General features: G+C 36.7%; 4 protein-coding genes and 1 long non-coding RNA gene across 6 annotated transcripts; 1 reads left to right on the top strand and 4 right to left on the bottom strand.

The window, feature by feature from the left end:
• Positions 1-14312: 14312 nt before the first annotated feature.
• LOC142628926 (uncharacterized) lies at positions 14313-14919 on the bottom strand. Its single transcript, XM_075802952.1, has 2 exons — positions 14593-14919; positions 14313-14495 (listed from the first exon to the last, which is right to left on the bottom strand). The coding sequence occupies exons 1-2, from the start codon at positions 14917-14919 to the stop codon at positions 14313-14315; spliced, it is 510 nt and encodes a 169-aa protein (XP_075659067.1).
• A 348-nt stretch (positions 14920-15267) lies between these two features.
• On the bottom strand, positions 15268-16206 carry LOC142628925 (uncharacterized). The gene has a single exon (XM_075802951.1). The coding sequence runs from the start codon at positions 16204-16206 to the stop codon at positions 15268-15270; it is 939 nt and encodes a 312-aa protein (XP_075659066.1).
• A 1614-nt stretch (positions 16207-17820) lies between these two features.
• Positions 17821-18937, bottom strand: LOC142628924 (uncharacterized). The gene is made up of 2 exons (XM_075802950.1): positions 18619-18937; positions 17821-18572 (listed from the first exon to the last, which is right to left on the bottom strand). Exons 1-2 carry the CDS (start codon positions 18935-18937, stop codon positions 17821-17823), a joined length of 1071 nt encoding a protein of 356 aa, XP_075659065.1.
• Positions 18938-26902: 7965 nt separating this feature from the next.
• On the bottom strand, positions 26903-30043 carry LOC142627317 (uncharacterized). Its single transcript, XR_012842801.1, has 2 exons — positions 28756-30043; positions 26903-27322 (listed from the first exon to the last, which is right to left on the bottom strand). It is a non-coding gene; the product is annotated as an uncharacterized LOC142627317 (long non-coding RNA).
• A 19717-nt stretch (positions 30044-49760) lies between these two features.
• LOC142629360 (sphingosine-1-phosphate lyase) lies at positions 49761-56155 on the top strand. 2 transcript variants are annotated; one of them, XM_075803332.1, is made up of 15 exons: positions 49761-50074; positions 50155-50200; positions 51001-51152; positions 51265-51324; positions 52479-52703; positions 52796-52937; positions 53177-53227; positions 53458-53549; positions 53685-53811; positions 54117-54132; positions 54666-54773; positions 54884-54938; positions 55152-55298; positions 55676-55754; positions 55878-56155. In XM_075803332.1, exons 1-15 carry the CDS (start codon positions 49872-49874, stop codon positions 55998-56000), a joined length of 1626 nt encoding a protein of 541 aa, XP_075659447.1. In that variant the 5' UTR covers positions 49761-49871; the 3' UTR covers positions 56001-56155. The 2 variants fall into 2 exon arrangements, with proteins under 2 accessions (XP_075659447.1, XP_075659448.1); XM_075803333.1 differs by having other exon boundaries at positions 49769-50074; positions 51001-51145.
• Positions 56156-72089: the final 15934 nt, after the last annotated feature.

Below are 72089 nucleotides of genomic sequence, written 5' to 3'. Positions count from 1 at the left end.
TCTATTGCCTATAGCGCCATTCATCCGGCAGCTTCGAGATTACTCATTGCTCACCTTAGAGGCTTGTCAGTCCAGATGATCACCGTGTGGCTCTGGAAGTACGGTTTGAGTTTGCAGGCCACTGTAACCAAAGCGAAGGCAAGCTTCTCCTTTGGTGGATACCTCTCCTCCACACCGTGGAGCACCCGGCTAGTATCATACATGGGCTTCTGCACCTTGTCTTTTTCTCTGACCAAGGCCACACTAACAGCAACTAAAGATACTGCCAAGTAAAGGAATAGTGGTTCCCCTGGTTCGGAGGGACTTAGCAATGGTGGGGAAGAAAAGTAGGCCTTTAGATCCTCGAACGCTTGTTGACACTTGGCCGTCCATTCAAATGACTTTTTCAACATGCGGAAGAAAGGTAGGCACTTATCCATCGCCCTTGACACCAATCTATTCAGCGTAGCTAGCATACCATTGAGGCTTTGTACTTCTTTCACACTCCTTGGTGGTGCCATCTCTATTATAGCCCGGATCTTGTCAGGGTTAACTTCGATACCTCTCTAAGATGCCATGAATCCCAGGAACTTTCCAGCCGTCACCCAGAACGCACACTTGCTCAGATTGGGTTTCATGTTGTACGAGCGTAGAGTGTCGAATGTTTCCCTGAGGTCATCCAAATAGTCATCCTCCCTTTGACTTTTTACAAGCATGTCGTTAACGTAGACTTGGACGTTTCTTCCAATCTGATGGGCAAACATCTTATTCATTAGCCTTTGATACGTTGCACCTGCGTTCTTGAGGCCGAACAACATTACTTTGTAGCAAAAAAGACCTTGGCTGGTGATGAATGAGGTCTTCTCCTGATCAGCTTCGTCCAATTTTATCTAGTTGTAGCTTAAAAAAGCATCCATGAAACTTAGCAACTAGTGTTGGGCTGTAGAGTCTACTAAGACGTCAACTCGTGGGAGATGGTAGCTATCTTTGGGCACACTTTGTTCAAGTTCGTAAAATCTACACACATCCTCCACTTGCCGTTGGCATTCTTAATCATCACCACGTTAGCCAACCAGTCAGAATAGTAAACTTCTCTAATGAAGTCAACATCTTGCGGACTTCCTCCGCTATGGCTCGGTCTTGTTCTTGGGTGAATACTCACTTTTTTTGACGGACAGGGGGAAAAGAGGGCGATACATTCAACCTGTGCACCAAGACCGAAGGGTTGATTCCGGGCATGTCCTCATGACTCCAGGCAAAGACGTCCTGGTTCTCTCTTAGGAAGGACGTGAGTGCTTGACGGGCTAATGGACTAGCAAGAGTGCCGATCTTAGTCATCCACTCGGGCCTGGAGTTATCAAAGGGTATCTCCTCCAATCCTTTAACGGGCTTTGCCATCGCCTGTTGCTCTTTTATGTTCATTGTCTATAGATGATCGTCCATTTCCAACATTGCCGTGTAGCACTCGCACACAGTTATTTGGTCTCCACGCAGCTCTCCCACTCCGTATTCGGTGGGAAATTTGATCATCAGGTGGTAGGTCGAAGTTACGGCCTTCCATGAGTTAAAGGTAGGTCGCCCTAAGATGGCGTTGTAGGCGGACGAGTAGTCGACAACGAGGAATGTGACATCCTTAGTAATTTGCTGGGGGTAATCACCAATCGTTACAGGTAATGTAACTGCATTGAGAGGGTATACTTTAGTCCCTCCGAACCCAACAAGTAGGGTGTTGGTTGGAACCAAACGCTTTCTATCAATCCTCCTTTGTTGGAACGCCGGGTAGTAGCAGATGTTGGTGGAGCTTTCATTGTCAACTAGGACCCGATGTTTATTGAAGTCTCCTACCCGTATGCTAACAATGAGGGCATCGTCATGCGGGTGGTGAAGATGTCAAGCATCTTCTTCTGAGAATTCAATGATGGGATTGTCGATCCGCGCCATCTTTGTTATGAAACCCGTCAGTTGAACGTTCTGAACCATCCTGAGGTAAGTTTTACGTGACTTTTTGGACGAGCCGGAAGCAGCGGTACCTCCCACAATCATCCTTATTTCTCCTATTGGTGTCCTAGTGCACTAGTTCTCCCGTTGGGGGGGTTGCTCTTGTGGTGGGTCCCTTCTTTCTTTGCTGACGAATATCTGCAGCTTTCCTTGTCTAATAAGAGTTTCTATTTGTTGCTTCAAGTCATAGCAATCAGATGTGTCATGACCATGGTCACGGTGGAAGCGGCAGTACTTGTCTATGGACCTCTTGTTAGGATCTCCTTTCAGTTTTCCAGGAAATGTCAGGGCTTCTTTATCTTTGATTTGCATTAGGACTTTGTTATCAGGGAAGTCAGCGGGGTGAAGCTTGTGAACCTTCCAGTGGGGGGCTTGGAGTGTCTGTCCTCCAGTCGTTCTCCAGTCCTAACCATCTTCCTCCCCTTATCCTGCCGCAAGTCCTCTTGTCTTTCCCTCTTCCTAGGCTTCTCCTCTCGAGCCAGCAATGCGTCTTCAACGTTCATGTACTTAGTTGCCCTGTAAAGTACATCCGACTTAGTCTTTGGGTCATTTTTGTATAGGGAAAATAAAAACTTACCCTTTCGTAACCCGTTTATGAATGCGGCCACGAGTTCTTGTCGCCAGCCTCGTCAATTGAGAGGGCCTCTTTGTTGAAGCAGGTAATGTAAGACCTCAGCGTTTCGTCCTCTTGTTGCTTGATGTTCATTAGGCAAGCAGTTGACTTTTTGTACCTGTGTCCCTGATGAAGTGCGAGACAAACTGGGCGCTCAACTCTTTGAAGGTGTTAATAAATTTGGGCATCAACCTGCTGAACCAAACCCTTACGGGTCCCTTCAGTGTAGTGGGGAAGGCCTTGCACATGATCTCATCTGCCACTCCTTGCAAGTGCATAAAGGTCTTGAAAGTCTCCAGGTGATCTAAGGGATCCTTAGATCCATCGTAAGCCTCCACTTGTGGCATGCAAAATTTTGGCGAAAGGGGGAATGAGATAACGGATGCAGTGAATGGTGAATCCGTCCGATGGACCAACTAGTCAAGGTTGCTTGAAACTCGTCCTCTGAGGGCGTTCATCATGAAGTCCATTCGTTCCTTCATCATCTGCATCTCTTCTACCAAGTGTGGTGGTAGAGCCGTATGTGTGGCGGATGGTCGACTTGTATCTATCGTTCTTGCCTGGTTGGGGCGTTGCTGCCTTTTGGCCCCTCTTGGTTCCTCCTTTTAGCGCTGGTTCCTTCTTGGTCCTCCTCCTAAGTGTTAAGTGTTGCGTTCTTTTGGCGCAGTTGCTCCTCTAGGTCATGATTCTGCTTGATGAGGCGTTCCACGGTGGCTACGAGAGTCTGAACCTGTCTTTCGAGGGCGGTGGTACGTGGTTCCTCACCTTGATTGTTGGTGGTGGTTGCCATTAAGCGAGTAAGTACCATGCAACTTTTTGTCCAAGAAGCGGTAGTATGTCTTACTTCCTAACTTTCCCACAGACAGCGCCAACTAATGATGCCGAAAATCGTCAGTAAGCTACACGGTCCTCATGTGCTCCAAGCAAGACCTGTGCAACACAAAGAGAAAAAGAAGACCCTACGAAGAGTACCAGTGTGGTATCGGACAAATACCCTTTGATGGTCAAGTTAGAGAATTTCTTACAACTCTAGAGTGCTAGAGCTAGGGTGAATTATGCGTGCCTTGGTTTGTGAGGGTTTTGGGGCTTTTATAGTAGTGTAGAGTTGACATTCATTCCTTGGCAGAGAGGGTCTTTCCTTGTGGAGAAGATCCTTATTAATGTGCGTATCTTAAGAGATTCTTTCCTTGTGGAGATCCTCTTGATTAGGGTTACCTGTGGAGCGCAAGATTTTTCCATATATACTTATTCGTGGAGTCCAAGCAAAGCCATACTAGGCCAATCAAGGGCTTCTTTATCCTCGTCAGCTTCCCATCTTGTTCAAGTTTGTCAGGTGAAAAACGTCGTCTTGTTTGGAAGCGGACTCATCAGGCTGAAATTGAAGTTGTTGACTTCGAGGACGTTTTTTGTCCATGCCCTCGAGTGCACGAGTAAGGCTAACGAGTTTATAGTAGACGAGTTTGTCACCTTTTTTAAATTATCCTCATCAATCAAAATTGAAAACAACTTGACACTTATCCCTTAAGTTCTTTATCCTCGTCATCTCTTCAAAATTTAAAAATTAAAAAAAAAAAATTCCACGCATGCAGGACAAGACGAGATCAGGATTGAAGTTGCCATCCCTATATAGCTACTACCATAAATTAGATATAGCATGCTGTTCAAATTTGATTTCTGTCTAATCATGAATTCAATTCTGCATGTTGTCAAGCCCACCGGCTTCGATTGTCATATATACTTCGGCATGTTTTTGGTACCGAGTCTATTTCTTGAGAAAAACATGCAATTCAATTTACACATGTCACTGTGGGAGATTGTGCGATGTACTATGTAATTGTCATAACCCCACTTAGGAGTTAGGACTAGTAAGATAGGCATATGAGAGGTGCAGGAATCATACTCTCATAGAACTAAGTTATGCCTTCAGAAAGATTATGTCCTCAAAATTTTAATGGTGGCCCCCAAATATTAATGTTATGTTTGGTTGAGACTTGAGAGTATGGTGGATAGAAGGGAAAATATAATAGGAGGAAAGGAAAGTAATTTCTTTGTTTTGGTTGAAGGAAAAGCAAGAAAGGAAAGGAAATCCTAGGAGTTCACATTTCTATGGGACTCTAAGACAACCTACCATTCCAACTCATTTGTACATAAATGAAGAGAAGAGAAACAACTTAGAGTCATCATGCTCAACCAACCAAAATTTAAGCTAAAACATAGCTAAACTTAACTAAAACACTCCAGGCTCAATAAACTGTGGACCAAAATGATTTTTAAACAATACCTTAATACTATTGAAACAGAGTTCAAATCTTCTATCACACTCTTCCTACTCCACTGTATACTCCACAAATAAAAACATGTCACATGTCCATTTAATTTATTAAATGCTAAATTTATTCCTTCTATTATTTCAATTTCCTAAAATAAATAAATAAATAATCCATAATATTTAGGTAATTGACATAATAGAAGGCATCAATTTAGCATTTAATAAATTAGATGGATATGTGACATATTTTTATTTGTGGAGTATATAGTGGAGCAGAGAGAGTGGGACAGAAGATTTGACTCCATTGAAACACGTACAGTTCATCAATAGAATAATAAAAATTATTTCTCTCTCTCTCTCTCTCTCTCGTTCATGCATTGATCTAGACTAAACACATAGGGTAAATTTATGTGGCACATCATTTTCATTATGTCACGTGGCATAATTTTTTGGACGAACTAAACACATAGCTTTATGTAGCACTTAAAGGAAAATATGGACAGAATAACTGCTAATGCAAATGAAATATAACTTTAAGGGTACAAGTTAAATTCTAAAATTTCAGAATGTAAAATTTAAAGTCCTCCATATTTTTTAGGGGTGTGTTTTGCACTTTAACCAACATTTTACAGCAAAACAAGCAGGGCCCAAAACTAAAAAACCACATTAGAGTTTGTTTAGGTAACTTTTTTTTTTTTGGTTTCCCATAGTGTTTTCTCAAAATTTTTAACTAGAGATTAATCACTGTTTGCGCCGGGTGGACCCACAGAGGGGTAAAGCACTGGCCCAGGAAATTCTTTTCAAAGTGCAGGTAGCAGCACTCGAACTAGAGAGCACACCCAGTCGAGTCCAATACAAGCACCTTGAGACTGAGGGCCCAACCAACTCAGCCTACCCCTGGTTTGTTTGTTTAGGTAACTTATTTGCTTAATGCCGAGACCAAAAAATTTATTTTAAGCAAATAAGTTAGTTTTGTTTTTAAAACTAGCCAACTTATTTGTTTAATTACTTTTTGTTTCAAGTTTAACTGTTTAAGCAAATAAACTAACCAAATGCACGTCTATTAATATATGGTATTATTAGGGTTTTTTTCCTGTTGTGTTTCCGTGCATTTTTTTAGCTAACCTTTGGGGCTTTTAATGAGATTCAATGGATGTGGAAATGGTAAAACTAATACTGTTGCTAGTCCATGTTGTTTGACCAAGAGAGAGAGAGAGAGAGAGAGAGAGAGAGTAGATTTAAGAAAACGTGCCACGAACAGGATTTTCATTAGTAGATGAATATAAAATATGAAGGATGAACATACGTTTTGGTTTCTTTCTGATTGAACTTACTTGCTGTAGTCACAATCATTTCACTAGCAAACAAGTTTGTCAACCTATAATTCAACGAAAATGGCTTTAATAATGATGTATCATATTTTGCTTTCCTGTACGTATAAAGTATAATGAACATGTGGGTTTTAATATTCTTCAGCATGGAGTCACATCTCATGATAGCATGAGGTTTGACCCAAAAAAAAAGTTTTTTTAAAAAAGCATGAGATTTTAAACTTTCATTGAAAAGGTTAGCTGATTCACTTTGAACTTTGGTTGGTGAATGAATGAATGGTGACTACCTTGGGCGCAGCCTAAGAAACTTATTAGATGAATAATGTTAGGATTATAATTTTTGCCACAATTTAATCACTAGGTAAGTCATAATTGGTGGAGTTTTGGACCTTATCACTTTTATTTTATTACTCATGGCTTGTTTTGTAAGTGAGTTGCGGTAAAAATTGTGGTCGTAGCATTTTTTTTATTGCTTTTGCAAGTGCAAATTACTGTTTTCTCATTTTTGTTCGTACTGTTCCCAAAAGAAAAATATGAGCATGGGCGTTTTTTCCTCCATGATTGACCATTGCCATTGGACAAGGAAATCTGACTTTTGCGTCCCCCCTCCTTTCTCGCCCGGCGGCCCGGGGATTGTGAATTATGCTATGGATTTTCTAACCAGTTTTTGTTAGACATAATTTTTTTTTTTTAATTACAAATTTTACGTTGTACCTAACCTAAAAATCAATTTAATCTTATAATTTTCTATTTTTTCTTGTAATTTTTTTCTCTCTCAAAATTTCAGCCTTTTAATTTAAATTTTGTTCAAATTAGTTTTATAACTTTTAACTTTATTCAATTTAATCCTTCCATTCACTTTTGTCCCAAAACGTGTTGTTTTGGTATTTTCAAAATTTAAAAATAAAGAAAAAGCTAATAAAAAACTCTTTTTCATATTTTCAAAATTTGAAAGAACGTATAGATTTTTTTTCCAAAAATTTAATACAGATTTCCTAGCAATTTTAATTTCTATTCAATTTTTTTTTAAAGCAACTACATGAATTTAACAAAAAAATTTCTCAATCTTTATGCACATAGATTTAACCAAACATTCGGAGTCAAAAAAATAGCTAGTCAAAAAATCCATTACTTCCTAGCAACAAAACAACTTCTTTTCATCACTTCGCACCAAACAAACAAAGCCACAACATTTGATACACAAAAATCTTGAGAAAAAACTTCGTAAATTGGATTAAATTTTAAAAAAAAAATTTTAGAAAAATGAATTTTATTAGTTTTTGAAATTTTTATATATAAGAAACTAATAAAAACTCAAAATTGTGTCAGTTTTTAGCGTCTAACGAAAGTTTTTTAATGGGTCTAGTTATGGAAGGAATATATTAAATAACAGTTAAAGCTTGGAGGGACTGAATTGAACAAAATTAAAGTTGGGCTCGAGAAAACGAAAATATGGGTATATTATGGAAGAAAAAAAGAAGAAGACATTGAAGTTATCAAAATGGTGTTACTGGCGACTAGTAGGTCCAAGACCAAGAACGGCTCATGGTTACTTTAAAAAAGAAAAAAAAATTTAATTAGCAATTTATAGCATTGATTGGAGGAAGATCCTAGTAGGATGCCTAATTACCAACCTCATTCATTCCTTGAATAAAAAAAAAAAGAGTTCTACATCAATCAAGGGGTTTGCTAATTTTCCCTAAGAGCTCTTTAATTTTAGAAACAACATTGAGACACCCTTAGCCTCGACAGATTTTCCAATGTCCTCATTCCTTTTGCAAGTATTCATGATGCAAAGCAGTAATGTTGTTATTATGCATCATCAAAAGAAACATAATTAAAAAATAAAGGAACTAAATAACAAAAATTAAAGGAGAAAAAAATATGACCGATCACCTTAGGATTTGGGTAAAACCTTGACCAACTAAAGTAACTCAAAAGAAAATTTTAACTACAAACACTTAGAGAGCCTCCTTTTTAAAGTACTCTATATAGGGGAAATTTGGGTTGAGGAATCACATCATTTTTAAAGTTCTTTTCATCACTTCTCACCAAACAAACAAAGCCACAACCTTTGATACACAAAAATCATAAGAAAAAACTTCGTTTATTGGATTAAAAAAAATTAATTTTTTTTTAGAAAAATGAATTTTTATTAGTTTTTGAAATTTTTATATATAAGAAACTAATAAAAACTCAAAATTGTGACAGTTTTTAGCGTCTAATGAAAGTTTTTAAATGGGTAGTTATGGAAGGAATATATTAAATAATAGTTAAAGCTTGGAGGGACTGAATTGAACAAAACTAAAGTTGGACTCGGGAAAAGGAAAATATGGGTATATTATGGAAGATAAAAAGAAGAAAACATTGAAGTTATCAAAATGATGTTATTGACGACTGGTAGGTCCAAGACCAAGAACAACTCATGGTTACTTTAAAAAAGAAAAAAAGAAGAAAAGAAAACAATTTAATTAGCAATTTATAGCATTAATTATTGGAGGAAGATCCTAGTAGGATGCCTAATTACCAACCTCATTCATTCCTTTAAAAAAAAAAGAGTTCTACATCAATCAAGGGGTGTGCTAATTTTCCTAAGAGCTCTTTAGTTTTAGAAACAACATTTGAGACACCCTTAGCCTCGACAGATTTTCCAATGTCCTGATTCCTTTTGCAAGTATTCATGATGCAAAGCAATAATGTTGTTATTATGCATCATCAAAAGAAACATAATTAAAAAAAAAAATAACTAAATAACAAAAATTAAAGGAGAAAAAAAATGACCGATCACCTTAGGATTTGGGTAAAACCTTGACCAACTAAAGTAACTCAAAAGAAAATTTAAACTACAAACGCTTAGAGAGCCTCCTTTTGAAAGTTCTTCTTATAGGGAAAATTTAAATTGAGGAATCACATCGTAAAAATGTGGGATATGTGCTTTAGTTCCCCCCCCCCCCCCCACACAAATAAACCCCGTAATTTCGAGAGCTACCAATAGAACCAATTATGCAGTTATTGTTGCATAATGAGTTATGTGATAGCATACTTTTTTTTATTGCCGCATAACCCATTATGCAGAAAAACCTTTCCTTATGTAGCATACTTTAGTTCAAATATGTGTTCATTTTGAAGCCCTAAATATCTACATTGTGATGGAATAAATTCCACTGAAAAAAATTCCTTATGGTTGAAGAGATACGGGCAAAAAAAGTTATTTTCAGGACTGAGTTTAGCATTGATGATGCCGAAAATCGTTAGTGAACCACACGGTCTTCACAGGCTCCAAGCAAGACCTGCACAACACAAAGGGAATAAGAAGAACCTACGAAGAGTTTTGGTGTGGTACCCGCCAAAGACCCTCCGACGGTCAAATTAGAAAAATCTCTTCTTCACAACTCTAGAGTGCTAAAGTTAGGGTGAATTAAGCGTACTTTGGTTTGTGAGGGTTTTAGGGTTTTTATAGCAGTGTAGGGCTAACATCTGTACCTTAGTTCAGAAGTTCATTCCTTGTAGGAAAGAACCTTTTTAATCCGTGTATCTTCCGAAATTATTTCCTTGTAGGAGTCTTATTGATTAGGGTTAAGCGTGGGGCATAAGATGTTTCCTTATACACGCATGCGTGGAGACCAAGTAAGGCCACGTCAAACCTGTTAAAGGTTTACGTATCCCCTTCAGCTTATCCCCGTCAGCTTCCTGTGCCCAAGATGCCGTCGTCAGCTTCGAGGTGGAGTCATAGACTTTACACTGTTGTCATCTCTCATGAGCAATGCTAGCAACCTTATTATGATCGTCGTCTTTCGCCTTGTCATGAGTGAGTACCAATATTACAAAATTACCCTTGTCAGCTGCTCCCTACTCCATACCCTCGTCGGCTTTAGTTGACGGGGTTATGGAGTTAGCCTTGTAGTTTTTATTATTAATTATTATTTGTTCAAAGAAAATAAAGGTCATTCATGGGTGATTCCTTGAGCAGCCTTTATTAAATGCTTAAGCATGTGGCGCGAGCTAACTGGCCCGCTTCTAGACGAAGGTGTCGCTTCGTCTTCCGTGCATTTTCTATTCATATATATGTCTCAACTCTTCCCCTCATTTCCTACATTTCAACCTTTGCTGATCTTGAGAGAGAGCTCGTTGCCTTCTGAACACCTTGCTTCCATCAGCCTGCTAGTCCCGTCACCTTCGCTGCCATCATTTCATCCTTTTTCAAGGAATCGTTTACTTGTAAGTTCTCTTTTCTTTTATTCTATCCCTTATTTTCATTTTTCTAGTTTAATTAATTCCATAGTGAGGTTGTCAACTTAGGTTCTTAGAATGAATCTGTCGCTTGTAAGTTGTCAGATGTCTAGAGAGGCGACGAGTGAACAGTTGTCGGTCCGCAAGAGAGCAGGCAACGACGAGGTCTTCCGGTTAGGTCATGAGCTCGAGAAGGGCTTCTCTTGGTCGTCAGAGAGGGAAACGTTAGTCCAATCTCCTGACGAGAAAGTGGAAAGTTGTAAAGGAGAAGATGAGGAAGGAGTAGTGAGTGAGGGTGAAGACGAGGGTGATGAGGGGGAAGAGGAGAGGGAGAGTGATGGGGATGAAAATGATGATGATAAGGAGGCCTTAGAAAGTACTTCGGGAGGCCCCGGAGATGACCGTCCTTTCATCTTCCCTAAGATATGGACTGTCAATGACTTTCTACCGACGATGTCGGACAAGGTTTTCAACACTTTAAGTAACTGTTACCGAATTCAAAACGACATCCCAATCTGTCTCCCTGGGAAGTTTGAGAAGTTCTATTCAGGGAAGACCACAGACGTCGGCATGTACGATGCCATGTTCGTGACAGGAGTAAGGCTGCCACTGACGGCATTTCACCGCCAGTTGGCTAATTTTTTGGGTTTTTCCATCAGCCAAATTGCCCCCAATGCTTAGAGGATATTCATTGGGGCTGAGATTTTGTGGGGTCGTCTAAGTGGTGGTAACCATCAGCTAACTCTTGACGAGTTCTTTTGGTGCTATCGACCTCATCATATCGCCTCATTCTAGGGGATATACCACTTTGCAGCAAGGAAGAAGGGGCTGAAGCTGGTATCTGATATGCTTGATTCTAATAGAAATTGGAAGGGTAGGTATTTTTTTGTTAAAGGGACGAATTGGGTATGCTGTCAGGAAGAGTGGGAGACGATGCCTTATGGTTTTGACAACACTTAGGCTTTTGTCAAGAATTCAGGTTAATCTCTTCTGTTTCTTCCCTTAGTTTATTTGTTTCAAATTTATAACACCGTCTACTTTTCTTGTTTTCAGCTAGTGTTCATCCTCATATCACAAACGAGCAAGAAGACTTTATCCGTCGGGTAACAGAGATCCCGATGGTCGAGCGGAAGTGTTAGGACCTCATTACACTCGACACTTTACACCTTTACTGCGGAGGTTCGGAGCCGACACCGATAGCTCGTATGTTAAATGCTTATTCTCGTCGTAAGTGTCCCTTAATTTCTCTCGTCACTTTCTTTTTGTTGTTTCTTGTTCTAACTCTCATCACTCAAATTTTGCAGAAATGGAGGGAGCTAGGCAGAGGGCGCTGGTGCGGGCAGCTGCTGCTCGAAGAAAAGAAGAAGAAAAGAAAACAAAGGAGGAAGGGACATCCTTGTCAGCCCCTAAGGCCGTCGAAAATGTGGCTCCTAAAAGGAAGGCTGACGGGAAGGACTATCGTCCTCCCAAGAAAGCTGCCGTCACTCCTGGGGATAAGCACCCCAAGAAACCGTCGCCCATTAAGCCGAACCATGGGGCAAGCAAAGGGTTAATGACGGCATCAAGCCCCGTCATTCAGGGACTTGATCGCCACCTTCTTACCCATAAGGACTACGTCGTTGAGGTGATAGAGTCCATCATCAAGGATAAGGAAGCAGACCCTTGTGCTGAGCAAGCGACGGAAGAGCTAGGGGCGTCAGGCCTTTTTGACCTTGCCTAGGTATGTTTCTTCCTTTCTTTCTTTACTGACTTTTGTGTTCAATAAGCTGACGGCTTTTCTATCATGTGGGCACTAGTTTGTATGAAGGTATTGCAGGACAGAAGTGTTACTAAAGAGGGGTGATTACTCGTCTATACAAGCGCATCAAGAACCTGACTGACAGGCAAAAGCAGTACTAGGAAGCTCTTCGTACTCTCAATGAGAAGGTGAAGGAGCTAAATGAAAAGCTGGAGGAGGAGGGTCGTTAGAAGAAAAAAGAACAAGAGGCTAAGGCGATGGTGGAAAAGGAGCTGACGACTCTTCTAGGCCAGGTGGAGATGGCCAAGAATGACGCTGTGGCAGAGTTTAAGGCTTTGCAGCCTTTTATAGATGCTTGCGCTATCTATTATGGTGACGGGTTAAGGACTACCTAAAGTAGGTCAAGCCAGTCTACCCTAATTTGGATTTATCCAAGGTTACTATGGATGATCCTCTGCTATCGACACCTGTAGGCGATACTGTTTTTGAAAGAAAGTGATGACTCCACCAAGTTTGAGGCGGATCCAAAAGACAATAATGTCCTCCTCGCCCAACTTGCCGTGGACCAGCCCGTCATCCCTTTAACCTCGTCGGCCAGTCCTCCTAATGCTGAAGACCCTTCTAATGTTGAAGATCCTTCTTCTCGAGGCGTCCAGGCTTTTCCTCCTAAGGGTGACGAGAACCCACAAGACCCCCTGGCCTCCTGAACTTAGCCTTTTCTTTTTATTGTAAATTGGATCTAATTTCCATATAATTTTTTAGTGCCCTTTTGTTTTTTTGGGCTTCGCTTGTAGAAACTTCACTTTATTTATGGTATTTTATACTCATCGCTTTTAGCATATATGTGTTTTTATTTGTATGTTTACTCCTTATGCTTGTATGTATGCTAGGATATGTTTGTACTTCGTAAACTAGGATGAGCCCGTCCACTTGAGGTGTCCTCATGGCCTAGACTCGTCTACTTTAACGATTTCAACTCGTCTTTTTGAACCCATCCTTTTTGTGAACTAGTAAATTCGTCCGTCTTTGGACTTTTTACTGAACTTGTTCACTAGTGGATATCCTCACAAGATGAACTTGTCCACTTGTGAATTCGTCCATTTGTGGCCTAATCATGGATCCGTCTACTTGTGGATTTAATTAGTTCGTTTATTCGTGGATTTTTTTTTTATCCTCATGGGATAAATTCGTCCATTTGTGGACTTAACTATAGATCCGTCCACTTATGAACAATAGTATTAAATTACCCTTGTGGGATGAACTTGTCCACTTATGGACTAAGTCATGAACCCGTCCACTTAATTATGGATCCGTCCACTTTAGTTATAGGTTCGTCCCCTTGTGGACTTGATAATATTGGGTCATCCTTGTGGGATGAACTCGTCCACTTATGGACTAAGTCATGAACCTGTCCACTTAATTATGGATCCGTCCACTTTAGTTATAGGTTCGTCCCCTTGTGGACTTGATAATATTGGGCCATCCTTGTGGGATGAGCTTGTTCACTTAATGGACGTAATCATGGACCCGTCCCTTTAATTATGGATCCGTCCACTTTAGTTATAGGTCCGTCCCCTTGTGGACTTGATAATGAATTCGTCCACTTGTGGACTTTATGTTGACTCATCCTTACATGATAAGGTTGTCCACTTCTGGACTTAATTATGAATCCATCCACTTATGGACTTGATAGTCACGTAGAATAAACATGTAGAAACAAGATAAATATGCCAGTTATTTCTGAATAAACTCCTCTTATTATGATAAATGCATATAGAAAATTTTTTCTTTAAAGAGAAAGACCAGCCCTATGGGCTTAAAAAGTACTGTAGCAAAAACTAACTAAAATAAATTGGAGAATGAGGAGTGTCGGTTTTCATGTTATTATGTATACTGGTAGTATTTTCGGAGATGCTCGGTATTCCACGGGTAGTGCAACTTCTGTATGTCAAGTGTTTCTAGGTGATAGGTGCCTTTCTTCAGCCATGACGTGATTTTGTAGGGTCCTTCCCAGTTTGGGCCTAGCTTTCCTTGTGCGGGGTCTCTGGCGGCGCCTATTACCTTTCTCAAGATGAGGTCTCCAACCTTGAAGTCTCGGTGTTTGACTTGGGAGTTATAGTGCTTGGCCATGAGGTCCTGGTATTGTGCGAGTCTCTATTCAGCTGTCGCCCTGACTTCGTCAACTAGGTCAAGCTGTAGACGTATGGCCTTATCGTTCCTCCTCTCATCATGATTGTCCACCTTGTAGCTCGTAAGCCCGACCTCAGCTGGGATGGCTGCCTCACTTCCGTACGCCAGTCGAAACGGCGTTTCTCTTGTGGGGTTCTGGCTATCGTCCTATACGCCCATAGTACACTGGACAACTCTTCTGGCTTACACCCTTTGCCCCCTCGAGCCGAGTCTTGATGATTTGAAGCAAGGATTGGTTCGTGACCTCGACTTGTCCATTAGCTTGAGGGTAGGTAGGGGAGGAGTAGTGGTTCTTGATCCCCAGCTGTGAGCAAAAGTCCCTGAAGGAGTCGTTATCGAACTGCTTCCCGTTGTCTGAGACCAAGACCCTAGGGATCTCGTACTTGCAGATGATGTTCTTCCAAACGAAGCTTCGTACGTTCTTCTCTGTGATGGTGGCTAGGGCTTCAGCTTCTACCCATTTGGTGAAGTAGTCTATGCCGACTATTAGGAACTTCAACTGTCTCACTACTATCGAGAATGGGCCCATGATGTCCAGTCCCCACTGGGCAAATGGCCACGGAGCTGTCATTAGGGTTAGTTCTTCCGTCGGCTATTTGATGATGTTGCTGAAATTTTGACATTTTTCGCAGGCTTTGACATAAATTTGGGCGTCCTTCTGCATAGTGGGCCAGTAATATCCAGCCTGAATCAGTTTATGTACCAATGACCGCGACCTTGAGTGGTTGCCACAGATCCTTTCGTGTACTTCTCTCATGACATAATCTGTTTCTTCGGGGCTTAAACATCTTAGGTACGGTCGAGAGAAGCCCCTCTTATACAAGACGTCCTTTATCAAGATGAACCGTGCTACCTGAACCTTCAATTTTCTAGCAGCCTCCTTACCCTCAAGTAGTGTGCCGTCTTTTAAGTAGGAGGCTTAAGGGGTGGTCCAATTGCTTTCGAAACTCATTTCTTTCACATTGACGACATCAATCAATGGCGAAAGATGAATAAAAGGAGAGTACCTTATAGAGGATGACCATGTGTTCTGTTGATGAGGCCTTGGCAAGACGGTCGGCTTGTCGTTCTTTCCCCTGGGGATTTGAACAATCTTGGCCTGTAGGTCGTCCACCCTTCTATTTTCTTGCTCCAAGTACTTCTTCATCCTCTCGCCCTTACATTCGTAATCACCATTTATTTGGTTTGTGATGACCTGGGAGTCGCAATGGATAATCACACTCGTGGCTCTTGCTGCTTTGGCGAGATCTAGTCCCATTACTAGAGCTTCGTATTCCGCTTCATTGTTGGTCATAGGGAAGTCGAGACGAACCATGCATTCGATCTTGTCCCCTTCTAGAGAACGAAGTACAATGCCTGCTTCACCAGCCTGTTTGTTGGACGACCCGTCAGTGTGTATATTCCACTGTGGATACTCTCTTGCCCCCTGACTTTCTACGTTAGTGAATTCTGCAATGAAGTCAGCAACCACTTGTCCCTTAATGGCAGTACACGGGCGATATTGTATATCGAATTCACTTAACTCTACTGCCCATAATGTCATTTGTCCGGCAGCGTTAGGATTACTTATTGCTCGCCGTAAGGGTTTTTCGGTCAGGACGATCATCGAGTGGGCTTGGAAGTATGAATTAAGCTTATGAGCTGCTGTAACTAAATCAAAGGTGAGCTTCTCAATTGGTGGGTATCTTTCCTTTGCGCCTTTGAGTGCTCGACTTGTGTAATACATGGGCCTTTGCACCCTGTCTTCTTCCCTAACTAAGGCCGCGTTGACGGCAGCCAAGGATACCGCCAAGTAGAGGAACAGTTCTTCCCCAAGCTGGGAGGGACTCAGCAACGGAAGGGACGAGAGGTAGGCCATTAGGTCCTCAAATGCCTACTAACACTCAGTCGTCCATTCAAAAGATTTCTTCAGCGTGCGGAAGAAAGGTAGACACTTATCCGTCGCTCTTGACATGAACCTGTTCAGCTTGGCTACTTTGCCATTAAGGCTTTGCACTTCTTTCACAGGGGTGCCATCTTTATTATGGCCTGGATCTTGTCTGGGTTGGCCTTGATACCCCTCTGAGACACCATGAATCCTAGGAACTTTCCTGCCGTCACCCCGAATACACACTTGTTTGGGTTAAGCTTCATGTTGTAAGAGCGAAGGGTGTCAAAGGTTTCCCTAAGATCATCCAAATGATCGTCCTCCCTTCGGCTTTTTACCAGCATGTCGTCGATGTAGACTTGGACATTTCTCCCAATCTGCTGTGTAAACATCTTGTTCATGAGCCTCTAATATGTTGCGCCTGCGTTTTTTAGGCCCAATGGCATGACTTTGTCACAAAAAAGGCCCTAGCTAGTTATGAACGAAGTCTTCACCTAATCTACTTCGTTCATTTGGATATGGTTATATCCTAAAAATGCGTCCATGAAGCTCAGCAACTGGTGTTGAGTCGTAGAGTCCATAAGGAGGTCAACCCGCGGGAAGGGGTAGCTATCTTTGGGGCATGCTTTGTTCAGGTCTGTGAAGTCCACACACATCCTCCATTTCCCATTGGCTTTCTTGACCATCATGACGTTCGCCAACCAGTCGAGGTAGTAAACTTCCCTAATAAAGTATGCCTCTTGTAACTTGTGGACTTCTTCCGCTATAGCCCGGTCCTTCTCTTGGGCGAACACCTGTTTCTTCTAATGGATAGGTGGAAAGGAAGGCGACATATTTAACCTGTGCACCATGATCGACGGGTTGATTCCTAACATGTCTTCGTGGCTCCAAGCAAATACGTCCCGATTCTTTTTGAGAAAATTATGAGTGCTTGGCAGAACGTTAGGCTAGTGAGGGTGTCGATCCTAGTTGTTCGTTTTGGTCGGAAATCGTCAAGAAGTATCTCTTCAGGTCTTTTAACGGGTTCTGCACTGTCCGATGTTTTTCTATGTTCATGGCCTAGAGATGGTCGTCCATTTCCATCATAGCTATATAGCACTCGCATGCAGCCACATGATCTCCTCGCAGTTCTCCTACCCCATAATCAGTAGGGAACTTGATTATTAAATGGTAGGTCGAGGTTATAACCTTCCACGAATTGAGGATAGGTCGTCCTATGATGGCATTGTAAGTGGACAAGTAGTCGACCACAAGGAATGTTACATTTTTAGTGATCTGTCGGGGGTAGTCGCCTACCGTTACGGACAATGTGGTGGCACTAAGGGGGAATACCCTTGTTCCTCCAAAACCGACGAGCGGAGCGTTCGTTGGAACCAGTCACTCTCTGTCAATCCTCATCTACTAGAACGCCGGGTAGTAAAGGATGTCGGCTAAGCTGCCATTGTCAACCAGGACTCGGTGTGTGTTATAGTCCCCTACCTGGATGCTAACGACGAGTGCATCGTTGTGCGGGTGGTGGAGACATCGTGCATCTTCCTCTAAGAATTCGATGACGGGATTGTCGATCTGTGCCATCTTGGGGACAAGGCCTGTTAGCTAGACGTTTTAAACCATCCTGAGATAAGTCTTACGGGCCTTTTTAGATGAACTAAAGGCCGCAACGCCTCCTACAATCATTCTTATATCTCCTATAGGCGGCCTAGGATGCTCATTCTCCCGCCGAGGGATCTGCTCTTGTGGTGGATCCGTTATTTCTTTACTAACGAACCTCTGTAGCTTTCCTTGTCTTATGAGAGCTTCTATTTGTTGCTTCAAATCGTAGCATTCGGCTGTGTCATGACCGTGGTCACGGTGGAAGCGATAGTACTTGTCCCTAGACCTCTTATTAGGATCTCCCTTCAGCTTGCCGGGAAATGTCAAAGCTTCTTCGTCTTTGATTTGCATCAAGACTTGGTCGATCAGGGCAGTCAGCGGGGTAAAACTCGTGAACTTCCCCGCGGGGGGCTTGGAATGCCTGTCCTCCCGCTGTTCTCTGGTCCTAGCCATCTTCCGCCCACTATCTTGCCGTACGTCTTCCTGTCTTTCCCTCTTCTTAGGCCTCTCTTCTCGGGCCAGCAACGCATCTTCTGCATTCATGTACTTGGTTGCTCTGTACAGCACATCTGACATAGTTTTTAGGTCATTTTTGTATAAGGAGAATAGGAACTTACCCTTTTGTAGCCCATTCGTGAAAGCAGCCACAAGTATCTTGTCGTCAGCTTCATCAATCGAGAGGGCCTCTTTGTTGAAATGAGCTATGTAAGACCTCAACGTCTTGTCCTCCCGTTGCCGCAGTGGACTTCTTATACCCGTGCCCCCTGATAAAGTGAGAGGAGAACTGGGCGCTTAACTTTTTGAAGGTACTAATGAAATTGGGCGTTAACCTGCTGAACCAAATCCTTGCGGGTCCCTTCAGCGTAGTGGGGAAGGCTCTGCACATGATTTCGTCCGCCACCCCTTGAAGGTGCATCAAGGTTTTGAAAGACTCCCAGTGATCTAATGGGTCTTTGGATCTGTTGTAACTCTCCACCTGCAGCATGTGAAACTTCGGTGGAAGGGGGAATGAGGTGACGGATGCAGTGAATGGCAAATCAGTTCGATGAACCAAGTCATCAAGGTCACTAGACCCCCGTCCTCTGAGGGTGTTCATCATTAAGTCCATCCGTTCCTTCATCATCTGCATCTCGGAGACTATATGAGGTGGAATCTTATCTGTGATTGATTGCCGGCTCTCGTCTTGCTACTCTGGCCTGCTTAGGGCATTGCTACCCTCCGACCCTTCTTGGTTCCTTCTCTCAGCGCTGATGCTTTCTTGGTCTTCCTTTTGAGTGTTAGCGCCCACGTTCTTTTGGCGCAGCTGCTCCTTCAAATCATAGTTCTATTTGGTGAGGCGCTCCACAGCTGCGCCTAGAGTTTGAACCTGCCTCTCGAGTGTGGTCGTGCATGGTTCGTCTCCTAGAGCGTTGGTGGTGGTCGTCATCGAGCAAGTACCATACAACTCTTTGTCCGAGAAGCAATAGTATGGCTTAACAAGTAGTTAGGTTCCCATAGACGACGCTAACTGATGATGCCGAAAATCGTCAGTGAACCACACGGTCCTTACGTGCTCCAAGCAAGACCTGCATAACACGAAGGGAAAAAGAAGAACCTACGAAGAGTACCGGTGTGGTACCGGCCAAAGACCCTCTGACGCTCAAGTTAGAGAAATCTCTTCTTCACAACTCTAAAGTGCCAAAACTAGGGTGAATTAAGCGTATCTTGGTTTGTGAGGGTTTTTGGATTTTTATAGTAGTGTAGGGCTGACATTCCTACCTTGGTTCAAAAGTTCTTTCCTTGTAAGAGAGAACCCCTTTAATCCACGTATCTGTCGGAATTCTTTCCATGTAAGAGTCTTTTTTATTAGGGTTAAGCATGGGACACAAGATGTTTCCTTATACACGCATGCGTGGAGACCAAGTAAGGCCATGCTAAACCCGTCAAAGGTTTACGTATCCCTTTCAGCTTATCCCCGTCAACTTCCTGTGCCCAAGATGCCGTCGTCAGCTTCGGGGTGGAGCTGTAGACTTTACACCATTGTCGTCTCTCATGAGCAATGTTGACAACCTTATTATGATTGTCGTCTTTCGCCTTGTCATGGGTGAGTACCAATATTACAAAATTACCCTTATCAAGCATGTTTGTTTGTTTTTATTTTTTGAAGCTTTAATTTTGCTCTGCGACCTCTAGTGGATTCCGCCAATGGGCGTAATAAGTTCTCCTGAAAACAGTTAATCCATTGAGTTTTTGAACTTTGACCCTACATGAGTAATGGCAATAATATAGCAAATTGCAATAGGCCACAAGGTGTGGTTTAGATTCTTTGTGTAGGTATCGCTCACCAAGTCATATCATCGAACCCTTGGGCTGTTGTGCACGTACGCCAAATGTAAGGACAGATATGAAACCTATAAAAGGCCTAGATCCTGGACAAAAATTTGAGGGTCCTTTTGGTTAAGAGATAAAAGGTAATTTTGAGGTATTGATGCCTGTTAACGAGTCTCGAGAGTATTTGTTAAGGTAAACTTAATAATATGGATTATAGACCAACCACTTTTTTATGGAAAGCTTTCTCAAAAAAAAAAAAAAATATATATATATATATATTTTTTTTATTTTATGGAAAGTCATTGTTTAAAGCATTTTAAAAAATGAATATAGAAAATTCTATTTTATTTTTACTTTTGCCAAAACTTTTCAAAAAGATATACCAAATAAACTCTAAATTCGGTCTTGAGTTACTACTCATGATTAATTTCTTTTAAGACTTAATGTAACAAAAGAAAAAATAGAAATAAAAAGTGTTACGTCCATAATATTTTTACAATAAATTATAGGTGGCAAGTTATTATTCATTTTAATTTGAATTCACAATCAAAATTACTTTTTTGCCCACCCATAACAACCAGTAATAACCTACCACTTAATATTTGTTATGAAAGTGTCGTGGACATAGTATTCCTCATAGAAATAAATATAGGAAAATGCTAAAAGTCACAAATTAATTTATAAAGAATTTACAAACTATTAATGCAATGAACGATTATTGATAAGTAAAAAAGTAATGTTAATAGTAGGCCTAGATAAGAATAGTTTTTTAAATGTATTCAAAACTTAGTAGGGAAAAAAGCACCTCCTTTTGTTTGAGGTAATTCACAATTTTTTTCATAATCTTTGCACTAAGCAATTTCTCCATCGATGTTTCAAAATGAGTAAACAGCCACATTTCGTTACTCTCTCAGTTAAACTTACAAAAATATTTTGTTTTTTGAAATATTCGTTTGTGCAAAGTCTAAAATATCCCAAATAAATGTGAAAATACCAAAAATGCCCCAAGTAAATTAAACCCACGGCAAACACAACTTAAAATAAACCCCAGCTCATGGAATCCATGCACTGCCTCCAAACTTGACTTACAATATGCAGCTTGCTGAATATGATTAGTATTTTAACAACCTGATAAATGCATATTTGAATTATCATTTGCGATTGGTGACACATGATCTTTACGAGCGTCATGTCATAAATTTTGTAGTATGATTATTCATTCAAATACTTATTTATTTATTTTTATTTATTTTTTTTGAGAAAGACTTATTTATTATCTTTTTAAAGTGTTATAGATCACATTTATTACTACATCAATTTATAAGTTTTTTTTTTTTTTGGGTAGTAAAACTAAAATTGGTTATAGGTTCAGCATTTTCTCCCAAAAAAATTATGGATTAATAGAAACCATAATTAAATATAAACACTAGCTAACTATAATTTAAATGAAATTAAATATGAAAAAGACTCATTCAAAGTCATAACCTGATATATATATGCATATATTTTTACACTATTGTTTGGATTTATAATTATTTGACATTGCTCTTTGCTTTTTAGCTCCGACAGTGCATGTTGCATAATTTTTTTTGGAATCATATGAGTGACGATAAATCAATAATCACATTCACATTAATGCTCTTCTCTTCGTATGAAAATATAGGTGCATGTCAACGTGCACTAGGTTTTGTGTCATTTTAGTTGACAGATTCTAAAATTTCTAGATGTATTCGTACGGCATGGAATTGTGTTGTTTTAGTTACAGGCTATGAAATTTCTATATATACGTACGAGTCAGTTTCTTTGATAGGAACGTTGGCGCTACGAGGACAAGATAGGCTTCAAGGAATCAAGTTTGAAAGCTTCATGCATGCATCATGTTCATGTACTCTTTCATGCATTTATATCTATGTATACACTATTGTTAATAGTTTCAATAAAATGGATTTTTTTTTTTTTTTTTTGGTTTTTAATTTGGAACAAAGTTCTCAAATATTAATATAGGATTAAATTTTTTTTTTTTTAAATTCTAAGGACATTACCTACTATGAACCAAAAAAAAAGTTTTTTTTTTTTTAATGAAAAGGAAAAAAAGAAAAGAAAAGAAATAAACAATAACTCATTCACCTAACAAACACCTTATCGATAAGTTGTTGTGTCATGTCATATCGCTAACTATTGTATAGCGCTCTGAAGTCAAATGGAAAAAAGAGACTTGTATATAAGATACCTCCTTCACAGTATCGCCAAAAAAAAAGTTAATGGCTTTCGTCAAAAATCAAACACAGCATTTTCTTGGGAGCCAATTAACGTTAAGAAAGCCTAAAACTAAACCGACAGAAATTGTTTGCAACAATTAGGATATGAATGAGTGCACATGCATGCATAATGAGTATCCATCTTATAGATCACTTTAATTCTAAAATCAGCTCATCATATGGTTGCAATATATCTTATTTGTAATACTCTCTATTACGCTCATAAGTTAAGTCAAGGATTATCTTGGTGTGAGATTGCACATTACTCATTTTAATAGGCAACTTTCTGGATGAATATTTTCCAAAAACAACTTGATCGTTTGCCTGTTGTTCTGGATGCTCATAAATAACAAAAAGTATATCATTGTAGCTAGGGCAAAAAATCTTATTATACATTCGTTATTGGACATTTTGTACACACTCTCTTTTGAAATTGTGTTTTAAAAACACAATTTTAGTTAAAATTAAACGATTTCACATTTTTAATTAAAATCATATTTTAAAAACACGATTTCAAGCCATGTAACCGTGTGTGTATAGTGAGCATGTATAATGAGTATGTGTGACTATTATTACTCCTATTGGATAATGAGAAAATTCAACCAAGTATATTTAATCCCCAAAGGCATTTAATAATAGACTAGAAGGTTTTTTTTTTTTTTTTTGGGTGAATAATTCAATAGTTAAAATATGGATAAGAAATTTGAACCTTAAATATTTTTGTTGAAAAAAGCAAATCTTGAATTTTATTCATTTTTAATTGTTGGCAAATTTAGGTTACAGCATTAAAATTTGATGATTTATTGGTAAAATGGCTAGTGACCACACACATATATCATATATGCAATTAAAATGCAAGATAATATTCTAATTACATAATTAAATATATAAGTAGCTGTCCATGGGTGTTATACGTAATGGCTTACGATATATGATGTTTATGTGATCCTAACTGTCTCATCACTGAATTCAACCATCTTATTCTCTCATATTCATATTCATTTGATCGTCGATGCTGCTCGCCATTCTTCACGCCCATATTCAACTACATACTGAGTATTGAAAATGACCTTTAATTTTTATGTAAATAGTAGAATGTATAGTAGCCACGTTTTTTTTTTTTTTTTTTTTTTGACATTCGGGGAAATATACATTGTATTTTACAGGCAGCCAAATCCTGTGAGCAATGGATGGCAGGTCATTTTATATAGATATGGATGCTTCCGACTACTAATTGATCTTGAGGTTGAAGTTGAACAACAATGGTGACGTGTTTTAGTGTATATTTACATCATAATTCATAACATGCAAATATGTCCACAAACAAAATTTTTGCGTTCACACAATTTGGTGAAGTGATTAATAAAGATATGGGGAAGTTGGAATAGTCAAATCTTGAAGAATTTACATAAGATTCTCTAGTCAAATTATGTTTCTTAGTACATTATTTAGGTAGTATTTGGTCAAACATTTAGTTTGTTTCGTCATCACATACGTTGTTCATACTTCTGTTTATGTGCCCAATTGGAATTGCCACATACACATTTAGTTTAGGTGGGTTATTTATTATTGTTCTGATTTCTTTACAAAGGGAAGCTTCCATGCTGAATTTCTTACCAATTCCAGTCCATATAGTTAACGACAGCTTCAGGTTGATAATTTTTTTTTATATATAGTTTTAATGCGTCCATTTCTGATAAATGTACTTTTTATTATTCAATCAAGATACTAATCAATTTTTAGTATTGGCCGAACCTCATATATCTTATTCAATCATCAAAGACTTATCAATTAAACTGATTAAAACTCACAGCTCCAGGTTGATAATTAAGCAGAGTAGTTTTGATTTTTTATTATTATTAATAATATGTCCAAGCTCTTTTTAGGAACCCTAATGCTATGGACCTCTGTCCTAATCGATTGGCAATGACTTTGTTTAGGGATTGAAGTTGGAAAAGTTGTACACGTTTGCTTGACTATTAATACGACAGCGACTTTAGTATAAATTCTTAGGTGGGAATATTTATTGGTCATGCGACTCGTGACCTTAGAATCTTCCAAAAATTGTACAGAGAGATTGAATTTTTTTGGAGGACTTGGCTTAACAAATTAAATGTTCATACCCAATGCATAATACTCATGCTTTTGTTGAGTTTAGGAAAAGTGATTGGAAAATAATCTTACTTCCAATTTTAGAGAGATTGATTCCCCAATTTTTGAACTTCAAACTGATCACCAACTTGGGAGAAGCACATATAATCACTTACTAGGAAAAAGGTTTGAGCATGCACCTAGCTAGAGCTTCGTTTTATCAATTGAAAAAAAAAAATGTTTTTTTGAAAAATATTTTCCTCATTTTTTGTGTTACTCAATTAAATGGAAAACTTTTTTCGTGGTTGACGGAAAAGTACAAGCATTAATTGTATTCTAGAACATTTCATACTCATAAAATCACCACAATTCACAGATAAACTTCACAAGACAAAAAATTGTACCTCTCCAAAGACGGGCTGTTTATGTTGACCGTTTTAACTAGATCATGGATTTTTTTTTCCTCTAAACAACATTTTTTGTTTAACCCAATCACTTTCCCACTTTTTTTTTTTGAGTTGTTTTCCTATTAATTTGAGGCTTCAAAATAACCCAAACAACAGAAAATGTGTTCTTTGTTTTTGTTAATGAAAGTTTCTGTCATAATTATTTATAAATAAAATAAATATTAATAATTTTAAAGGCAAGCCAAATAGCAAAAGATATTTTTGACTCATTTTTAGTATGTAAGAGCATCCACATTGGTGAACCTATTTTTTTAGCAATTTGGCACTACAAAAAACTATTTTGTCTATTTTACCTAATCACTTTACAAAAATTCAGTATTAGTAAATCTATTTTAGATTTCAACATAATAAAATAATATAAACATCAAAATAAAATAATATATTTACTACAATAGTGTGAATACAAATAGAAAATCAATATATAAGAAAAGAAAAAAATAAAATAAAAAAATAATAATAGCAGTAACGCAAAAATAATGTATTGCAGTGTGAATGCTCTATAAAGTTTGGAGAGGGCCAAACTTTGAAGTTTGTGTATGTGGAAGTTACGAAATGGGCTTCAAATGTGCTTGGGCCTTGAGGAATGGGCTATTGGGTTTAACACATAGTGTTGATTATTTTGTTAGAGAGTAGAACATCTTCATCATCGGAACTGGATTTTGGTAGAGATTAGAATTTCTTCATCATCGGAACTAGGACTACTTCAGATATTGGTCAGTACAAAATCGAGTGTCTATATTTCCTTTCACCTTATATAATAGAGTCATCCTTGCATGACAAACATCAAAGACCATAAATAATGACGTAGCCACAAAAAATTAGGTACTAGTTCCTAGGCTGCTAAATCTGAAACAGAATTCCACAATCTAGCATAACGAACGCTCCAACATCAGCTTTGCATGGAATGCTCACTAGGAAAATTCCTGTGGTTAATTAATGTTCACATAAAGGCAGTTGATAAGCGCTAAGCCTAGCAAAATGTTAAATTCATGAATTAACCATGAATAAATGTCCATTGCTCCAGTTTCAACTGAGAAGATAAAATCTATAAACTTTTTTTTTTTTTTTGAAATAATTACAACATGATACTATCTCCGCAGCTCAAACCCGTTTTTCCTGACCCTCTTGTCATTTTGTGCATGAAAAAGTGTCAATTCAACTATATAAACTAGAGTAGGATGCTAGAGCAAATATTTGTAACATAAAACTATATGGATGAGTGAAAACCGTACTTATACATGAATGTATTGGTTCTTTACCTTGCTAAGAAAAATCTTACTGTGTTTAACAGATACTTTCAAAACTTTGCTTTGTATTTTCCCCCTTACTTTTTAATGGAAGAATAATTGTTCCCACGGCAATAAAAATTTTAAAATCAATTACTATAATGCAATGGACCAAGAAAAAAAAAAGGCCTAGAAGAGGTAGGGATTGCCATGGGTAGGGTATGGGTATACCCGATCCATACCCGACCCGAAAAGCTTACCCATGGATACCCGAATATCAATATCCATTAATATCCATACCCGAATCTTACCCGAATTATTATCCATGGATATCCATACCCTACCCGAAACCCAAAACCTTTTTTTTTTTTTTTTTTATGCAAATCATTTTAACTTAAAAACTAACCAGCTCTGTGTTGAGTAGGGCCTTACAGAAATTTAAGAGCTAAAAATGAAGTGTATGGTAACCCACTAAAAAGAGCTTTATACTCTTAAAAATTTTACACAGAAAAGCTGAAAGTTAGAGCTTTTAGGAAAATTGAACTACTGTACATGCTTTAGAAATTCAGATCTTTAGAGCACTATTCACTATAAATTTTCCAAACACTCAGAACGGTAAAGAGATTCTTAGTCAAAGCTCTATATCACAAAAGTTTTAATGCTAAAGCTCCACAGCTCTATTTTCCTAGAGCAATAATCGTACAGACCTTGCCTTCTTTGAACTCTTTGCAACTCATGTTAGTAAAGATCAAAGTTAACTAAAGGTTTACTTGGATCTTTTAAACTTAATATAGAGCAGAGAACATCTTAGCAATCTACAAAAAATACAATATAGATCAGCTCAATAATATAATTCAGTCGGCATTCTAACAAATTTGATGAAACATTGCAAACCAAACCCATGACAGATCCTACATTCCTATATTCTGTTTATCATGAGACAAGAATCCTACATTCCTATATTCTAAAAATTCCATATCACAGATGGTGCAGCAACAGAAATTACACAATCAAGTCACTGAGCAATATTTTCCTCTGCCTCTTCAGTTGTTTGTCAAGCAAATGCCAACTCCATGGTAGTGAAGATCAGCATGTAAAATTGCATCAAAACTTTGGTCTATGCTTTACAAAGTCCACATCTTCTGCAAGTTGCTTTCCTACGCTGTGAACATCAAAAATTTGCCAGCAATCACCACAAATTCACCAGAAAGAGCTCTTAAAAAAAAAAAAGCATCAAAGAAAACAAACTTAGGTCTATGTTCAGATTTAGCATATACCAATGAATTTTATATCTTCCCATAAAATCTCAATCAATTTGGACCCCAAAAATAACAAGAAATCAGAACGTCGTACAATAGTATATTTTTTGCTTACGCATTTGACAGTGCCTTACAGGATACAAACCTTATGCAGACTCCAAAAAGAAAAGTAGTAAACTCTCTCCAAAATTGGGCTTTTTAGAATGCAAAACCATATGAAGCAACTCCTCCAAAATGAAACCTATAACTTTACCAAAATGTTGGTCTGGTCAAATATTGACCTAGCATTTCTACATTGTATGGGATGTTAAACAATTGTGCACTTACCAAAGCCTTACCTGAGTACCTTCCATATAATCCATTTCACACAACTGGCCACACTGAAAATTGACTCAAAACCAACTAATTACACGAAAAATCATGAAAATGATATGCTGTAATATTCCTTTATTCCGTCTTTCAATCGACACATACAGCCAAGCTCCAACACAACCAAAATTAATTCAGTCCTTGACCATTTTCTTCTACACAGATTTGGATTGATAGCAAAACAACTTACTGGAATCTCATTCTTTCTTTGTATGAAATGAAAAGAGGCTAAAAGATTGAAATTAATCCAATCAGATATCATGCAAATTTAGAAAGGCAATGGAGCTATTCAATTGCTTTGTCATTGATATAATTTAATCATACGAGGATTACTCCCTTAGGCAAGCCAAATTTGTGGACTTGCAGAATTTGAGAAACAGAGCACAAGAAGAGACTATAACTTGGAAATTTTGTTTAGAGCTGGTCTGTCAATTATATTATATACAAAATGAAAAGTACACCAATAGCCTAATTCATTTCATTTTCTTTTAAAATTTGAACTTCAAGTCTAGATAGAAATAATTAACCAAGCTGGGGGTCTGGGAATTTTGGCTTGCCTCTGTACAGAAATTCACTCCTCTCTATAAATAGACATATCCCCAAATAGAATCAAACACCTTAATGCAATCAAAAACCAAATCTAACACATACCCAGTTGATAAAATTCAATCAAAAACCAAATTCGACACATACCCAGCTAAATTCAAACTCTAAAACCAAAATCTAACACACACTAGTTGACAAATTCAATCTAGAAAAGTAAACAAAAGTTAATAATCAACTAGACCCAAATACCCACAGAAAAGATTTTTCTTTTGAAACCAAACAGGCAAAGAATGAGTCATTCACTTCAATACAATAATCCCAACAGAACCCATTTTCTAAAACCAAAAACGTATATCACTGTTTGTTCAACTGAAAAAATATTTGTGCAAAATAATAAATAAAACGAAGAAATTGGGCTTGCCTGAAATTATGATTTTGGAATCAGAAACGAAGAAATTGTTCAACTGTTTTTGGTTGCCGATTTCAGCTCCAAGAAGCTGAACACCCGCAGAGTCGCAGATCGTTGGCTCAGGGACTCGTTGGCTCAGAAACACAGAGTCAGAACAGAGAGAGAGAGAGAGAGAGAGAGAGAGTGACGACAGAGAGATTTAGGGTTTTTTAAAAAAAAAAATAGGGGTTGGGTATGAATATTATCTATACCTTACCCGAATAATTCGGATAATATCCATACTCTACTCGTTAAGTTCTACCCATCAATAACCGGTATTACTCAGAATAATTAGATCGAGTAAGGTTGGATATCCATTACCCAATATGGTCATCCCTAAGAAGAGGAGAGTCATATAACAACACTAGCATTGGGATGCAAAAAAATTTCTATTACACGTTCTCAAATCTTAATTTATTTATTTTATCATTTCATTTTACAGCTTACAAAACATCCTAATTTCTACTTTTAAATATAATTTATTAAAATAATATAAAATATACCAACAAATCCTATAAACAAATCAATTCTCTCACTTTCTCTCCCATCTTTCTCTTTCCTCTATTCCTCCCTCACTCCATCAAACCCACACAACCACTCCACCACCAATGAACCACAACAACCCACAACCAAAATTCCAACCACTGAACATGAAACAAACAACCAACCAAACAAAACCCGAAACCCACCACTCCACCATTGAAAATTCCGAAACTGAAACAACTAACCTACGCTAATTCAAAGAAGATCCAACCACCGTACACATCCCAACACCACCAAAACAACCAACCCATACCGATTCAACAACACACACCAATTCAAACCCATACCGATTCAACAAACCATAGCCGATTCAAACCCACACCGCTTCAACATCCCAATCACCAAACCCATCTCAAAATTTTTTTTTTTAAAAAGCTACTGTCGATCTACACCTGTCTGAGAGAAGGAGAGACAGAAAGACATCCAATCAAGCTAGAGCTGAGATACCTAATCTGATTACCCAAATGGTGAGAGACGAAACCCACTGATTCTTACCAAAACGATTGATGATTCTGTTGAAGTGAGATGACCCAAACAAAACCCCAACACCGATGGAGCTTGGTCAACCGCGGATCCAAATGAAACCTTAACCTAAACTAACCAACAAACCCTTGAATCTTCTGTTTAAGGAGAGAGCAATAGGGTAAAGAGGGGGAAAAAAAAAAGAAAAAAAAAGTAGAGGGACAGAGAGTGATTGAGTGGCATGGGAGAGAGAGAGAGAGAGAGAGAGAGAGAGAGGGGGGGGGGGGGGGGGGGGACAGAGAGTGATTGAGTGGCATGCTCGACGTAAGGAGGCACTAAGCTCAAGATTAATAGAATAGTAAACTAAAAATGATAATTAGATAGGGCAAATCACACTCTCCTTCTTTGAAGTTTGGAGAAATGATACTCATTTTCAAACTTGGAAGGAAAAAACACTTTCCTTTCTTGATATTTAAAAAAAATAATACTCCCCGCCTTTAGTTGAAATTAGTAATAGAATATTTTAATTTTTTAAAGAATTTTCCTTACCAAAGTTTAATCATATTTAGTGAAAAGAGTATTCACATAAAATAAAATAAAATAAAAAATGAAAAGATCATATTATAAAACATGTTACTTAAGTGGATTTTTTAGTTTCTTCTAACACATTCCCAATTGATTTTTTAAAGTTTGATGATCCTCTTAGATTTTTTAATTGCACATCTCTCCAACACTTTGAATCAAAATTTATGAAATAAAACAATTTGTTGAATCTTTCAAGCTTTTATTGTTTAAAAATGAGTTTGAAATTTTTAGAGTCACTTATCAATATAAAAAACTTTCAGACATGGGTAAATTGGATAGAATTTATGTAGGTGCATGTATGTATGTATGTATGTTTATCAAAGTGTTGTTGTGTGGGTTCTAGTTAGCTCAACTGGTAAAATCTCTGATGGTTGTATAAGAGATTTGGAGTTCAATCCACGCCTACATCAAAAACTGATTGGTGTCTTGGTCTGATGATAAAGAGTTATCATCAAGATCGGACACTATAAGTTGAAACTCTCTAAAAAACAAAAGTGTTGTTGTGTTGCTATTTTTATTTCATTGCAAATTATTTTGTTAGACCACATTTTCATGACATAGGATATCTATTTATAAATTTATTAAGCTAGTTTTAATTATTTGAAGTACAAGAGAAACTCTAGAAGTTCAAATCAATTATTTTTCTTCATGCAAGTCAGGTGAGGTGTCAATGGCTATTGGCTTCTACTTTCCAGCTCATTTTTACATTTACTTCTTTATTGCCAAGTATTGTCTCTTTGGCTGAATTATTGAAGTAGCATCCACTTATTGAATTGCAAATTACATTTCAAGCATTATAGACACAAGGGAAATAGTCTGGGCTTTTTCCAAATACCAGAACTACTTCTCAAAAACTAATTTTTTTAGTTATATTAATTTCAAAATTTTGGTTTAACACATTCAACGAATATAAAATCTTCGAAAAAAAAAGCAAAAGAAATAAGATAATAGAGCATGAGTAAATATCCAAAACATTGTATAACAAACAAATCGAGCATTTTCAAACAAAATCCATCAACGGAAATGTCTTTGAACTTTGAAGTAAACCCATATATTATACTAATTTGCACATAACAATCTATCTACACATAAATTCCAAAAATCAATGGCTCAGCTATGCTAAAATACAAGAAATTTTGAGGGCTTTGTCGACATTTATCTGGTTATTCAGCTTTTATCGTATTCACTGTGGAATCATTGTTGGGCCATGGGATGGGAAGTTGTAGGTGACCAGCTAAGGTGTATTTGTTATTGTGAATTTGTAAATAAAAGTCCTTAACATCAATCTAGGTTTTCAAAGAAGCGGGAAAGAATAAGCGGGAAGAGATGATTGCCGAAATTTTGGGTTTTGTAAAACTTTTAAGAATAAGTTGAGGGCAATTTTGGAAATATGCTCTTAACTAAAACGTAGGTTAGTACACAACATTTTTAACATCAATTTAATAGAGTTTGGTTAAATAAATGTTAAAGAGTGAAAATGCTTTCTTTTTTTTTTTTTCTTTTTTTTTAAGTTCAGGGGTGAATGTCATTTTTCCAAATTTCAGGGGAGAGCAAGGTTTTTACACCATGCTAATGCTCTAAGGGACGTAAGGAGGCACACAGCTCAAGACTAATAGAATAGTAAACTAAAAAGTATAATTAGATATAATTTCTGGCAAGAAGCAAACTCAAACACCTCAAGCCTTTCTTGCTTCTCTCTTTGTACACACAAACATGACATTTTTTAGTAACTTGAAATTCCAACTTAGCAAGACCAGGAATGAGGAATCCGCTAACTAGTATAACTTTCTTCCAATCTCTCAATATTTAATATCCAATCAAGAGATTAAATTATGAAACACATGTTAATAAACACTCTTTTAGGATGTCTTAGAGATCCTGTTTTGCATCTTCTTTATTCAAAGAATTACTAAATATAGGATTTAATCCAACAAAAAGCATTCGAAATGAAATCTATGCCAATCATCTATATATACTATAAAATAATTCGACAACAATATTTTTTTTAATTAATTTATAACATTTTATTATTAAAAAAAACAATGCGACTTCCATTCTCTCTTTCAACTCTCAACCTCTTATAAAACCCTAAACATATTCAAGGACTCACCAATTACCATCACCGTCTCTCTCTCTCTCTCTCTCAACCTTCAATCCTTCTAACCCTTGCCTTCACGAACACCTTCAATCCTTCACTTAGATGGCCCTTCATGTAACCCCGAGATGGACCTAGGAATTCAGGCTAGCAAGGGCTAGAGTATAAGAAAAAAAAAATCAAACAGGCATCCATATAGTATTAAAAAATTATAAATACTTAAAATCGTTGTTTCTATATATATTAAGATGCAATCATTTACCAACAAAGACAAAAAAAAACAAAATAATGTCTTTTTTTAATACTAGGTTGGCTAGGATTTTTTATTTTTTGAAGTTAGAGCATTCACATTGATGGTGCTAAAATTTTTAGCTTTTAACACCTTAAAAAGTTACTTTATCTATTTTACTACCTTACTTTATAATACACCAGATATCAAATGTTCTATTTTTTTTTATAACTTCATTTAAAATAATATAAACAAATCATTAAAATAATAAAAGAAGCAAAGAGAATTTGAGTTTTTTAATTGAATGAAGAAATATAATATTAACAAAATATTATATTTTATTTTTAACAATTGATTATAATCAATTGGTATTTATACTAGTTTATTGTAGTTACAAAAAATTTAGCTTAAGCTTCTCTAATAACACATAATATTTTGGTTCTTTGGTGGTAAAATATATATATATTTTTTGCTAAAATACATTCACCATTGTGAATATTTTTGTTAAGTTTTTTGGTTGGATAGTTGCTATTTAAGTGAAGCTAATTAGGCTTATTGTGGAGAAAGGAGACCTAAGATTTTGAAAGGGAACTAACTACAAAAATGAAAAATATTATAATTAAAAAAGAAAAATTGCCCGGGGGGCCCGGCCCCTACCTGGGTCTGTCCTTGATGTAACCCCATAGTAAATAAATATTTAGGACTCCACTTCATCATACGGAGATAGTGGCATGAAGATTTAGATATCTACGAAAGTCAATTTTTTTTTCTTTTGAGAAATTGTTCAAGATGATTGTGTGAGCCTTTGTTTTGTTTCTTTGTAAGTAGGTTATGTTTTGTATAAGTCTTCGTTTGTTTCTTGGGAACGATTAATTTAGATTTTTTTTCCTCGTAGTTTTCTCACCAATCAACCTAAACACAATGGAATTTCTTTATCTATCTTTGATGTTAGGTCTCAAATTTCATCGGTATAACTTTCAGGTATAGAGTCAATAACCTTTAAATAATTAACACAACACCACAAAATATTCGAATAATGTCAAGGCTCCCAAAAGCTAAGTTATGCTAGCTTTGGTTAAATAAAGAATAGAATTCGACTGCATTAGCTTTCCATCCTACAGAACAGAGTATATTTATGTACAGAATGTGACCCTAGGCAGTAACATAATTCAGAGGCATTAATTTTGATGGTAAGAATGATACAATGCTAAAGATGCACAAGAGTTAATTTGGTTGAAGAAGATAGACGTCCACCTTTTGTAACAACATTGGATTGTCATAGAAACTAGAAATTATAACATGTCCAAGCCTCCTTTTTCCTCTCTATTCTTTTTTGTTGAGTCTAGGGAAACATCATAGAAGATCAAATTCTATATGGACTTTAAAGAATGGTTAGTGATTTTTTTAACTTTAATTTTAGGAATTTCCCTTTACTTGTTCTCTTTATTTGTTAGTGGAAGTGAAATTGTGGTTTTTAGGTCTGATTTGGCACTTTGGTTTACTATTCTTTTTAAATTGTGTTCTTTTAATTCAAAACTTCTGAATAAGGTTCTAAATATATTATAGATTTTGGGGGGTGTCAATGTCAGTTAGTTACAATTTTGTTATATTAGATGTTACCTATAAGATAATTATAAACATGCTATGAGTTTCCATGTTTGAAAGACTCATCTTCATCAAAATGTATAAAGGTTTAAAAAGTAAAATTTTATTTTAACTTTGGGGGTTTAATAGGATTTAGCTTTTGGTGTTTTGATTGGTTGGTTTTTGATTTAGGTGGTTGGGTTAGATTTTGTTTTAATTAAGGTTTTGATTTAGAACTCTTTTTCTTCATCTACTGTAATTTCAAATGGTTAGTGATTAAGGTTTATTTAGGCTATTATCGAATTGGCTTAACCTCGGACTCATGGTGTGAGATTTTTCACAAAGATAGTGCTCAGTGAAGGCGTAACAAGCTGAGCTGAAATGTAACAATATTTTTTTTTTTTTTTTTTTGAGAATCGAAATGTAACAATATTTGATTTTCTTGGTGAGTGTAAAAGTTTGAGTTTGAGTTTGAGTTTTAAAATGTTTTAATTTTTTTTCTACAAAGTAATTATCTTTTTCTATCATTTATTATTATTTTAATATTTTTTAAATAAAATTATTTTTATGATTTAATTTAAAAGAGATTTCATCAAACAGCTTTATTTTAAAAAGTTAGATATTTTTGGTGTTTTAGAAGGTGCAAAAGTGGTGTAGAAAGTAAGTTGCACATTGTTACGGTGAATATCAAACTTTCATCCTAATTAGTTTATGTAGTTTGATGATACAGCTCCTTTTGCTCTAAAGATTGAACGAGGATGTGTATGGGCTTGTAAAAAATATGATGGGATGTGCAAAGTGATTTCTTAGCCTAAGGTTTGTGTTGATATAGGAATAATATGTGCTTAACATATCGTTCTTTATAACTTTTGCTACTTTTGTTGTAAGTGAATTAATAGGTGCCTAGGTTCATATTTTAAAATTTTATTATTACTTTTTCTAATTTTGGGATTGTAATGTTAATTATTTTTTAAATTTGCACTTAATTTGGGGTCAGAGTATGACTCGACCGACAACCTAGATGGTGTCGACCCACCGGTCCAATCCATCATAGCTCCTGACGGCTTCAGGGAGTTCGTCCTGCTCCCTCTGTGGACGGTGAACGACTTTGTGTCAACCATCAAGCTAGCGCACTTCAACACGCTGAGGCAAAAGTACCAAATACCCGACACCATATCCATCCGTCTACCATTCAAATCAGAAAAATGCTATTACTACGGTCTTGAGGACGTTGGGGTCTACAAGCAAATGCTAAAAGCTGGTCTCCGTTTTCCCCTGAGTGCCTTGCACCGTCGTCTCCTCCAATACCTGGGTCTGGCCGTCACCCAGATATATCCGAACGCATGGAGGGTTTTCTTAAGCGTTGAGGTATTGTACGGTGTGATGTCCGACGGAGCTAGATGGTTAACGGTGGAGGAATTTTTCCATTGCTACCGTCCGTTCGAAATTACAAAATCAAGGGGCATGTATAGCTTTGTGCCAAGGAGTCCGGTACTTAAGCTAGTGTCCGAGACCCCTGACTCCAACCGGAACTGGAAGGGTCGTTACTTCTTCCTTCGAGGAGATAATTGGATGTGTCGTCTAGGTGATGACGACTACATGCCGGTAGATAAAACGTGGGGGATAATGCCCCCGTCTGGTACGAGTCCGTCTACTTATCAACCGTCACCCGTTTTTCATGGGTTTACTCTTAACACCCTTTTTTTTTATTTTTTTTTTACAGCTAGGGACCGTCCACTTATTTCAACCGAACAGTTCGGCTTTCTGGAGAAATTTTTTCAAAAGACTAAGTAGTCTAAAAGGACCTGGTCGAAGCTCGTCACATTGGACACGTTACACTGGTACTGTGACGGTCCTGAACCTACATCCGTCGCCCGCCGATACGACGCAGGTGTACGCAAACGTAAGTTCTGGAATCCTTCCGTCGATATTCTTACTTTATGTAGTCTCTTTTTTAACCGTCTTCTTTTTGTAGAAATGGACGACGCCAGGAGACGGGCTATTAAACAGCGGGCGGCAAAAAAGAAACAAGGGGGCGATGGTTCATCAATGGATCCGTCACAGACGGCCCCTAAAAAACCATCCTCTGAGAGATGGGACCGTCATGCCAAAAAGTAGAAACTTGTGATGGGTCTACCTGCCGGTCAGGGGTCCGGCATGGTGAAACAGCCTCCCAAGCTTGGAATTGGCAAGGGTAAGGGCCTGATGACCAACCCAGACCCCGTGAAGGAGAAGTCCCCCGTCCTGCTTCGCGAAGACCCCCAATACGCTCTCCGTCGTATTGGTTCCATTATAACTGATGATGACTACGAAGACCTTGGAAATCATGCCACCGAAGCCATGGCTGAGACATGTCTGTTCAGCTTAGCTCAGGTTAGTGTTCGTTATAGGCTAACTCCGTCATGTTGACTTCGTCTCATTCCTTTCCGTTTTCAACTTATTTCTATCCGAATTGTGGCAGGGTGTGATAATGGCAAAGGGCTTGTCAGACCGTTGCCTGGCCCAGGAAAGAGCCCTTGAACGAGTACATGCAAAGGCAAAGGTGACGGCAGAAGAATTGGACGAGTTGAAGCTGTGGAGAGTCCGTCATGAGCAGAAGCTAACGCTCTCTGAGCGGGCTCAGGAGAACTTAGAAAAGAAGGTTGAGCTGCTCAGGAAGACGGTGAAAGCTCATGACGACAATGTCCGTCAAGCTAAAGTTGATGCCGTCAGAAAGTATCGTGACTCCGACGTGCTTCTGATGGAGCTTGGTTCTTCTTTTAGCGACGGGTTCGATGACTGCATCCGTCAGGTGAAGGCATCATTCCCTGACCTGGACTTAGCTCACATAACTATAGATGCCGAGGCCCAAACCCCTACTCACCCCGTCGACTCTGAAGGGACGGAGGAACTTTTTGGCGAGGTTCCAGGTGATGACGGGGTCGCTAAGGCCGCAGAAGAAACAACCGTCGCTGATTCTCACCAGCCATTGCCCGACGGCCTTGAAGAAACCGTCATAGTTCAAGACTGATGTAAATTGTAGTGATAGGGAACAATTTTATCTTTTGTCTTTTACTCAACTCTTTTTGCTAAGTATTAGACTTTCTATTATTGAAATCTACTGTATCAGTTAAACCCCTTGGGTAACCCGTCCATATTTGGACCAGACTTTTTGTACTTTGCATGATCCATTCAGTATATTTCGGACTATCCGTCCACTTTCATTGAATTTCGCTTTTTTATTTGGCCTATTTATGTAGCTCTTAGTTGATCCGTCCATGGTATGGACTTGGCGCATTTCTATCTGCTTTGGTTGATCCGTCCACTTTGTGGACTCGTAGAGTTTTCATCCTTTGGGATGATTTGTCCACTCTATGGAATTCGTAGAATCTTCATCCAATGGATGATTCGTCCACTTTGTGGACTTGTAGAATTTCCATCCTACGGATGATCCGTCCACTTTGTGGACTGGTAGAATCTTCATCCTATGGATGATCCGTCCACCTTGTGGACTTGTAGAATTTCCATCCTATGGATGATCCGTCCACTTTGTGGACTGGTAGAATCTTCATCCTTTGGATGATCCGTCCACTTTGTGGACTTGTAGAATTTCCATCCTATGGATGATCCGTCCACTTTGTGGACTGGTAGAATCTTCATCCTTTGGATGATCCGTCCACCTTGTGGACTTGTAGAATTTTCATCCTTTGGATGATCCGTCCACCTTGTGGGCTTGTAGAATTTCATTCTATGGATGATCGGTCCACCTTGTGGACTTGTAGAATTTCCACCTTGTAGAATTTCCATCCTATGGATGATCCGTCCACCTTGTGGGCTGGTAGAATTTCATCCTATGGATGATCCGTCCACTTTGTGGAATTCGTAGAATCTTCATCCTATGGATGATCCGTCCACCTTGTGGACTTGTAGAATTTCCATCATATGGATGATCCGTCCACTTTGTGGACTTCGTAGACTCTTCACCCTTTGGGTGATCCGTCCACTTGGTGGACTAATTTTCATCCTTTGGATGATCCGTCCACTTTGTGGACTTTGAATTTCAACACCATGCATTTCATATTTTCTAAATAAAAATTCCTCTCATTATACCAGTTCAACAGACCAAATTGTTTATGGAAAAGAAAACTTGGGTTCTAATAAGTAAAAACTATGAATGTTTAAAATTAAATTGAAAATAAGGCGGTAGACATTGTCTTATGACTACCGCACTACTGGTAGTACTTCTTCAGGTGCTCCGTGTTCCAGGGGTGGCCCAACTTCCTTTCGTCTAACGTCTCCAAGTAGTACGTTCCTTTCCTATGCCATGAGATAATTCTGTACGGGCCTTCCCAGTTAGGACCCAGCTTTCCTAGGGATGCATCCTTCGTAGCGCCAAGCACTTTTCGTAATACCAGATCTCCCACCTTGAAGTCCCGGTGCCGGACCTTGGAGTTGTAGTGTTTTGCCATCATGTCTTGGTACCGCACCAGTCTCTGTGCTGCTGCTGCCCTGACCTCATCTATAAGGTCAAGCTCTAGACGCAACGCTTCATTACTCTTGCTCTCGTCATAGCTTTCCATGCGGTAGCTCGTTAGTCCTACTTCTGCCGGTATGAGGGCCTCAGTACCATACGCCAATCGAAACGGTGTCTCTCCTGTTGGCGTTCTTGCTGTTGTCCGGTACCCCACAGAACACTTGGTAGTACGTCCGGCCATATGCCCTTTGCCCCCTCGAGCCGGGTCTTGATAATCTTTAACAAGGACCGGTTCGTGACTTCAACTTGTCCGTTGGCCTGTGGGTGGGCGGGTGACGAGTAGTGATTTTTGATTCCTAGCTGAGAACAAAAGTCCCGGAATGCATCGTTGTCGAATTGCTTACCGTTGTCTGAAACGAGCACTCTTGGAATCCCATATCTGCAAATAATGCTTCTCCATACAAAGCTGCGAACGTTTTTCTCCGTGATAGTAGCAAGAGCTTCTGCCTCCACCCATTTGGTGAAGTAGTCAATACTAACCACCAAGAACTTTAGTTGCCTTGCTGCTATCAGGAATGGACCCATGATGTCCAATCCCCATTGTGCGAACGGCCATGGAGCCGTTATAGGTGTGAGTTCCTCCGTTGGCCGTCTAATGAGATTGCCAAACCGTTGACACTTGTCGTAGGCTCTAACGTACATATGGGCATCCTTTTGCATTGTCGGCCAGTAGTAACTCGTTCGGAGTAGCTTGTGTACCAGAGACCTTGATCCAGAGTGGTTCCCGCAAATTCCTTCGTGAATCTCCCTCATCACGTACTCTGCTTCTTCACGGCCAAGGCATCTTAGGTATGGTCGGGAGAATCCTCTTTTGTAGAGAACGTCTTTAATCAGGATGAATCGGGCAGCCTTAACCCTCAATTTCCTCGCGTCTTCTTTGCTATCTGGCAGCTTGCCGTTTTTGAGGTACGTCACAATTGGAACCGTCCAATCGTCTTTGGTGCTCACTTCCTGCATTCCAACGTTATCTAATAGTGGTGAATATTGGACGAAGGACAATACCTGTTCTGGGGTGATCACAGATTCGGCCGAAGCAGCCTTCGCGAGTCGATCTGCCTCTTGGTTCTCTTCTCTTGGGATCTGAACTATCGTGAATTGGAGGTCATTCATTCGACCCTTTACTTCCTCGAGGTAGCTTCTCATTCGTTCATTCCTACAATCATAGCTCCCATTGACTTGACTGGCTACGATTTGAGAATCGGAGTAGACTACCGCTTTCCTAGCCCCAGCCGCTATCGCAAGCTCCAATCCCGCCACCAGGGCCTTATACTCTGCTTCGTTGTTCGTAGTGGTGAACTCCAAACGGATCATGCATTCGATCTTATCTCCTTCCGGGGTGTGGAGTACGACCCCGATTCCTCCCGCATGCTTGTTGGAAGATCCGTCTGTGTGAATTCTCCATGTGGGTGTCTCTTCTGCCCCCTGCTCCTCAGGTGTAGTGAATTCCGCAATGAAGTCTGCCAGTATCTGCCCTTTCACAGCCATTCATGGCTGGTATTGGATATCTTACTCACTCAGCTCGATAGCCCATAAAGCCATCCGTCCTGCTGTCTTTGGGTTGCTCATTGCTCGCCGTAAGGGCTGATCCGTCAGGACTTTTATGGTATGTGCTTGAAAATAGGGCTTGAGTTTTCGAGCTGCAGTCACAAGAGCGAAAGTGAGTTTCTCCATGCGTGGATATCTTTCCTCTGCCCCTCTTAGCGTCCGGCTGATGAAGTACACGGGTTTTTGTATCTTTCCTTCCTCTCTGATGAGAGCTGCACTTACCCCTACTAATGAGACGACAAGGTACAGGAACAATTCCTCCCCTGGTATGGACGGACTAAGCAATGGCAGGGCCGAGAGATATGCCTTCAACTCTTCAAATGCCCTTTGGCATTCGTCCGTCCACTCGAAAGATCTCTTTAATGTTCTGAAGAAAGGGAGACACTTGTCCGTCGCTCTTGATACGAACCTGTTTAAAGCTGCTATCTTCCCCGTCAAGCTTTGCACTTCCTTTACCGTCCTCGGAGAAGATAGTTCCATAATCGCATTTACTTTCTCTGGGTTGACTTCAATGCCCCGCTGGGACACCATGAATCCTAAGAATTTTCCAGCGGTAACCCCGAATGCGCATTTGCTTGGATTCAACTTCATTTTATACGTCCGAAGAGTGTTGAAAGTCTCCTGGAGGTCCTTTAGATGATCGGACACCTTTGCGCTTTTCACCAACATATCATCTACGTAGACCTGGACATTTTTGCCAATTTGGTGCGCGAACATTTTGTTCATTAATCGTTGATACGTGGCTCCCGCGTTTTTGAGTCCGAACGGCATCACCTTGTAGCAAAAAAGCCCCTGGCTTGTCACAAATGATGTTTTCTTTTGATCAGTTTTATCCAATTTAATTTGATTATACCCTGAGAAGGCGTCCATGAAGCTCAACAGTTCATGTCTCGCGGTGGAGTCTACTAAGGTGTCAATGCGCGGGAGTGGGTAACTGTCTTTAGGGCATGCTCTATTCAGATCCGTGAAGTCAACACACATTCTCCACTTCCCGTTTGATTTCTTGACCATTACCACATTGGCCAGCCAATCAGGGTAATACACCTCCCTTATGAAGTTTGCTTCTCATAGCTTCTGCACTTCCTTTGCCACGGCTCGATCCCGTTCGGGGGCGAACACACGCTTCTTTTGTCGAACTGGAGGGAAAGAAGGTGATACGTTCAATTTGTGAACTATGATTGTTGGATCTATTCCCGGCATGTCGTCATGGCTCCATGCAAACACGTCTTGGTTCTCTTTGAGGAATAACAGGAGCGCATGTCGAACCGTTTGGTCGACTGAGGTTCCGATCCTGGTGGTCCGGTCGGGCCTTGAATCATCCAGTCGTACCTCCTCCAATTCCTCCACGGGTTCTGCTACTGTTCTCTATTCCTCGATGCTCATTGCCTGTACATGGTCATCCATTTCCATCATGGCAACGTAACATTCCCGCGCAGCCACCTGATTTCCGCACAGTTCTCCAACTCCGTATTCGGTGGGAAACTTGATCATCAGATGGTAGGTAGAGGTGACGGCCTTCCATGCATTGTGAGTGGGCCGTCCAATGATGGCGTTATATGTTGAAGAGCAATCAACCACGAGAAAGGAAATATCCTTGGTTATCTGCTGCGGGTAATCTCCAACCGTTACAGACAATGTAACGACGCCTAAAGGATAAACCCATGTTCCTCCGAAGCCAACAAGGGGTGCGTTTGTTGGGACCAGTCGTTCTTTGTCCATCCCCATCTACTGAAATGCGGGGTAATAGAAGATATCTGCAGAGCTCCCATTGTCCACCAAAACCCGATGTATGTTATAGTCCCCTGCTCGTATGCTGACCACAAGCGCGTCGTTATGTGGGTGGTGAAGGCGTCGCGCATCTTCTTCCGAAAACCCGATGCTAGGACTATCTTGTCGTGTCGCTATTGGTGAAGCACCTGTTGACTGGACGCTTTGAACCGTCCGTAAGTAAGTTTTTCGGGCCTTTTTGGATGACCCTGCAGAAATATTGCCCCCTACAATCATCCGTATATCTCCGACGGGTGGCCTGGGGCGCTCATTTTCTCGTCTAGGATTCTGCTCCTGGGGTTGATCCGTTCTCTCCTTCCTTATGTACCTCTGCAACCTTCCTTGCCTGATAAGGGCCTCGATCTATTGCTTCAAGTCATAACAGTCCGTCGTATCGTGGCCGTGATCGCGATGAAAACGATAGTATCTATCTCTTGACCTCTTGTTTGGATCTCCCTTCAACTTGCCCGGGAACATCAAGGTTCCTTCATCTTTGATTTGCATTAACACTTGGTCAATTGGAGCTGTGAGGGGGGTGAAGCTTGTAAATCTTCCCGAAGGTGGTTTGGATCTCCGGTCTTCTCGTCGGTCTCTAGTTCTTGCCATCTTTCGTCCGTTGTCCGGTTTCGTATCTTCCTGTCTTTCCCTTTTCCTTGGCTTATAGTCTTCTCGGGCTTGCAAGGCATCCTCGGCGTTCATGTACTTCGTTGCCCTGTAAAACACGTCGAACATAGTTTTCGGGTCATTTTTGCATAGAGAGAACAAGAACTTACCCTTCCGCAGCCCGTTCATGAATGCTGCCATAAGTATCTTGTCATCTGCCTCGTCTATCGAGAGGGCTTCCTTGTTAAAGCGGGCTATGTATGATCTTAAAGTCTCGTCTTCTCGTTACTTAATACTCAATATACACGCAGTAGACCTCTTATGCCGATGACTTCCGATGAAGTGTGATACAAACTGTACGCCCAATTCCTTAAAAGTGCCAATGGAATTGGGTGTCAGTCTACTGTACCAATCTCTCGCAGGCCCTTTCAAAGTGGTGAGGAAAGCCTTGCACATGATTTCATCCAGCACACCCTGAAGATGCATTAATGTTCTGAAAGATTCCAAATGATCCAATGGGTCTTTAGATCCGTCGTAGTTCTCTACATGAGGCATGCAAAACTTTGGAGGAAGGGGGCATGAATTCACTAGCGCTGTGAAAGGCGAATCCGTTCTGTGGACTAGGTCGTCCAGGTTACTGGATACCCGTCCTCTAAGGGCGTTCATCATCACATCCATACGTTCCCTCATCTCCTGCATTTCGGCATCTATGTGAGTCGGCAAAGTGTCTGAGACGGATGGTCGATTGGTGTCTTGCCGCTCGGGTCTAGTTGGAGCGTTTCTGCCCTCAGGTCCTTCTGCGTTTCTTCCTTCCGGACTAGCACCCTCCTGGTCTTCCTCTGGTGCACTTGGGTGTGCGGTCTTTTGTCGCAGCTGTTCTTCCAAATCATGATTCTGCTTGGTGAGGCGCTCAACCGCCACCGCAAGCGTTTGGACCTGCCTCTCTAGAGCTGTGGCGTGCGGTTCGTCGCCTTGATTGTTGTTTGTTGCCATCGATCGAGTGAGTACCATACAAATTTTCGTCTCAGGAATAGAGCGAGGCTGAAATAATCAAAAGATATTCCCACAGACGGCGCCAACTGATGATGCCGAAAAATCATCAGTAAGTCGTAAGCACTCTACTCACCAAAGCAACACTTGCAAAAGAGGAAAAAAGAGGACCTAAAAGAGAGCACCGGTGTGGTGCCGGCCAAAAACCCTCCGAAGGTCAAGTTAGAGTCTTACTTTTCAACCCTAGAGTGCCAGAGTTGAGATAATTGTGCGTACCTTGCTTTGTGAGGGTTTTGGAGTATATATAGTAGCGTAGGGCCGAAATTCACGCCTTGGTCAAGAAGTCCTTTCCTTTTAGGAGAGTAACTCGTGGAATTTCGTATCTCTTAGAGTTATTTTCCTTATATGAATCTTCAATCAAGGCTAACGTGTAGTGCAAGAATTCTTCATATATACGTTGGCGTGAATTACAATCAAGGCCACGTCAGCCCCAATCATATAGTGTGATTTGAGGTAGCCCGGAGAACGACGGGAGAAATTATGTGCATGCATTCTACTCGTCCGTCCACTACGTATCCGTCCTCCTTGGTCATATAACCCGTCACCCTATCGTAACGATTTCAACCATATGTGGTGGTACCGTCACGTTGGTTTTATCCCCTATCAATTCTTTTGCTTAGCTATTGGGATTTGACAAATAGATGTTAATGTTGATTTTGACAAAATTAATTTTATTTCGGGTTGGCAGGCACCATCATTTGATTGGAATAATTTTTTACTTTTATTAACATCTTAAAGGATAATTGAAAAATGCATTTAATAGAAGAAGAAAAAGAAACCAAGATAATTGTGCATATGTTATATATGTATCACATTTATATAAAACATTTTCACGCATATCGTGAATTAGTGACTAGTTAAAAATATATACAACTATAAGAGGAAGTTATTTATTTTTTATTTATTTTAAATATGACAACTTGATAAAGTAAGAGAACAACGAGACAAGGTAATAACCTCAGTTGTTTTTCGAGCATTGTAAGATAAAAGGAGGAAAAATCCAATACCACAAAAATTTATAGCAACTAACCCAAGTCATCAAAATTGAATAGAGCCAAATTATCCAGCACTCAAGCGAATCATCAAAGATAAATGCAATTTTAGAGGCATATCAGAATTGTAAAATTTTAATAATAACAATAACAATAAACAAAAAGAAAAAAAAAACATTTTCCTGATTTCTTGTAAGTAAATACTAAATAGAATGCCATGATCCAACCACCTATGCCTTGTAAGTAAATAATAAATAACTAATTGTTATTGTTGGGGTAAAAAAGTAATATTAGTGTTAGATTCAAATTTGAATCAATAACAACTAACCACCTATAATTTGTTGTGAAAATGTTGTGAACGTAACATCTCTCGAATAGAGTATAACTATGGGCCCGAACTTGATTTTCCAATGGATTATAGACTGAGTAATGCCACAACATTTACAAATTTTATTACATATATCTTTTTCGTTATTTTAATTATAAAACATAAACGAAACAAATATTTCAAAATTGACAAAATGCTATTTTAGTCTCTATATTTTTTTGGTACAAATTTTTTTTTTTAAATTGAGTTGATGCTAGGGATTAAATTGACTCAAAGTTGAAAATACTAACATGGACTACATTGACTGTTATCAAAATGTGAGGACCAAATTGACAATAACCTCAAAATGTATAGACCAAAATGATATTTTTGCAAAAAAATAAAAATAAAATAATAATAATACAACGCTAATCACATCAATCGTTATGTCTTGAGTATACTTTTTGTATTATATATATGATAGAAACTGATAGTAAACCTATAAATCATAAAGGAAAGCGAAGGTTAGACGTCGGTGTGGTGCCAGTAACTGGCCAAGGGCCCTCCGATGACAAAGTTAGATATTTAGGGTGAGTTTAACATCAATTTTAAACTTTAGCTTTTATCTTTTAACTTTTATGTACAGTTTTTTAAAACTTCACTTTTTCTAGTTTTTGTCACTTTTTCAAAAAACTTCAAGGTATAAGTATACTTTAGCACACTTTCAACAAAAAGTTAAATAAGTTGTTTTCAAATGGACCCTTAGATTTATCAAGAGAGTAGTAAAATAATTCTTTATGCTTATATTGCATACCTTTCCCTTCAAGTATTAGGTTGACTTTATACTCTCTTGCCCATAGGGTGTTGAATGCTTTGTCTTTATGAAGTAAAACATTTATCATCTTTATGATGGCATATATGAGGGCCAACGGCTAGTCGTTCATTGGTGAGCATATGTTACTCATCATTTATTGTGAGTGTTTAATTACTTGTTGTGGGGGCCTTTTGCGTCAATGGGCCAAAACTCATTCTGCTACACCAAGGCCTGTGAACTAATGGGTAAGAGAGTTGGGATTGGCCTGATGGGGTTATACTATAGGCTAGCTTGTGTGCAAGCCAAGCATGACCAATGCTTAGACAGGGCGAAAAACGCTGTAGTAGGCTGGGCGTCCTTGCAAATGCAGTAGGTGATGTCTTAGCAGAATAGTTGATGTAGCATACATAATAGAAAAATACCACAACTGAACAAACGATACAATAGGTATATCAAATAATGTCACCATGGGGCGATTGATACAACAAATAATAATCAATGCTACAATAGAACAACTGAAATAACAAATATAATGAGAAAAAGATGTTGCAACAGAACAACTGATACAACAAATACAATAAGAAAAAGATGCTGCAGCAAAATACCTGATACAACAAATACAAAAAGCTACTATAGCTGAATAACTGGTAGCATCGATCACTACAACTGAACAAATAATAACGTAAATGTTAAACAAGTTAAAAGAAGTTGCAACATGAAAATAGCAACAGCTCTAGGCAAACATGATAATGCTAGCTCACTATCCCAGTTTTAGGTTGAGTTTTTTAGCAGGAACAGGTCTAAAAAGGGAACCAAACCCTAACACAGACAACTTCATTGTAGGTTTCTTTCATTGTAGGTTTCTGCCATTGAAGTTACTCTTGCTAAAGAAAGGGCCTAAGTGGTTTTGGATTATGATTTATAGAATCCCAGAGAGTGGGTACATACAGAGGAGATAAAAGATGGTCTATTGATGCATACCCTTATTTTTGCTGTGTTTTTTCTCTTCCTTTTTTACCACCTTCTTTCTTTCTTAGGTCTTATTACTCTTATTTTTCTTGCTATCCTCTCTGTCCCTTTTTCTCTTTTAGTTTCTTACTGCTATCTTATCGTGTGTCCCCCTTTCATCTATGGATACTTTCCCCTTTTATAATGAATTGATTCCATGAGATTTCTCCCTTTTGTTCCTAAAGCTTCACCAATTGTTTTTGGCTTCTTGTGGGCATCTCTTCAAGATCACCCACTAACTTGTTGGTTGCCTGGCCACTATCTTTGCATAGAGTGTGTTTGTTGCACAACTCCCCATTTTAGGACAAAACTTCTTTGTTTTATTTTTGCCTTATCCAAATGGATAAGGATTGGAGGTTCTCTCTCCACCTACCTCTATGGCATGCATCAAGTGGTCCAAGCTCTTTGCTTGCATCTTTTGGGTGAAATGTCATCCTAGCAAGACATTTTTCCCAAGAGAAGCCTCAGTAGAAACCCCAAAATATAACCCTATTCCTCTCACCACCAAACCACACCCTTTGAGACCCTTGACTTCGAGCCCACCTCTCTTGTATTAACTGTGTACATGTAGGTGGTGCTTTGGCCCTTGTACGTGAGTTCCACTACCCCCTGCATCTGCCTTCTTTCGCTCCCATTCCATTTTTGTTGTTTTTGTCATGTCTCATTCTGCTACATGTCTCTTATGTCTATGCTTATCCTCCGTGACATGAAGGGCGTGGGCTCTTGGCTTGTACTGTCTTCTCATTTTTCCTCACGGGCTTGGACATTGCCTTGGCAAAAGCCCTTGTCTATCCAACCAGTTCGGCTTCTACTCCTATTACTTCTTTTTTTGCCGTGTCCATGGGTTTGCTGGCTGTCATTCCAGCCATGTTGGCCAATTAGGCTAATTACCTCTTTCTTAGGGCCTCCACAACCCATTACTTTTACCTCTTGTTATGGTTATGAACCCGTTGGGTGTCATTCCAACTATGTTGGCTCATTGGGCTTATTACCTCTTTCCTTGAGTTTTTCCGGCCCATTTACTTTTCTTTTACCTCTTGATGTGCCTATGAGCCTATTAGCTGTCATTCCAGCCATGTTGGCCTATTGGGCTAATTATCTCTATCCTTGGGCTTTCACGACTCATTTACTTTATTTTTACCTCTTGTTGTGCCTATGGACATGTTAACTGTCATTCCTGCCATGTTGGCCCATTGGGCTTATTACCTATTTCCTTTTCCATTTCCTTTTGTCTTTCCTTATTGTTGGGTTTCTTTTGTTGTTCGGCTCTTTGTTAAAAATGAGTCTCAAAACTTGTCGTATTGTGTATATTACTCATTTTTTTTAATTATTTATTGTGAGTGTTTAATTACTTATCAAGTTGTCTATTGAGAATGATCATTACTAATTTATAACATGTGTCAGTGTTGGTCATCTTCCTTAAATTTTACTATCCTCTAGTCAATGTTGGTCACCTTCCTTAAATTTTACCATCCTCTAGTCGGTCATTGGTAAGTATATGTTACTCATCATTTATTGTGAGTGTTTAATTACTTGTCATGTTGTGTATGTTACTCATCATTTATTATGAGTGTTTAATTACTTGTCGCGTTGTGTCGGGTCGTCTATTGAGAACGACCATTATTAATTTATAACAATATTGGTCACTTTAAATTTTATTATCCTCTAGTAAAATACGAAAATAAAATATTCATTTTTGTGAATTCAACTTCTACTCTAAAATATACATATGGGCAAAACATATTTGATGGATTCCAAAATTCCAACAACTCTTTTATTTATTTTTCAATAAAATATATTAAGTGACTAAAAAGCTGTGAAAATATAAAATGAGTAATTTTAGTACCATATAAAAAGTCATAATTTTTACCTCAACTATCCTACTTGATAAATTATGATTAGTTGCTTGTCATTTTCACATAAACCTACCATTCATAGTCTACCATATGGATTGTTATGACAAAAATTATGGTTGTTTACATGGTACTAAATTTTTTGATGTGAAATAGAGTCCTATAGCCTTCCAATTAGATTCTTAAAAATAAAATGTCTTCCATTTATGCTACCTGTCATTTGATTTAAAGAACACGAATTGGACTTTGTACGTAACTACAAAAACTGCATCAACGCAACAAGACGACGCGTCGTTTTTTGAACATCGTTTGTCTTATACTACATAATCATCAAAAACCCAGCCGAAACAAAACCACATTAGAGTTGCAATATAGTACTGTACAAAATGAGTTAAATGATGACTATCTTTACTCAACATACAAAATATGAGTTATTTTTAGAGATTGTTTTTTACTAATTTGTTTTGGAAAACAACTCTGTCTCGCAAGTCTAATAAAGGAAGTTAGAAAATTATTTTTCAACTTATTTAAGATTGCTACCAAACATAAAAAAATAAAATACCTTTATAGAAAATACTTTTTGAAAAATGACTCATTTCAAGAAAATATTATCATTGAAACAAACAGAACCACAATAGTAATTTAATATAACTATCTTATATGTTAGATTGTAATTAGCTACCTATCACTTTTAAGACTCATCACTTTTTTTTCACTATTCAAATACCATCACATAAATAGTTGGTATACAAGCCGTGTCATTTTATGTTTTTTTTAGAATTTTTCATAGTAATATTGTAATAATACAGCGAAGTCAATGAAATAACCAGACCGCTAGACATCCATTCGATTGGAAGAGTAAAGAGTTAAAAATTCGAAGAACTACTAAGAAAGAAGCTCAAAATTCCTCAACACGCCAACCACAACAACACATCTCAACCTTCGCCGAAATCGAAGTGCATAACTTGCACGCGACAAATAAAATAAAAATAAACAAACAAACATATAAAAGTAAAACCTCAATTATCAATAACGTACATTCTCATTATTATCTCCCTCAACTCTCAATACACTATTATATCATATCAAAGACAGTCTCATACATATCCTTCTTTCTTTCTTGTTGTTCATCATTGGCTATGGATTCTTCTTCTTTGAAATCATTTCTGATTAGTTTCAGAGCTTCCGCGAATTCATTCTTATCCCAATACGAGCCTCTGGCACTGCTCCTCGCTCCTCTCCTCGCCTTCTTCCTCGCTCGCACGCTTCATTCGTTTCTCACTCTTCTTCACCAACGAGGCCTCAAGGCCACCTTATTTGGCTTCTTCATGACCCTCATCAAGTAAATTTTTTACTTTTCATTCACTATTAAAATTGTTTGGATTTATAAATTTTTAATTCGGAAAAGAAAATATTTTACAGGTTGGTTCCTGGTGTCAAGAATTACATCGATGCCGAGAAACAGAAGGTCAGAATATTATTTATGAGAATTAGTCTCTCTCTCTCTCTCTCTCTCTCTCTCTCAGTTTTAATTAATTAATGTAAGTGCGTCATCGTGTGTTTATTTGATTCGTGTTCTTTTTTTGTTTATGTAAATGAAAATTACACAAATTGTTATTCTGCAATAAATGAAATGAGCTCGAATAAGAGGAAATTAGAGAAGTTTGCTAGATGCGCATTCAATGCTGGACAAAGTTTCTCTCCGGAGAGAAACCCTTTAAACTCCTCTTATATCTTTTTATTAGAAATCTAATCGATGGATTTAATGTAATTTGTGTTCGTAACACATATGTCAAATTTCATTCAAATGGATGTTATTTACTATTAAATCAGTAAACTTATTTTTTGTACATAATTTTAGACTACAAAAACTTAAAATTTAAGCATTTGATAGATGACATATCTATTAATTTTTGATCTTCTTGAAATTTTGCAAGTATAGAGCTTATAATAAGAGCATACAATTCAACGGTTAGATTTTCAAAATTTACACTCAATAATTAGAGAGAAACCTTTCCCTCAATGCTGTTTGTTTAAATGTTTTTTTTTATCAGTAGCTGTTTTTAAGTTCTGTGTGTTAGTAGGGCCTGGAGGACTGGATCCAAATCTCACGATCTGAACTATTTTTCTTTTTCCTTGATCAATGAGCATCAATTTCTTGCGTGTTTTGAATCAATATAGTACTTATTTATTTATTTTAATGGAAAATTTAAATAAAATTGAATGCTTTTTTGGATGTCATGGACTCACGGTTGGTTGAATGAGCAGGTTGTGGATAAGTTACAGTCTGGTGGTAAATCAAAGCGTGAGGCTTGGAGGACGGAGTTGCCAGGGGCAGGGTTAGGAGTTGGAGTCATAGAGAAAATGAAAGATGAGAAAAGAAACGACGTGGCTTGGCAAGGAAAATGTTCTGGTACAGTGTATGTTAGTTACCATTGTCATGGACTTTTTGTATTTGTTTTTTTACATAAAAATATCAAATTAGAACTGGTTTTTGCAGTTGTGCTTCATAAGTTATGGGTTCTTTTACAGGTACATTGGAGGAAATGAATCTGAAGGGCATTTTTCTGTGATTAATGAGGCATGTTCAATGTTAGTAAGATGTACATAACAGTACATAACAACCCCCCCCCCCCTTTTTGTCTATATGTTCATTTTTTAATGCTCACTCCCAAATGTAATATGTGCTGTATTTGTGGTGGCCCATAAACAAGTCCTTATAAGTTACAAACTACCCCAGACAATGTAATAATGATACATAAGAATTGCAAACAAGGGTGGAGGTAAACTTAGAGAGTCTGCACTGGGTGTGATAGCCAAAGCTTGTTGCTTATACTTTTGCAACTGAGTGACTTCTCTACTGGCAGTCATGCAAGTATCTTCTTCAGACTAACCCATACCAATAATTGGTTTCTACTCAAATGTCAAGCACAATACAACTGTCAGACTCTATAGTTTATATGTACCCTGTGTTTATACCTTCAATATGTGTGCTGGATACAAGAAAGTTCCAGGTTTTTTTTAAAATTTTTTTATTTATTTTTAAGATTGAAGAAAGATCCAAACAGCTCTTCACTGAATGCTTGTCTCTGTGAAAGTGGCTTCCTTGTTTGCACAAGGGAATTGCAGTTTCTTAAATGCTTGGACATGCAGATTTCTTAAGCAACATAAACTAAATCTTATATTTTGGCATCATATAATCCTTTCAGTAAGCATAAACGGCTTAGCCCGCCAGAAGTGAATGCTCAGGGGTGAATCCTCCTGAATCACCTGGCAACAGATTTTGGTATGTGGGATTAGTTGCTTTTAGGTCTAGAGGCGAGTCCAAAGGGCTCTTCTTTAGACAGGTTCCCTGCGTTATCAAAAGGAAAAGAAAAGAAAAAAGTATAATCCCTTCTATACCCTCTTCTGAAACATTAGAAAATGTTGTGAATATTAACCAAAAATCACTTTGTAGTTTCTGCTTCAAAATACTCATTCTGTGATAATTTAAATTAAATAGTTTGGATGATAAAACTAAAAATTGACTTCTTTTGAACCTTATAATTTAATCAGGACTGTCATTTAAGTTGACACTTTCCTGGTTATGTGTGCCCAATATGTGTTCAATGGTGCTTTTCTTTTCCTCACAGTTAGGATTCCATATGCTTTGCAATGATGAATCCAATAAGAACAGTTCCTTTCCACACCATTTTTTGCACACGCCCTTTATCTCTCATCATTACTTGGTTTGATTTGCCTTTCAGGTTTGCACATACCAATCCATTGCATTTGGATGTATTCCAGAGTGTGGTACGTTTTGAAGCAGAAGTGGTTGCAATGACAGCTGCACTACTTGGCAGTCAAGAGAAGGGTTCAGGAGGACAAATATGTGGAAACATGACATCAGGTGGAACAGAAAGCATACTATTAGCTGTGAAATCATCACGGGACTACATGAAAACTAAGAAGGGAATTACAAAACCTGAAATGTATTGATAACATTCCAATTCTTTGGTTATTTGCTAGTTTACTCTTGATTTGGAAGTTATTTATGTGTGTGTGATTTTCTTACCAAGGACAGGATAATACCTGAATCTGCACACTCAGCATATGACAAGGCTGCACAATATTTTAACATCAAGCTGTGGCGTGTCCCTGTGAATAAAGAATTTCAAGCAGATGTCAAAGCTATTAGGCGATGTATTAACAGAAACACCATTTTGGTATGACACTTGTAGACTATATTCTGGTTTTACTTTGTTAGTCTTGCTTATTTCTTCTTAAGTCCATGATGGTGCTTTTTAATCAAAGTGATGCCCACCCTGCTCCTTCTTCCCCCCCGAAAAAAAAAGGCCTAAAATAAAAAATTTCTTGGTGTACCCTCTTGTGTGGCTTAGTAGGCTCTTTTCAACTTAAATTTACATTTGCTTCTTGAACCAACCAGAATTTTTTGATCTTGCAGATTGTTGGATCTGCGCCTGGGTTTCCTCATGGCATCATTGACCCTATTGAGGTATGTATTTTTCTTTATCAGTAATGATGAGAAAAGGATGTGACCTTAACTTGTTCATGTAAATTTATTGGCTCAACTGGTACTTCCTCTTTCTACAATAATGGGATGGAGGGTGAGGTCTTTCAAAATCCAATGAGTGTGTGTGTAGCTAACTAGTAACAAAAATTATTGTCTCTTTTAAATTTTGGATTTCTAAATACTTGTACAAATTTTGGAATTTTATTTCATAGGATCTTGGTGAATTAGCTACTAGCTTCAGAATTTGTCTCCATGTCGACCTTTGTCTTGGTGGCTTTGTACTACCTTTTGCTCGTAAACTTGGGTATGGCAGGCTGTTTCTATTTTTATTAGCTCAGTCTATCTTTTGATCGTTGCTTGTTCTGCTTCCACCTTTTTATTTTATTTTATTTATTTTATTTTTTAATTTTTTTTTTAAATTTTAAACCCTAAATTTCAGGTACCCAATCCCACCTTTTGATTTTACTGTTAAAGGAGTGACCTCAATATCAGTGGATGTGCATAAATATGGGTTGGCTCCCAAAGGAACAAGTGTAGTGCTGTATAAAAATCGTGATATCAGAAAGGTAATCAATCATTTGTTCAGACAACTGTAGTTTGCATCTTGAACAGGAAGCAGACAGAGAGTTCTATTGCTCATTTTTCCATTTCAAAATTTTCAAATTCCAAATTACTTGCCTTAATTTTTATCTATTTCCTAGTATGTATATGTGTGTGTGTATATATATATATATACTTAATTACATTTGTATAGTTCAAAAATTTTCTCACTCTTTTTTTTACTTCTTGATTTTGAATTCTTTTTAATATGCTTTTCTTTCATGGCATCTTGGTTGGTGGAAATGCTGGCCTTTTCACTTCTTTTGATCAGCACCAATTTGTTGCTGGTAAGTACAAATACTTTTATTCAAAAAACAAAATTAGTCTTGTAAGTCAAGTCTTCACGTATATTAACTTTTACTCTTTCCTCTTTTCTCTTTGGGGGACTTTCAACAAGTCTGTGTTGAAATGGTCTCATGGATGCGTAATGATTTGGTCAAAATCACACTGGATGAATGCTCTTGGCTTGCATGACAATATGGAAAGAATTTGTGAACATTATACACTATAGTGGTGTCTCCATCATTTGAATATAAATCATAGACAACATGCATTATTAAAGCATGAGGCTAATTTTCCATGATATTTGCATGATTATTTAAGTATTATATGCAAATTTAATAAATATTTATTGCAATTTTATTGCTTAAAAAATGTGGGCCATTAGCATAATTGATGTTTTTCAAAGAGAGTATAGTACCAAGCAAAACATGTTCTACTTGGTTGGCGGAATTAATTTATAAGATCCTGTACAACTGCCCTTACTGATTTATTTGGTAATGAATTGTTGTTCCCACTTTTGATTGTATCCATGCTACAGTTACTGAGTGGTCAGGAGGGTTGTACGTATCTCCCACGATTGCTGGGAGCAGGCCTGGTGGTTTGATTGCTGGGGCCTGGGCAGCAATGATGTCTTTGGGGGAAGAAGGTGAGAGAATGCAACACCTGAAGCTATGAGGTGTTTGCTTTCTAACATTGCTAACTGAAATATGCCAAAGGCTTGGCTTGTGTGCTGATTATTGTTCCAAAATTCTATAGGGTACTTGGAGAACACGAAAAAGATCATGGAAGTATCAAAGAGGCTACAAAAGGGGTATATTTCTTTTTTTCTTCTTCCTTATAACAACTGGGGGAGGGGATTTGATTTTGAACCTAAGTCCTTCCCATGAGTAGACCAGACAGTACCACATAGCCACGAGGCTCTTGGCAGGGGTATCTGTTATTTTCAACTCTGTTTCTCCCTCTTCAGTTTTGAAGGAGGGAGGTGTTGTTCTGACTTTGAAAGTAACAGCCTTTTTATGTACAGGATAGAGGAAATTCCTGAGTTGTTTATTATTGGAAGGCCAGACATGACAATTGTGGCGTTTGGATCTAATGTTGTGGATATATTTGAAGTTAATGATTCAATGTCATCCAAAGGTTGGCATTTGAATGCACTGCAAAGACCCAACAGGTAGCATTTGTATATCAACTTTTTTAACACAAGAAAAGATAAAACTGAAGCTTATATTTTGTGAAATAGTCTTATGGCAGCTTCCCCCCTCCCTTCTTGAGTTCTTTCTCCACTGGGGGAAAATGTTCAATTCTAATGACAAGTCAGTGCTCATCTTACTGATGTAGGGTGTAAAAATAATTTTCCTTTTGAATTTGAATTTTTGGACGATCCTAATGGGTGGATCATTTGTTTTAGTGGCTACACTGAATGTCTTTTACTCTATATTGGTCTTTTCATGACTTAAAACTTTACAGTTATATGGTAAATACATTTTATTAGCTTGGAGTTGGTCTGTTTCTAAATACTGAAATCTGTATTACTTTGTGCTGAATCAGCATTCACATCTGTCTGACTCTTCAACATGTACCAATTGTTGAGGAATTCCTAAGGGATTTGATGGAATCTGTGAAGACTGTAAGTTGTTCTTACCTGTGAAATACTTACCCTTCTGTCATTTTGATCAGAGCCCATTATTGAGTATTGAATTCATTTAGTTTTTACTACTTGAGTAATGGCATAAACATGTACTGATCTCAGGTAAAAGAAAATCCGGGTCCAATAAGCGGAGGGTTAGCTCCTGTATATGGCGCTGCAGGGAAAATGCCAGATAGAGGCATGATCCAGGAATTGTTGGTTAATTATATGGACGGTACATGCTAGTAGCCTTCCCTGGGATTGGTTCTGTTTATTTCTTTAAGTTTTGATTTGTACAAGAATTATTTGGCTAAATTGTAAAATAAAAGATAATGATAATAATAGTTTAAACTTTCTCCAATTTATCCAAAAAATAAGAATAATTGTATAAACTTTCTCCATTTGATATCTTTCACTTTTACATGGTATTCTTTCTTTGAATTTTTGTTCAAGTTGTGTGCAGCATCCTGTATTTTTGTATAATGCTTCAAGACATCTGCTATGTTACGATCACTTTAGCATTTGTGTTGAGACTGCATTTGTGAAGAAAATTTCCTGGAAGTGCTAGGGTCCGGATATCAAAATTTCCTACTGTGTATAAAAAAATAAAATAAAAAGAGTAATATATAATAAATAAACCAAATCCAATTTAAATCAAATAGAGGGAAATTTAGGGAGGGATTGGGTTGGCCATGGGCCGAGCCAGATTGTTAATATACCGTATATGATCCAAATTCGAGCTCAAGTAGAATCCCAAACTGAATGACTTCCTTTCTCAGAAAAAAAAAAAAAAAAGAAGAAGAAGAAAAAGAGGAAGAAGAAGAAAGACTTCGCCTTAAAAAAATATCCTTTATATGAGAGATTCGTAATATGTATTTTAAAATATAGAACTCTGCAAAACTTAAATGACCCCCATTCCAAATAAAGAAAGCACAACTCTTATACCAATTTGTTCAGATATAAAATGTTTTGATACCTGGGTGTCTCCAATGATAGTGGATTTATGTGAAATAGAAATAGAAGAAATGATCATACAGGAACACAAAAATTTATATGGTTTGTCTTTTGGCTTGTGTCTATGAGCGACATTGAGGAGAAACTTTACTAAGAATATGGGGAGATAACAAATGTGTCAAAAAACGATGCTCACAAAACTCAAACCTCAAATACATCCAGAGAGCTCTCTCTCATCTCAACTAGTACACCAAAAGAATTTCTTATTCTTTAAATATGGTGTGCAAAAGGCCAAATTTGTGTGTGTACTCTTGAGAAACTAACTAAAGGCTGCACATATTAGGAGCAAGATTAACTCGTGTTGTGGTTACGTTTGCCGCACCTCACAAAAATGAAAGACCTAGTTAGCTACATTTTAAGTCCTAGTATTTCTATAATTTGGTCGACTATGTGGACTAAATCAACCAACACGGCACTTACCTAACATTAACAAATCACCTCTGATGATTAAGATTAAGATTGTAAATGAATCAAGTTGTTCATGACTTGACTCAATAAAAAACTCGTTCATATTTATTTGTTTATAAATGAGTCAAGTTTAAGTCTTAGTTGTAAGCTTATTCAATTAATGAGCCAAACCCAAGCAAAAAAAAAAAAAAAATAAATAATGTTCATGAATAAACTCATGAACATTAGGGCTTGATACAAAACAAGCTGAACCTAGACTCATTTATGGACTTGGTAATAAATTTGACATGAGCTTCACAAAAAAACCAAACTAGTGATAGACCCATAAATTAATTAGTATTGTTATTATTATTATTGTAATACATGGAAACTCATAAGTATTGTTATTTAAAATATTAAATAAAATTAGCAGTTTAACAAAAACATTATAATCCTTATTTATTTATTTATTTTTTTGCTTCCAATTGTGGCTAATCAATAGACTTTATCAGTGAAACAATGAATAAAATTTTATTTATACTATTTGAATTAATAATATTACATAAAAGGTTAACGAAAATCTCTTAATATATTAACATAACATTATTTATATAACAATTAGAAAGATTATTGTAGGAACATGGTTTTATGGAGCCCAAACCCAAATAATATTTGACCACAGGCAAAGATAAGCCCATTATAGGCTGGCTCGCTTTAAGACTGAGCCATTCTAAAATAACCAAACCTCGGACCATGAACCAAACATAGCGCCACCCTAGATCTAAGGATGAACTCACCGAGGACTACATTCGAAGTCAAGATCCATGTCATGCTAAAAAAGACAAATCACCTTCCGTGCGACCGAGGAAGAATTCTAGAAGATGTGGGATTGTTTGAGGAAGCTTGCTGGAGCTTCCATGAATTTATAGTCACCCCTGCATTAATGAAGGCCACCTACTTGGCACAGTCGCATTTAATGTTAAATGATTAGTCTGAACATTGCAAGAAGCCCAAAAGTCTCCATACATGATGAAAATGAGGAAGGAAGAGCTTGATGAGACAGAAATTATCCAGCCATGTAGGGACAACACATCCTGGAGAAGTAAGAAGGGAAAATATAAGGGAGGATAAGGGCAAAACGAGCGACACACACAAAAAAGATCAGAGAAAACTCCAGAGAGAATTTTAGAGATAAAGAGAGGATTCCTAGAACATTTTAGTGGTCTTGTTCTTGAGATAAACTTTGTAACACTATTCAGAAACTTAAGTAATATACCTTGTTTACATGGTTTTTACGTAAATGATTGTTGTTCTTTATTCAAAACTTCCACTATGAATTACTATTAGCCCATAATACAAATTAGTTGTGACCTTAACCTTGTTCCTAACTTGAGTTTTGGCCCACACAATTATTATATAAAATTTTAGAGGAGATTCTGGCCTTTTACCCCTATTGAGCAAAATGTTTGGCATTATACCCCTATTTCCAAACTATATAGGTTCGTGCTCCTGTTTTGAAACTCGATTTTAATAAAATCAAGTTTCAATAAAAAAAACTCAATTGCATGGAACTCGAGCTATGCCAAATGAAACTTCTAAGTGGAAAAAAAATGCAATTGTAAAACAAAATTTCTCATCGAAATTTCTAAGCTTACTGGTTATAATTGGGATAAAGAGGAAACCTATTTATATCTAAAAATATAGAGGGGAAGAGGGAAATAAAACTTATTCTCTAAAAAAGAGGGGATGGGGAAGATGAAAGGTTGGGAAAGAGGATGAAACATTATATCTGTAGCTAATTGAAATAAATGTATTTGTAATTGCTAAAATAATGATGTGATATAAAAGCAAAAACACTTCCTATCAATACCCAAAACAAATACACACACACACATACACATACATGCACCATTGTGTCAGATAAGAAACATAAAAAAATTAAAAGTTAAGAGAATACTGTATACATTTTATTATTATATTTATACAATTTTAATTTCATGTGTCAAAAAAGTGGAAAAAATAAAATGACTTCTAGGCTTCTTTTCTAATTGTGATGTATTTACTTATGGTTGCAAAATAAGTTATAAAAAAAAGCTTATAATATCTAATAGATGATTAGATTACACATATATTACTCAATTAAAGTATTTTTTTAGAACAAAATACTTGAATAGCTTTTGGTGGGGAAATGATTAGGGGAGTAAATAGGCAAATGAAAAATTAAGAATTAGTGGTCATAAATAAGTACAAAATGTGAACTTAAATACCATACTAAAAAGAACATTTATTTCATTCAAAATTTTTAATTATATGCCACATGTTTAGTATTATGGCAAACATTTTGACATGGACAAATAATTTTTGGACATGTAACATCGTTTGTTCATATTATACCAATTAAATATAGGAAGTTGCCATGTATCATTGGAGTATGCTTTGAAAATGAATAAGTGTCATCGTAGTATGCATCCACTAGTTTTGGGATTCAACTTTTGTATTATACTAAATGGGCAAAACTTAGGTACAGTTCCTTAGCTACGGTCCTTTAGGTTCCCTACTTAAAATTTTGACATCTGTCCAATTTAACACCCTAAACAAACGGCGTTAAAACAAAATTTTTTTTTTCCATCTTCCTTTTTTTTTTCTTGTACTGCAACAAGAAAAAATCATACAAAAAAAATGCAGAACCAAACAGGAAAGATCAAAAAATAAAAAAATAAAAGCCAGATCTACTAAGTTTCAAACCAAAAAAACGGACCCTTTCTCCCTCATTTTCTTAGTAACCAAACAGAAAATATCAAAAAATAAAAGCCAAATCTACTGGGTTTCAATCCAAAAAACAAACCCTTCTCCCTCATTTTCTTAGTAACCAAACAAGAAAGATCAAAAAATAAAAGCCAGATCTATTGGGTTTCAAACCAAAAAAACGGAGCCTTTCTCCCTCATTTTCTCAGTAACCAAATAGAAAATATCAAAAAATAAAAGCCAAATCTATTGGGTTTCAATCCAAAAAATGAACCTTTCTCCCTCATTTTCTCAGTAACCAAACAGGAAAGATCAAAAAATAAAAGACTGAAAGAAAGAATCATAGATCAGAAAAGAAGAAAGAATAATAGATCAGAAAAGAAGAAAGGAAGCAAATACACATACATACACACACCGAGAGAGAGAGAGAGAGAGAGAGAGAGAGAGAGAGAGAGAGAGAGAGAGAATCATAGATCAGAAAAGAAGAAAGGAAATAGATACACATACCTACACACACTGAGAGAGAGAGAGAGAGAGAGAGAGAGAGAGTCATAGATCAAAAAATAAAAAAGAGTCAGATCAAAAAATAAGAAAGGAAAGAGATAAACATGCACACACACCGAGAGAGAGATCTGAGATATTCTTTCTTTCTTTTTTCTTTTTTTTTTGGGTTTTGGGTTTGGAAGAAAAGTCATTTGCAGTACAGGAAAAAAAAAAAAAAGGAAAAAAAAATTTAGATTTAACGCCGTTTGTTTAGGTGGTTAAATTGGACAGATGTCAAAATTTACGTAGGGAACCTAAGGTACTGTACCGAAGAAACTGTATCTAAGTTTTGCCCATACTAAATAATGAATTTAAAATGTGAAACATTCAGCATGAGGGATTATTATCATAAATAAAACTCTTAATTGTAAAGGCCTCAGTACAATCAATAATTGGAAATTAATAATGCTCAAAACTTACATAAAATTATATAAAACAGTTTGCATAGAGTAGCAGAACTAGAAAAAAGTAAATAATAAACTTATATAAGAATCAAAGAACAAAACTTGTATCGGAAGATTCGGAACTGCTATGGCACGTTCTACAACTATGTCTTTCACACTAGAAGAAGCACTCAATTGGTTGATATAATAACCAATAACAAACCTTACAAAATCATCAACAAAAAAGACATTTTAGATTGTGAAGTACAGGACTTTGCAGCGTGCAATTTTTGCCTCCAAATACGAGAAATATATTCCTTTGAAAATAGCATTATAGTTGGTGGAACGGCATATAGAGCTAAAGTCAAATTTAGACTGGGAAGGTAACCTGTTACCGGTTGGCTTATATGTTTCCTGTATCAAGGCACGTAATAAATTTATTTGCAAAATAGCACTATGCCCATGCAATGCATAAATGAATTAAAATCATTTATATACTAAACAACGATAAACGAAGATACATTTATTTAAATTACATAGAAAACATATTGTGTAAGCCTGACTTTATTATTTGAAACTTTAATTTGGTAAATTAAGTTGTAATTGGAATAAAGCTACTCTAGACAGTGTTAAACGTTTGGTATTAATCAAAGTTGTAATTGGAATAAATTTTTTTCATACATTGCTACGATCTAGATAGTATTAAGCTAGAAAACTATTCAAAATTCAAGAACAAATTTAAGCTTGAGGCTAGTAAGTAAATGGGATGGATGATTAATAACCTCATCTAATCAATATCTAAGCAGTTTAAACAAAAGCATATTTATATCTTTTACAAGCAAATGTGAACCACATGAGGGAATTAAGTAAGACTAACCATTTAGTAATAACATGTATACGTATATTTATAAGAATGATAAATTGTAAGGTTATCTCTTCAATTCAATTCCCAAAGGAAATCATAGTTGGTCTTATATTCTCAAACATCTAGGTTATCTCATACTGATGCACTAGAAGGGAAAAAAAAAAGCATTTTTATTTAGATATAAGAACCTGTTTATTTTATTAAGAATCTATATCCAAGTGTATTCTTCCAACAAATTAGAATGCATTGACTTGTCAAAAAAAAAAACTATATCTTTAGATTCTCACATATACAATTCATGAAGCAAATGTGTTAAACACTTGTCCATCTAACACCATGCAAATGAGCCACCGCTAACTTACCTAACATAATTACCAAAATAACAAACACATAATACAATACAACTGTATAGTTTTAGACCCCTTAAGCACAAGATGTTTAACCTAGTTATTTAACCAAGTGATTACTTAGATAAATTAAACAAATCTAGGTTAACACATTCAAATCATATCATGTAAATAATGCGAAAATATAAAGAACACAACAATATGATAACTTAGGAAAACCTAATCGGTAAAAAACCTAGGGAGGATTTAACCTAGTTATCCTCAAGGTAAAAAACAGATCCACTATGAAAGAATTGAAGTTTTTACAATAGAATTTAGACCACTAATATCCTATTGCTACCTCGTGTAGAAAACTTACTACCACGACCACGTGACAACTCCGAGTCCACGGACTACTTCTTTCCTTGATCTGCTGCAACCACAAGTTCACCTACTTGTGACTTTGAAACTCCACTCAAAGGTTTCAGATCTTCTTTAAGTTCTTCAAGTAGCAACTGAAGCAATCATCAAGCTTTTGACGCGAATCTTGATTTTGATAGCCCTATGTGTGTGTATGAAGGTAAACACCTCTAGATCTTATAAAAGATTCAACACACAACACTCAAAAGACTTCTAAAACGTAGAAGGTAAACACCTCTAGAGTTTTTCTTTTTGTATGTGAAGTAAAACACTTAGTGTGCGTTTGCCTATTGCAAATGGGCTTGGGTTAAATTGGAAATTCTGCAAAAAAATAAATTTGCACGTGGTTCGATCGATCGAGCCCTGCAGATTTTGTCCAATCAATCCTGCAATTACTCGATTCCAATTTTACCATTAAACACACTTTAAGCAAGTTTAAACCTAGACTCTATGTTTTGATCATGGTTTGCCAACACAATACATATTGAAGTTCTAATACATTAGTCTCTAAGGTCTTAGAGCCTAACAACAACTCTATCATCACAATACTTCAGAAGTTCTCCAAGAAATATGGAAATGCCTTTTTTACTAGATACGTTTTTTTCTAGCTAATCTAGCTGAGTCAAAACTTGAACAAATGCCATAGGATAAACAAACATAAAAATGAAGGGAATAGTAGCCACAAGTGTTCCCATCTTACGGATCCAAAGTTGTCTGAAAGGTATAATATACATCATGTGGTTCTGGAGCCATTTTTGTCACCCATAACATAGGGTCTAATGTCACATAGGATTTGAAGATAGACAAACATGTCTAGTAGCAATAGCAGCATAACCAGTGTTGAAAGAAATAAAACCAGATGCACCATCCTGTATGGAAGACCAAAATGCTATGTAGCAACTTTCACATTACTTTTTGAATTCAACAAGCAAGGAAAAGTTAATAATTGAAAATTCAAGCAAAGAAGAAGAAGATATAGCCCAATCTTGTAATAAATGATAATGATATAAGCCAATATTATCCTTTTTTAGTAAATATTAGTCGGGTTCTTGCATGATGTGTGGTGCATTTTGTTAGTTTCCTCCAATATTTTAATAATTTTACTTCTAAAAAATTGTAATATTTAGTGTTTAATTTTATAAATAAATTAGAAAGACAATAAAAGTAGTGTAATAATTTGATCATACTATATGTATTTACAAATTTGAAAATTTCATGATATTGTGATTGATATAAATAAGCTTGTTTCATGCCTACTAAAAAAAAAAAAATGCAAATATCATTTTGATAAATAAAATACAAATATCCTTCAATAATTTTTTTAAAAAGGTAATGTGGACCATGCCATATCAACACTTTGTAAAAAAAATTGTAAAATTGTTCTTATCTCTAGCATTACTCTTCTTTTAAATATAGCAAGGGGAAGCCACAAATTAAGAAAATATGAGAGAGATTTTTTATTCTTTTATAGTGGTTCAACAAGAGGGAGAAAATACTAAAATAGAATAGAATTTCATAGTTTATTGTAATAAATAAGAGAGATAACATTAAAAAATTCTATATTAATTAAGTAAGATAGTTTCTTTTTGAACTGTTAGATTGCTTAGAGATCTACAATAGATAAACTGTGTAACTTTTGTAAAATTACAATAGGTGTAACTTCACTAACTTGGACCCATCTCTCTCTCTCTCTCTCTCTCTCTCTCTCTGATAATTTATTTTTCTGCACAACTTTGATACAATTTCTCCATACAAGTTTTCCTCTATTTTCCAAAAATACTCAAGACTCTCCAATGGGATCTGATGACTATCTATAGGATTGGAACAGTGTTAGTTGCATGTTTCACTTTTCCTTTAGGTGAAAAACAAGAAAAATAAAAATAAAATAAAGGTTTCTTTTTGTTGTTTTTGTCCTAATTTTCCTGATTCATTTGTAGAACCAAGTGCAGGAATGGTAGATAAGGATGCAGGTTGCAGCCAAGTTATTTTCAAATAATTGCAACAGTTTATCCTTATCAAGTAGTAGTGGTTTTTTTTTTTTTTTTGATAGGGTCATGTAGCAGTAGTTGGATTTGAATTAAACTCATTCTATTTTGTAGAAGAGATTAGGTGATTCCGTTGGTCGTCATTTCCCATTAGGTTGTTGTTTGTCTTCTTAATTTAATGTATAATAACCCCGTTCTCTTTTGGTGCGGTGGTCACTCTATAAGTATAAATGCTTGTGGAGTGTGGGGGGCAAGGGTTGGGGTTCAAGTCTCCAGGAAGAAGCTTCACACACATATAAACTTAGATTAGGCTAGAGTAGAAATTCTATCTTGTATTAAAAAAAAATTTATGTATAATAAGCCTTATCAATTAATATATTCGCTTTTGACATTTGCTATATCTAATAGATTACGAAATTACAAAAAAAAAAAAAAATTGGTTACATTTTTTGGGTCTTCATTGTAAATCAACAAAATTATTAATTTTCTGTTCCAATTTTGTTTCAAGCCCTTTTATTTTGTTATGGTTTTTAGAAATATAATTTTGACGTCTTTTGTTTTGTAATGAATGTGTTGTTCATTCTGTTATGCATGGTTAATTTTTGGTTTTTTTGGTTGGTTTGTTATGGTTCCATGGTAGGATTTGAGTTTTGTTGTGATTGGTTTCGTTATGATTTTATGTGTTGTTCAATCCATAAATCAGACTCATAAGACATTGGTTCTGTGCCTTTTGATTTGCAATGATCACTGCCTAATACAACCAAGTGAAATAGAGTTGGCACTTAATTTTTTACCATGGAGAATTTTGGACTTACAGTCATCTTTTTCTATATCTCACAAATGCCATATTTTTCTTTGATGTGGCCTTGATAAAAGAAAGTTAGTTGTTGTACATGATGCTGAGTGTCTCACATATTATCAGGTTAGAAATATTTCCTTCTTATTTCAGTTCTGCATTTATATACTTTAATTTTTCATTTTTTAGGCATTGTATTTTATAATCTTCACTTGATTATCGATGGTTATCAGTGTAAAAAGTTCTTATTTAGCAATTTTTTAGAGAACCACCTTCACATGTAGTGACTTACTTTTTTTTTTTTTTGAAAGGATGTAGTGACTTACTAAGGTTAGTCCTACCCTATTCTTAATTTACTTTATTTGTTCTTATAATATAATTATAAGGTTTTGAGTATTGGTTGGTCAACTTAACATGTAAAATTTAAATGTGAAAGATCCTAAGAAATTGCGACTTGAAAGCGATTGATGTGTAACATTTCAATGTTTGAATGGTTATTGATATTTAATTCAATATTGCATGATTGCATCAGGTTGAGAATTGATAGTTAGATGATAATGCCATGTCAAGTAAACGAATGCTTCATTGCATGTTTAGGTTTGTGAGCATGAAAGACGCATATTAACTATTAGTTTACCTACCTATCAAAAAAAAAAAAAAAAGGGCTATCAGCTATTAGTTTACCTATGTGGAACTGTGGCATGCATTATGTAAATTAGTAAGACATGTTATTTTAATAATGTTAGTGTCATTTGTATAACCTATTTGACTTTGGTTTTGAATAGTAAGAGCACACAACTACAAAAGGCATAACCCATACATACAATCTAAAAGGACTACCTTAACTATCAAATGTAGGGTGATTTAGGTTGCTTAGATTTTTCTTCTAAAGGTGTTTAGATTTTGGGCAAATGTTATTTTTATTTACTCAAAATAATTGGTTGAAACTTCTTCACTTAAAATTGTTCACATGCAAGTTTAAAGAAAAGAGATGGAGCTCTAAAAGGAGAATGCTTAGGTAAAGTTTGCTAGGTGAATTACCCTAATAGCATGATAATGTTTTGGGTCTAACTATAGTAGATAGCATGTTTGATCCTAAGGAGTCACTATTATTAGACCTTATCGGTATAAAACTGGGTCTTTTCAACTTTTGGGTCATTTTTCTAAAAGCCTTTCAAAGCATTTTGATTCATTTATATTGATTTATCTTTAATGCAGTCACACATTTGTTTTATCTCTATTACTATAAATATATGTGATTTATATTAAAATATCCCGTGCATCACTGGGTTAGCAATTAGTGTGTGTATATATATAAATATTTCAGTATAATCAACATTAATTTTTTTTGTTTGATATTTTCTTGAGTTTGTCGAAATAAGTTGTAAAGTTGCTCATCATAGATTTCTTATTTGGATCGTTAAATTTAGATTAAAAATATGTTATTGAAATTAGTATCTCTTTACCTATCCCTGCAAAGTACATGATTTGTAGTGTTTGTTTTGAAAATGTTATTAATGTTACTAATTAATGTGATTATTGGTGGCAAATTTATTCTTTGGAGTTTTCATTCACAAGAGAACTACAAGGTTCTTCTTAGTAGTAAGGATTTTTTTTTAATTGATGATACTATTGTCAATAGTAAGGATTCTGTATTCTTTAATGTTGATAATACTATTGTCATTCATCGAGGGGATTGTTGTTAATGTTAAATTAGTACATTTTAGTTATATCTTTATTAAGTATTGTAAATATAATTTGCATAGTAATAATTTTTTGTATACTTATTTAGTTTAATCAAAATATTGCACATCAATGCTAGAGGTGGTGATCAAAATGTGGACGAAAACACAGAAGATGAATCTAAGGAAGAAAACTCTCAAAAGGAGGACAATGACTCAAATGATTATTAGTCTTCCAATATTTATGTTTTCAAGTTTGGTGAAGGATATTACAGCTTTCATGTATTAATGAACATCTGATGTTATTTTGTAGATGTTTTAATATTTTTGTTCTTATTGCATTATGCACTACAATAATGGATTTGTGCTAGTTATTTGAATGGAGAAAACTTTTGAGAGATTTATGTTTCCTTGCAATTAAAGTATTAGAAATGATCTCTCTTTTATTATTAACAGAGTTATTTTGTTGCAAATAATGTAATAGTGACGTGGTAAATAGTTTTCAATAATGGTCAAAGTTCATCGAAAAAATGTAAATGGTTACATTGATAATGTATTGCTGACGACAAACCAAGTATTTAATGACGGTTTTTAGTCGTTGGAAAACTACATTAATGAAGACTATAGTTCATCAAAAAAGCTATTTTCGACAACAAACCAAGTAATTACGACAGCTTTTATTTGTCCCAAAAAAGTATTAACAATGGCCTTAGTTCGTCGCAAAAAGTATTTGGTCATCCAACTTCCTTGTATGCATCGTTGTCAAAATCGCGATCCGGATCGTAAAATCGCATGATTTTACGATCCTACCTCACCAAAAAGTTTAAAATCGTAGCAGGATCGCAAAAATGGTAGGATCGTATGGGATCCTACCGATCCTACCATTTGGCTTGATTTTTTTTTTTTACAGTGGGATCCATTTGGGTAAGATAATCCACCTAAACCCACAAGCCCAACGGGTTATCAGAAGTCCAATAATGAATTGAAGTCCCAAATTTACCCCTATGTCAACATAAAATCTCAAAAAAACCTATAGTACTTAAATCTAACGTTTTGGATGTTGATACTAGGAAGGATATAAATGATGAAATGGGATATGACAATGACAGTGATTAGATTAGAAGAACCTTAGAATGAGAATTCTCTTTTGGATTTCATATTTGTAATTAGCTAGTTTACCTTAGATTGCGAATTCTCTTTTGGATTACATATTGTAAATTTGTAGTTTGCTAGTTTTTATATGCTAACTAGCCTAACTTATTTTGGATTTGGAATTTAGAATTTGGAAAACATTTTCCATATGTGTAGATAATATATTGGAAATTAGTTGCTAATTAAACATATACTGAACTTTTTAGATATTTTATGTCAAAAGTTAAATATATTTTGTTTCGTTAGAATGACATAAGAACAATGCAGTGCATCCAAATTACATTTTATGATGCAATTTTTTTTAATGGGTGGATTCATATTTTAAGTGATTATATAACATACAAAGTCACTATCAATAGGTTTTTTGCTTAAAATATGAAAATAGGTAGGATCTTATGATCCACAATCCGATCCTATGATCTACGATTCTATCTACCTCCCATGATTCTACATAGGATCCCGATTTTGACAACCTTGCTTATATGATGTTGTATTGTTGATGACAAAAGAAGTAACTACGACGACATTTCGTCGTCGAAAATATGCATTAACAATGGCCTTAGGTAGTCACAAAAGGTATTTGGTCGTCCAACTTCCTCGTATGAAGTTGAATCTACAACGGCAATTATCTAGTACTTACGACGGAGTTGTGCTGTCGAAAATAAGTGTTAGTGATGGCCTCATCAGTAATATAGTATTACTGACAAGGCTTTTTCCATAAGGCGTCGATGGTCTTTTACTGTCGACAATACTAATTTGCAACGGCTTTCTATGTTGTTGCGACAAACTCTGGCCATCACTGATAGCAATATTTTTTGTAGTAATTAATTATAGTGATTGATAACATATATAGCTAAGGCAGCTATCAGAATTACTGAAAAAGAATGCGCCTCAATCAATGAGGCATTACATATATTTAAAAAAAAAAAGTGTTCAATCAGCATATTTCCTTTTTTCATAATTTATAGATCCAAACAGAGCCTAAAGATGAAATTGCTTGTGATTTTTTAATAAAATAAAATAAAAGCTTTCATTATTATATATAAGTATAACGTGCTTACACTTATTCATACCTATAGTTTTGGAGGGAATTTTGAAGCCAATATCGCCTAGCCTCCATGTTTTCTTTGCATTTATAATTATTTTAAAAACAAATTGAGCTTTGAACTTCTTTTATAAGCCAATATTTCTTTGATATTTAGATTGGGAGAAGGGGGATTTGAGCTCTGAACTTCCCCGTTGTGGAAACACTTCCTAGTTGAGCTCCAAGGATTTGTTTGAGAGTCTGAGACATTATGACATGAGTTTGTAAATTCAGCAAGGTTCTTCCTTACGTTTTCTTTTACTCTATGGATTCTATTCTTTTGGGCATTCTTCATGTTATTCTATATTTATTTTCTGTTTTACTAGCTGTAGGAATATTGAAAATATTTGTTAGGGTTATTCTTTAAAAAAAAAAAAAAATTTCAATGACTTTGCTTTGTTAGGGACAAGGAAGTTTGATTCCAACAATTTGTATTTATAACTGTGATGCATGTTTCCTTGCATGTGTGTAGGTGGGTGTGTTAAAATTCAATCTCTTTTTAATGTGTGGTGCTTATTGCTTAGTGCCACTGTCATAAAATTTTAATTATCTATAGTTGAGTATTTATTAGATCAATTTTCCATCTTTAGTGGGTTCATCTTGAAGGATGTTGGTCAGCTGAGTTTGCTCTTTCTGTATTAGCTATAATGTACAAAATGGACAAATAAAAATTGAAAGAGAATTATAGCACTTGTTCAGCATAGCACATCATTTCCACCAATTTTTTTCGAATGGTTAATTATCATACATGTAAGGGAAAGGGGTGGAGCCAAAAATTTTAGTTTAGGGGGGGGGGGAACTAAAGATCATATTGATTCACAATATCTATGTATTTATGCATGTATGTTTAACCCACTCATCACTACACTAATGAATTTTCAAACATCAATTTCAAGATTTGTTTCTCAAAATGTCAAATACAAAAACAAATTTATTAGTTTTGGCACGTGTATGAGATTTTTCAAAGAATATTTGTGGTATCATAAATTGGACTATGTATCTTTTGTGGGAAAAACATAGTTTGTATCGCATACAAAACATACATAATGGAAAATTAACGGATCTACTTCATTCACAATTGTTAATATGTACTATGTAAATTTTAGAATTCAAGAAAAAGAGAGCGTACTTCGGTACGGTGAAATTCAAAATCAAAGATTAGAAGTACTTGAGAATACTTTTAATTTTCACTCCAGTTCCACTTATGCCTAAGAAGTGTGGTCTCTCAATCAGTTTATATATGTGTTCAAGGGAGAATAAGAGAGTGATTTACACTCACACACATACCATTTCATTCCACTTTAAAATTCTGTATGTTTCTCTCCTTATATCTAACTGATTATCTAATTGGACTAGCTTTTTGGACAATTCTAATTGGGCTTTAGTATGTGGCTTAGAGTGGGACCAAAAGGGAACAAATAAGACTCTAGCTCCAATGTGCTTTGGGCTTATTAATCAACTCTTGACAAGTCCAAAGTTACCATTAATTATATTTAATACTACTATATAAATATAACTGCATTTTAGGCCTTATTAATAAATTATATCTCAAGACTTTATTATACATGCAACCTCTTCATTCAAATATTCGTAGTAATAAAAAGTCATGAATGTTGACTGCCACTTTGAAGATTATTATATCTTAATCCTTGAGTATCCGGTTTAATCCTTTAAGTTATTCATCATATATTTATGAAATCCAATTTCATAAATATATATTTTAGTAACTTCTTACTAAAGTAGTTAGGTTTAATATTTTGAACAACCAAACTCAGTAAACTTATCTTAAGGGAATATTTTATATCTCTGTCAAGAGATTATGAATTTCATCTTGAGAATATATGTTCCATCAACATTAAATGCGGCTGCCTGACATACTGAGGTTTTGATCGTAATTATGGATCTCACTCCTGATATATCAAAGCAACTTACACTTCATGATTAGGTTCATTATTCTCTCAGGATTGAGAGTTCATGTAAATAGAAGTCGTGAGATATATTATTCATTTGACAGTCGTTAGTAGAATAATAAATCTCACATCGGTCCAGTTTAATATATCTTAAATCTTAAAACATATCAACTAGAAGTCTCCACTTCCATGATCAAGACAAATCATCTTAGTTGATATGTTATAGTCTTCACAGATGAAATGCCCAATTTCATCACCTACTACAAACTAAAATTCTGAGTTTATAAAGAACTTGTAATTTATATCTTCTGTGACTAAATCACATACTACGCATTTCGTGGACTATATGATAATGTCCAAATATTTATGTTACCATTATTTTAGATAATAAGAAAACAATTTTATTAATCATAACATAATATCATACATAATGTCATACATAGCATCATATAATAAGATTTAAAAGGCACATATCCTAACAATCTTCCACTTGTCCTAAAGACTATTGTGCACTAATCTAACTCTCATTCCCTCCAAATGTGACTCAAAAGTCCTTTGGGGTAAGGCTTTGGTAAAGGGATCTGCTAGATTATTTGCACTATAAATCTTTGCTACTAATATATCCTCGAGCAATAATGTCTCGAATGATATGGTACTTTTTTTCAACATGCTTTCCTTTCTTGTGATTCCTTGAATCCTTAGATTGTGCAATTGCTCCACTATTTTCACAGAACAATGTAATAGGAACTTGCTCTATTCTCACAACTCCAAGATCAGAAAGGAATTTCTTAAGTCAAGCAGCTTCCTTTGCTGCTTCACAAGCAGCAACATATTCAGCTTCCATGGTGGAGTCAGCAATACAAGATTGCTTAACACTCCTCCAACTTATGGTTCCACTTCCCAAGGTGAACACACAACCTGAAGTGGACTTGAGAATCTGAATCTGTATAAACAATAGGTATCAAATCCTCACACCGGTAAACAAGCATATATTCTCTCGTTCTCCTTAAATACTTGAGAATATGCTTAACAGCTTGCTAATG

This window comes from Castanea sativa, chromosome 3, assembly GCF_040712315.1.
Source record: "Castanea sativa cultivar Marrone di Chiusa Pesio chromosome 3, ASM4071231v1".
NCBI classification, from domain to species: domain Eukaryota; kingdom Viridiplantae; phylum Streptophyta; class Magnoliopsida; order Fagales; family Fagaceae; genus Castanea; species Castanea sativa.
Note: the sequence above shows the minus strand (reverse complement) of the source record. Positions and strands in the feature narration are given on the sequence as shown.

Excerpts from the sequence above, each read along its gene's own strand:
- LOC142628926 (XM_075802952.1), bottom strand. The coding sequence starts at position 14,919 with ATGACAGCTCCGTGGCCATTTGCCCAGTGGGGACTGGACATCATGGGC. Across the intron at positions 14,496-14,592 it reads AAGCTAATGGACAAGTCGAG|GACGATAGCCAGAACCCCAC; the intron begins GTCACGAACCAA and ends ATGGGCGTATAG.
- LOC142629360 (XM_075803332.1), top strand. The coding sequence starts at position 49,872 with ATGGATTCTTCTTCTTTGAAATCATTTCTGATTAGTTTCAGAGCTTCC. Across the intron at positions 52,704-52,795 it reads GGAATTACAAAACCTGAAAT|GATAATACCTGAATCTGCAC; the intron begins GTATTGATAACA and ends TACCAAGGACAG. Across the intron at positions 52,938-53,176 it reads TTAACAGAAACACCATTTTG|ATTGTTGGATCTGCGCCTGG; the intron begins GTATGACACTTG and ends TTGATCTTGCAG.
- LOC142628924 (XM_075802950.1), bottom strand. The coding sequence starts at position 18,937 with ATGCAGATGATGAAGGAACGGATGGACTTAATGATGAACACCCTCAGA. Across the intron at positions 18,573-18,618 it reads GTTAACGCCCAATTTCATTA|GGGGCACGGGTATAAGAAGT; the intron begins GTACCTTCAAAA and ends TCACTTTATCAG.
- LOC142628925 (XM_075802951.1), bottom strand. The coding sequence starts at position 16,206 with ATGGCCTACCTCTCGTCCCTTCCGTTGCTGAGTCCCTCCCAGCTTGGG.